Below are 72,089 nucleotides of genomic sequence, written 5' to 3'. Positions count from 1 at the left end.
ATGATTCCCTGTACTCTGCCAACGGTTTGGTCATGAGTCTTTGCTTTGAAAACACTGCTAGTTAGAGTCTTTCAGATGCGCTCAGTAGACTCCTGTCATACGTTCAATGCACATCCCATCTGTCTTTCTAAACAAGGATTGATCATCTTACCCCATGTCGCTCAATTGATTATCTTTTTTAGGTGTATAGATTTTATTACGTTTATCATATCTTATAGGTCTATATAAGTGAGTATATCCCATGTTTGTCTTTCTCCTTCTGGGATATTTCACTCAGAATGATCTTTTCTAGATCCCACCATTTGCCTGAAAATTTCATGATTTCCTCCTTTTTGATTGCTGAGTAGTATGGAAGCAAAACAGAAATGCAACAGGAAAGCAACAAAACAAAACTTCCTTAAAGAGTGTTAGTATGGATAAAACTAAAATTCTCCATCTTCACATCAAATTATGTAGATCCATTCTTCCTTATTTATGGTGACTGTAATTAATTTATTCTGTAGTAAGAGGAGATAATATAAGCTTTCTGTATTGCTAAAGACACTTAGTTGATTTTTTACCTGTAAGTTGAAATTAGTTGATCTGCCTAATCTTTAGAAGATACGGCTCCCTAAAGGTAAGCATTCATGGATGTCAGGGGAAGACAGTGCTGCCCCTCTGACTCCCAAAATATTCGTGCCGTCTGAACATGTGGAATTTTTTTTTTCAATTCAAGATAGCTTGATAGTCCACAAATACTTTAAAATGCTTTTCAGGTTTTGTAAATAACTCCTGTTTATTTGATCCTCCTCTGCTAATTTCATCTTGTTACTAAAAATACTTTACATTTTTCAGAAAGGACATAAAATGCTAACAATTTATTGTGAACAAATATCAGGATACTATAACATTTGAATTTAATAGAAAATAGAATCCTTTCAAGGAAAGTTTTCTTGACATCTTGTTAAAAAGAAATTATAATTAGCTAATTATAATTATAACAAATTCTCCAAAAGAAAGTGTTACAGTCATTGCAAAGTATTCAAATTTTTAATACAGGAAAAGTTGAATGAATTTTAGATATTTCAAAATATCAAATTATGTAGATCCATTCTTTCTTCTTTATGGTGACCTTAATCAATTTATTCTGTAGTAAGAGGAGGTAATAGAAGCTTTTTGTATTGCTAAAAGCTATGATTTCGGTTCTTCAGAACATTTTGATTGCCATAAGATAGGTGTGTGTATAGAAGACATATTCTTTATTAGGGAGACAAGCTAGAATATGTAAGTCAGTTTTTCATTGTAAAGTCGATTTAACCATATTCTGAAGTCATCTCATGGTTATTTAATTTACATAAAACAAATTCACCAGTTTTCAATGCATACTTTAATGTTTTTGGCAAATATATTTGATTTGTACCTACTGGTAGAAGAAGAAGAAAAAAAAACATCGCTAGAAGAGTTTACATAGTTGTGGGGTTTTTTTTTTTTTTTTTTTTTCTTTTCTCAGCTCATTTTAAAAACACTTTTCAAATCCATATCAATGGAATCTTACCATGGAAAGTCTTTTGTGCCCAACTTTTGTCCTTTTTTATAATATTCTAAGATTTGTTCATGTTATTTCAAATGACAATACCTAGGTTCTTTTTATTGCTGGTTTTATAGCATGGCTTGTTGGCATAGATGAATACCATAAATAAACTTATACCACTTACATGAACATCTCCCTCTTAACATAATTGACATTATTGTTAGTTGAGAGGAACGGTGTTCTAAAGAGCCCAAATACATCACAAAAGAAAACGTGCATATGCAACTTTTCAAGAAATTACATAAATGCTTTCAAAAGTGATTACTATATGTATTTTTTATCACCAGTGCATGAACTTCCATTTTTTTTTGCTTTTTAAAAATACTTATGTAATTTTTTGTAATTCATTTTTTTAAATTTTTTTCTTCACAGTTTATTCAGTATGTATCCCGATTGAAGCCCCCTCCTTAAACTCCCCCAGTCCCACCCTCACTCTCTCTTCCCCTCATCCCCCTCCCCTAATTTTATGTGTATGAGTGCAATGCCTGCCAGTATGTCCATGAATCATGTGCAAGCCTAGTGTACAAGAACATCAGAGGAGAGCACAGAATCCCCTAGAAGTGTGAGCATTGATGGCTGTGAGCAAATACGTGGGTGCTGAGAACAGAAGTCAGGTCCGCAAAAAGTATTAAGTGCTCTTAACTGCTGGGTCATCTCCACAGCTTCTCTAATTTTTATTGATGTTATTTTTCTAATATATATGTATATATATGTGTGTGTGTGTGTGTGAGAGAGAGTTAGTGTACTGTACAGTGTACAACACAGCCACACATTGCCTACTTGGTGTAAGGCAGTATACACTTACAAACAGTGGATTTCCGCATCAATATTATCAGTTTATTACCTGGGAGAATGAAAAAATCCATTTACTTGATGACTTCCTGGTTCTCTCCATTTATTAAGTTTTTTTTTGTTTGTTTGTTTTATTTTGATTTATTTTAATGCTTTTTTTTCTTTTTCTTTCTCTCTTTCTTTTCTTTTTTTTTCTTTTTCTTTTACCCAGCAGGAAATCAATGCAGATGCAGAGACTCACAGGCAAACTTTGGACATAGCATAGGGAGTCTAATGGAAGAAGAGGAAGATAGACCCAAAGGGGACAGGAGCCCCACAAGGAGACCAACAGAGCCAAAAATATCTGGGCACGGGGTGGTGGTCTGCAGAGACTGATGCAGCAACCAACGACCATAAGTAAAAAGGACCTAGACCCCCTGCTCAGATGTAGCCCATGGACAGTTCAGTGTCCATGTAGGTTTCTTAGTAAGAGGAGAAGAGATAGTCTCTGACATGAACTCAGTTGCCTGCTCCGTGATCACTTCTTTCTGGTGGGGCTACTTAGCCAGCCCACAGAGGAAGAGGATCGAGGCAGTCCTGATGAGACCTGATAGGGTAGGATCAGACAGTAGGGGAGGAGGACTTGCCTTATCAGTGGACTAGGGAAGAAGAATAGAGGAGGAACAGGGAGGGAGGGTAGGAACAGGAGGAGATGAGGGAGGAGGCTACTACTAGGATACAAATGTAGCTAATGGCAGCTCAGTATCCAAGGGGGTAGCCTAGTAAGGGGAACAGGGACTGTCTCTGACATGAACTCCGTGGCTGGCTCCTTGATCACCTCACCCTGGAGGTAGTGCAGCTGTACCAGGCCACAGAGGAAGGCAATGCAGCCAGTCCTGATGAGACCTGATAGGCTAGGGTCAGGTGGAAGGGAGGAGGACCTCCCCTATCAGAGGACTGAGGGAAGGGCACAGGAGGAAAAGAGGGAGGGAGGGTGGGCTTGGGAGGGGATGAAGGAAGGAGCTACAGCTGGGATACAAAATGAATAAATGGTAATAATCAAAATATAAATTAAAAAACAAAACAGTGAGTTATTATTTTTTAATAATAGGTCCTCTTGGCAGTCTTTTGAATTTTAGTTTTCCTAATTTTAGTTTTCCTATTAAAAGTTCAGTTGAAAGAACCAGTTTTTAAAAATACTTATCATTATTCTTTTGATTTAAATATCCAATATGTACTGCTGTTAAATTTGTTTTATTTAACTAGATTTACAAAAGATCTGAGAGTATTGGACGTATGATGAAACTGTAAATTTCATTGACGTATTTCCAAGTGTATTATTAGAAGTAAAAAGTTTTCAAAACAAAAGAACTTAAAATAGCCTGAAATGTAGAGCCAGGTGACCTATTCAACTGCATCAGATAAATCTGGGAAGCAGAAAGGAACATGCTAATATCTGCACAGCCCATGGACAGATTAAAAAATCTGCTCGAGGAAGAGGTGGCAGCCCGATGCTCATATTCTTAGTAAATCCTCACTTCAGAAAATGTATTTTGAAAGGCTAAGAAGTGAGACGCTGAAGAGGGAAAGGAATTACTTGCTGCTCCGAAGAGATAGAAATGAAACATGAGCCTGACAGATTTGTGTCTCCCTCAGGAAAAACTGAACGCTCCTCCTCAGCATCGTGTTGGGCCAGGGGGAAAGGGAAGCAGGGGAACACATTTCCTCTCTCTGTGGGCCTCCTGGGCATCTCAGAGCTTCTGTTTTACAGGCCTGTCCAGGTAAAGGCTGTGCTCCGTCACAAGGTAACGGGAATGATGCAGGAGTAGGTGGAACAGGGTAAAAGCTGGGTGCAGCATAGAGAGGATAAGGTTTAACAGAGGGAAACTGAAGATTCACCGAACGTTTTCTTTGTATTTGTTTGCCACGTGCCAGCTGCTTTACATAAATTAGCATAAGCACCAAACATTTTACATATATTAACTTAATTTTGTTCTTGAAACAGCCAGTGAGTTAAAGATCTTACTAAGAGCCCTGTCTCACCCAGGAAAGCCACAAATCTTCCATTGGGTTGTTTGTTTCAGGCTACCTAGATAGTAAGTGGCAGGGCCAGGATTTGAGGAGTGGAACTCCCCTCAGTCTCTGTCTTACCAGCCATTACAGAGGTTGCTGGAAGTGCTTTGGAACTAACCGTAGCTTCACGTTTTTCATTTCTCTAAAGTCAGTCAGATATCTCCTTCTGAATTGCATTGTAAATAAGTTTGTCTGCTTAACATATATTTGTATATATAGGTGTGTGTGTTGTGGATATAAACATGTTTTAGTTTTTTTTAATCCCAGGTGTGGGATGTGGAACTGATTCAGATGGTCCACAGCAGCAAACTATTTGTCTCATGCAGGCTCAGAGAGGAATTCTTCGTCAGCTGCAGATAGTTTAAATCTGAGGACTCTGGAGAGAGAATAAATGCCAGAGCCCAGAGTGTTGGGAGCTCCAGGAAAGAACAAGGCTGCCTTTACTTCCCTTTGCTGCTCGTAGTTGCTGTTGATTCAGTAAGACAAAGTTGGAGATCTCGTGAAAACAGGATTGGACTGGCTCCAAGGAACCTGAAGACTCTAACCATCAGGAAGCAGCTAAGACAACTGTGTCCCTTTCCCACTAACCCCTTCTCTCTCCTACCTGGTATTGGGGTGTTGGAAGGGAATGGAGAAGAGTAGGGAGAAAGAGATATAAGAAATGTATAAAAAGCGCTTTTAAAATGTGCACCAATATATGTGTACGCATGTATATATGTATATGTATGAATATATGTTTGTATGAATGTATATTAAATGAGAAAGAAGAGTTGAACTCAAGTTTATTGAATATCCAGGTCCTCAACTAGAAGTGAATTAATCTAGTCTGGTGGCCTTTAGATTTCGCTGACTGCAAGAATCACCTTCAGCAGTTGTGTTAAAAGTCACATAGCCTAGGATTCACACATTCTGACAGAGTGTGTAGATTTTGAAATCATAGAATTGTTATTTTATAAGATCCATTTTTTTTTTACTTAATTTCTGTCCTCAAACCTTTTGCTTTTGAACAAAAAGAAAAAAATATATTTCTTCTGAAAAGGCACTGACCACATCACTTTAAGTTACATTTACTTGATAATGCACCAAAGAAGAGTCTCAGACCAGCACTGACCGTCAGAGACATGGATGACTGTGAGCTTCCCTTTATCCCTCTGCTCTGGAAGTCTTTTAAAGTAATTTCTTGTATGTATTACCTTAGGTTTTATGTGCTTGGAATCTTCAAAGAAGCATACTTACATATGGATTTTACAATAAAATTGTGTTGATGAATGACTGAATAAATGAAATAAAGAAGGCTTTATAGTATGTAATATAGTGTTGTAACTAGCCAATTGAAAGGACGATATTCCTAAATGATATTTTTCCCCCGCAATTTGACTATTACACCATTAAAACAATGAACACCAGAGAAATCTAATGGTGGGAGAGGAGAAAGCATAAACCAGACAGCGTGGCTTAGAGATTTTCAAGTTGTCAGACCACCGTATAGTATGTGTAAATGAACTTTTAGGTCCTTAATTTAATTGTCATCTCAAAGGTTTACTGCTTCCATGTGCTAATCTAGGCCTAGTCCTGGAAACGTCCAGTCCAGCCTCTATACAATTTAATCAGGGCCTAGAATGCTCCAGCCTCTGTGAACTGATGCTACATAAGCTTACCCTTTCTAGCTCTTTTCTCAACTCTTGTTGGCTGGTTCAACTTGGCTGGTCTGGCTCAAACCCCTCCCCAAGCTAACTGGCTCAAACTGGCTTCTCTCATTTCTGACTGAATTGCTTTCCTTGGCCTCAGACTAACACTAGCAATTTGTTCTAATCTTCTGGATTCTCATTCTTTGGTTTGTCTTCACTTGTTTCTTGCCTGTTCTCTCTACAATCTGTATCTATAAAACTGTCCCAGTAAAATTGCCTTCATCCCTTTTCTCTGTGACACTCTCTTAAATGACCTCTCTTTCCTCTCTGTTCTTGTGACAGTTGGGTGTAGTCTTTCTCTGACTCAATCTGTCAAATCTTTCTCTGATTTCTCTCTTCGTCTGCCCCTCAACTAGACATCACTTTCAAACATGGGTGCTTCCTTCTACAAGTTGACTTTGCATTCATTGTTTGGGATTAAATGTGTATACTAAGAGGGTGTCTGCATTCCAGCTGGATTACACAGACCTAGAAGATCTTTGGATTTGATCAGAGCAGCCATGTTTCTGGATTAAAATTTCTTCATAAGGATTAGTAAGGGGGTCCTTGCATGTACAGTGGGCAAGAAAGTAAACTGTGAAGAGATAAGAATAGTTTCCTCCGATTTCAGGCTAGATCAGGGTTCTAGGGAGTCTGATGCCATAAAGTTTAACACCAGCATATTTAAACAGTACAATTTGGGAAAAAGTTTTCTAGTGTAATACTATCCTGAGTACACAAGCAGGCATAATCACTCACCTCCGTGTACATAACTCACCTCCGTGTACATGTCACTTCTTCCAAAGAGGTGGGTTCTAGAGATAGGCTAAATATATTACCCTAAGGGTCTAGGGAAGAATCTAGCATGGACATACAGATAGCAGAGAGGTCTTGTCTGCTACAAACTACGGCCAGTCTTGGGTGAGGGAGCTTGTGGGGAGTCTCTTGGAGCTATCTCCAGTCCTGCTCCAACAGATGACACATATATAATCAGGATAATAATCACCTTAATTCCCAGATTTTTTGGATGCAAAAAAAGGTCATATATCTTTATCTTTGAAAGGAGAATCTTGTGTGTTATCATTCTTGGTTTCTCTGGTGATCTGTGGCCACAAGGACTTTTGTGCTTTCAAGAGATAAGACTTAAGTCCAGACAAGAAGAGGCCAATTATTGTCAGGGCTACACCTTGTCCAAACTACTCATTTATGTATGCTTCTCACCTTCTATTTAAGGCTTATCCTCATTTCAGGACCAAAGATGAACTGGGGCAGAGATATTGGTTCTATCTAAAGTCACAATATTGAATAATCTCTTTATTCTGGGTTTCTTGCTTAATTTGGTTCTTTGAATTGGCTTGTTGTGGATAGGTGGCCTAACCTGGGTTGGGAAATTTGCTGTTACCCCTAAGTCTTGAAGCATTTTCTAATGGTTCACTTCAGTGTACAAAAATTCAGTGTACAAAAAGTGTTAAATATATTCATAATACATTCAAATGATATTAAATTGAAGGTAATAGAGCAATAAGTTAATATAAACTAATACAGGCTTAGAAAAAACAAAGGGGAGTGATGGTCAATGATGTCTACAAGAACGTGGTCGTAATAAATAACCCATTATCATCAATGCATCTATAAGAGAGGCTCCAGGCAAAATGCAGAGGGGCTGTTACCTCAAGGATATTTTTGTTTCCTGAGTTGTTCTTGAACCAGATTTCATGCCTCTGGAAACAAACATTTACATTCAGTTTATAAGACATACTCATTCTTTTTGCATATCAGAGTTTGCTTACAAAACCCAGCATATAATCCTGGTAAAAGGATGCTGAAAGTTGTTCTCAGTGTACTCTGAATTTGAATATCACCTTCTGCTTTGCTTTTGTGCTTTCCCAGATATAACCTATACTATATGTCAGCCAATTGTACTTCTATTGGTCTATCCTGAAAAAGTTCAGGGAAAGGGCTGTTCTACTAAGGTTCAGTATGTGCTTATTGGCATTGTTTATCTTTTTCTCAGAACAAACAACCTTCCTTGGATCAGTGATTTCTTTGTTACATTCATGTATAAAAGCACACTGAAACTGAAGAAAGTTTGTCTATAACATCAGACTACAGTCTTCCCCATTATTGCAGGTCCTCAGATGGCTGGAAATTTGACAGATGTCTGTGTCTTGAACTTACCTGAAGTTCTGTGACGATGAGATTAGTATTATATTCTGTATTGGATAGTTTTATGTCAATTTGATACAAGGTAAAGTCATTTGAGAAGAGGGAACCAAAATTAAGATCAGGCTGTAGAAAAACTTGCAAGGCATTGTTTGTTTGTTTGTTTGTTAGTGATCAGTGTGGGAGGGTCCATCCCATTGTAGGTGGTGCCATCTCTGGGCTGGTGGTCCTGAGATCTATCAGAAAGCAGGATGAGCAAGCTATGAGGAGCAAACAAGTAAGCAACACCCCTCCAGGGCCTCTGCATCAGCTGCTGCCTCCTAGATTGACTTCCTGCCCTGCTTAAGATTCTGTCCTGACTTCTTTTGATGGTGGAATTATTATTCAAAACTGTGAGTTAAATAAACCCTTTTTTTCTCTAATTTGCTTTTACTCATGGTATCATAGCAATACAAAAGCCTAGTTTATACCATCCACTGCCTTTTGCTGATTAATTATAAAATCAGACATAGTCATTACACAAAAGCTTTTCTTATTTTTCTCTTGCAAACAAGGACATGAGGGAACTAGGTGGTTAGAAATGGTTTGTATTTTGACCCACTAGTATGAGGCCTGCATCTCTCTATCATTTCAGAATTAATTTGTTTTCCAAGGAGAGGGAGAGTGCCAAAAGCATAAGCCAAATAACTTGGCCATTGTTTTTGTTTGGTTTATTGTAACAGTTCCAGTAACTTTTCATAGTAGACTATACACTTTAAAATATGAATTTGAAGCTCCTTCTTTCAAGAAACGGAGTATTTCTTGCCCCTGCAATCTAGATTGGCCTTTTGAATTGTATTGGAAATCAGAATGAGTAACAGTGACATTTCGCTAGTGCCAGGTCTAAGGATTAAGAGGCCTGTGACACTCCCACTAGCTTGCTAGAAAACCTGCTACCACAGTGTGCAAAGTCATGGGCATGCCTGCAGGGTGATAAGCAGGTCCTGCCAAGAATAACCATGCATAGCCCAGATCAGCAGAATCACTCAGTTAATCCATAGACTTGAGACAATACAAAATGCTAATTGCTATAAGATATTAAGTTTTGGCTTAGCATGTAGAAGTTTAAAGAATGGAGACTGATCCTATGCTTGCAGCATCAGATATTACAGTCAAAATGTCACTCATGACTCAATTTAATTGATCAACAGAAATAAAAAAGCCAATCCAGATATAAACTCTAATGTGCTCAAACCCAACTCGAAGCAAGAGAAGTTGCCAAGTCACATTGTAGCATATTTTGGTAGATGGAGACATTGCAAACAGGAGATGGTATCAGTCTAAAGGACTATAGAATGTTCCCCCTCCTACTTTATTCATTTCTTTCCTCCCTTCCTTTCTTCTATCTTTCTTCCTTCCTCCCTCCCCTTCTTCCTTCCTCTCCACAACCATTTAACTTCCCCTCCTCTCTACTTTCTGCCTCCTACCCCATCCTTCCTCTTTTTGTCTCTTTTTACCTGTCTTAATCTCATACACACCTGCTTCCTCCCTTGCAAAAACACAGGACTTCTTTATGCATTTTATACATTTTTATAATTTTATAAAATTTTTGTTTATGCCACATTTTAATAAAATGGTTTATTTTTATGAGTTCATTACATTTATCAAAAGATAGCTGTTTGTTGAATGTATTTTTCTTTATTAGAAACACTAGTATGGACTTCTTTGATCCATATAGCTTTATTTTGGGGGACATCACATGAAAGAAATAAAACAAAATACAGTTGATTACTGATCTGAAAATCCTCCTGTGCTATGTGTTGCACAACTGAAGTTATATATTGCTTGACTTTTGTCTTTGCTTGCCACCATTCTTACCATTAGATAAATATACTGGGATTTAAGTTAAGAGCAAGATTTCATTTGATATTCCAAATGGTACCCTAATAATTAAAGATTGACTACTTTCTTTCCAGGCACTATTATTATAACTGACTTGATATTCTAGAAGACTTTCACTAGGTAATAAAATGTGTGATCAGTCTTTGTGGGCATGTTTATAATATTGAGTATTTTAATTCTTCTAAAGGGGATTTTTTTCATAAAGTAGTTGTCAATATTTTAATTTCTACAAGCACTCCTTGTCTTTAATTATTGTTTTCATATGTTTACAAATAATATCTTTAGCAAGGAGCAGAAAAGAGGACAAAATTGAGGTAGCACCTGATACAGCCTCTGTAAATCACAGGGTCTGGAGAATCTCTGCTTTCAGTGGGCAGGATATCATCTTCATCTCCTTGGATATTTATGCAGGATCTCTGCTGTACTAGGGAATATGCTACTCAGTAAATATATCCTTCAAGTACATTAGGAAACAGTATTTATGAGCCCACTACGTGTCTTGGTGTTTGATTCACATTATTTCATCTTTGAAGTAACCCTTATAATGGTGATGGATGGAAAACCCAAAGGCTAGCTAGGAAGCCCAAGTTACATGTTTTAGATTAAAGTGTTAGGAAGCAGTACATCCAGAATTCAAATTCAGAGCAATGACTTGTAAAGCAGGGCCCATTTATGCTCCCCAAATTGTTTGTAAATGATGTTAGAATCAGGTTAATAAGGGAGCAAATGATTAAACAGTAATAAAGCGGCATTAATAGGATACATTAGGATTCTATTTTGGAATAACAAAGTACTTACTTAAAGCTTGGCTCAGCAACTGTGTGCACTCTGTACAGCCATCAAAAATGAACACGATGCTCACTAAACCAACATGGGACGCACAACCTGAGTGTGAGCTACTCCTGAGCCATGGAGCACTATCTTATGGCAAACTGATTCTCTAGCTCTTACACTCTTTCCTCCAAAACTTGCACACTGATTCCTGTGCTTATGGGCAAGAGATGTACAATGGGTATAGTCTTTCAGTCAGACTACACAGCTCTGTATTGTGACTGGATCCAGTTTTCTGTAATGGGATGGCAAAGGTCTCATATTCTCTCTCTTCTGAAGATTCCGTTTCCAAATCTTCAAATGTGAGTACAGCTCCTGAAGTAATTACAGAAACCAAACAAGTGTTGTTCTCACCCTCATCTTTTAACACATGCAGATCTTTACAGATGGTATCTCCTAGGGTTGTCAGAAGCTATGCCTATAAAGTCTGTTCTTTTTTTATGAAGGAATCATTTCTCTTAACTTTCAAGTACTGTAAGGTAGCTATCAAGCCTAAACAAGGGCTTTAATGGGGATATTTCTTCTAAAGGCAGTTACACTATTATAAACCTGGAGGCAGAAATCAAAGCTTCAGAAACATGAAGTCCCTGGATTTGTGTAGATCATGAGATGAATGTGTACTTTACAGTGTTGACTATATAATAGCTTGAATCATGTCTATATAAATCTGAGTTTAGGCTATTTTCATTCAAATGAGTTTTTTTCTTTTTCTTATGAATTAGAACCTTTTATGAATGAGTTCACACCTTCAAAGTACCTTCTCTTTGGTCCCAGTTCAGAGGCAAGAGGCCTCTTGGGACTGTTGGGAGAGGAAGGACTGGACTACAGCTGGGATACAAAGAGAACAAATTGTAATAAAGCAACAACAACAACAAAAATAACAGCTTCTATTACAGCTCATGCTTTAGCTGTAACTTTAAATTTTTTAAAAATTTTTTCACAAAAAGTGAGATTTATCCTTCACCATCTTTGTGCTTTTTGTTTCCTCTCTTTTACTCTAGACCTAGATGACATCAATAAGCAGTATTTATCTCTCAGCCTGAATTCTGCCTTTCTTTTCTATTTTTGCCAACAATTATTGTATTTATCTTCATTCAAATCCTCAGGACAAGGACAGACTGCAGCTGCATTTTACCCTCAGAACATTGTACGGACACCCCTGCCAAATCCCCAGGAGATCTCTGGTCCTTCTCCAAAACCCCGTGAGCTGTGTCTTCACAGTCTGCCTTTCTCTCGACATTAGTGTCTTCTAAGTTTCCATAAGAAATCTCTGTAAGCTCTGTTTACACTACTTGAGAGCTTTGCCACCTTACAATTCCAAAGTCTTTCACATCCACAGGAAACAAGCTTCAAAGCCCCCAAACTACAACCTATAGTTTATCAAAGTAAAAACCCCATTTTTTTAAATCATTTTTCACATCAGATACTTTTTTTCTGCAACAGAAGAGCTGACAACACCAACTTAAGAAAGAGTTTATTCTAGATCACAGTTCCAGGATATCATCCATAGTGGTAAAAACTCACAGTGGCAGAACTGGAGATTGTGGGCCACATAGTATTCAGACTCAGGACCAGAGAGGCAGGAATGGTAGTACTCACCTCACTATCTGTGTTTGCTTGGTCTAGCCATTGAGTCTCCTAACTTAGTTAACCTAAGCAGTTAAATCCCACATAGGCATGGCTGGAGATCAGTCTCCTACTTGGTTGTGTATACTGTCAAATTATTAGTGCCCACAAGGCCATTTTAGGTGGTGACTGTATCTGTTATATGCTATATCAAATACTGTACAACTGAAGGTTCAGAAAGCAAGACATTCAGGACAACTTTGATTTTTCTTTTGTGATTCTTTTATTCACTTTATATCCCTAACAAAGCCCCTCCCTCCTCTACTCTGGTCTCATCCTCCCATCCTCTTTTTCCTTCCCCCTCCCTCACTTCTCATCAGAAAACCTGCCCCTGCACATCAAATCCCATCAAGACTAAACAGGTCCTCTTCCACTGAGGCCCAACAAGGCAGCCCAGTGAGGGGAATGTTATCCAAAGCGGGCAACAGAGTCAATGTAGAGACAGCCCCCACTTTATTTGCTAGTGGACCCTCATGAAGACCAAGCTGCCCATCAGCTCCATATGTATAGGAGACCTTGGTCCAAACAACACACACTCTTTGGTTGGTGGTTCAGTCTCTGTGAGCAACAATGGTCCTCAGTTAGTTGACTTTGTTGGTCTTCTTGGGGAGTTCTTGTCCCATCCAGGTCCCCCTAACCCTCCTCCAACTCTTTCACGAGACAACTTGAGCTCCACCTAATGTTTGGCTGTGGGTCTCTGCATCTGTTTCTATCAGCTGCTGGGTGGAGCCTTTAGTTATGCTAGTCTCCTGTCTGCAAGCATAGCAGAATAACAATGTCAGGGGTTGATTCTATCCCATGGGATGGCTCTCAAATTAAGCCACTCATTGTTTATTTTCTTCCCTCCATATCTGCTCCATCTTTATCCCTGCTTGCCTGTTGGCAATATAAATTTTGGGTCGAAGGTTTTGTGGGTGAGTTGTTGTCCTACTCTCCCTATTGGAAGTCCTTCCTGAGGATAGCAGATGGTCACTTCAGTCTCTATATCTGATCCCCACCCTCGTTCTCTTCCTACCCTTCTCCCACCCAGTTCTCTATCTTCATCCACTTCTGATGTCTTTCGTATTTTCACTTCAGAAGGATATTCAAGCCTCCTCCCTTGAGCCCTCCTTGTTACTTAGCTTCTTTGGATCTGTGGGTTGTAGAATTGTTGCTCTGTACTATAAGTCTAATATCCTCTTATAAGTGAGTAGATACCATGTGTGTCTTAATCTGTTTACCTCACTCAAGGTATTTCTAGTTCTATCTATTTGCTTGCAAATTTTAAGATTTCCTTGTTTTTAATAGCTTAGTAGTATTCCATCATTTAAATGTACCACATTTTCTTTATTCATTCTTCAGTTGAGGGACATCTAGGTTGTCTTTACTTCCTGGATATTATGAATAAAGCTGCTCTGAAAATAGTTGAGCAGTATCCTGTGGTATGGTGGTGTGTCTTTTGGGATTATTCCCAGGAGTAGTATAGCTGTGTCTTGAGGTAGAACTATTCCTTTGTATATTATCAGACCACCATGGACTTAAAACTGGACCGCAACAAAAACAGAAATAACAGAAAATCTCCAAACTCATGAAAACTGAACAACTCTCTACTCAGTGACCACTGGATCAGGGAAGAAATAAAGGAAGAAATTAAATATGTTCTAGAATTCAATGAAAATGAAGGCAAAACATAACCAAACTTATGGAACAAAATGAAAGCAGTGCTAAGAGGAAAGTTCAAAGCCCTAGGTGCCTTCATAAAGAAACTGAAGAGGTCTTATATTACTAACTTCACACCACACTTGAAACCTCTATAACAAAAAGAAACAAACACACCAAAGAGGAGTAGATGGCAGGAAATAAACTCAAGGAGAAAATCAAGAACTTAGAAACAAAGAGAACAATAAAAAAAAAAATCAACCAAATTAAAAGCTGATTCCTTGAGAAAATCAACAAGATAGATAAACCCTTGTTAAACAAACTTAAAGACAGAGAGATAATATTCAAACTAACAAAATCAGAAAGGAAAAGGGGACAAATTTGATTTTGCTTATTGTTTTCTAATATACAAATGTACATTTTCCAGATCTCTCTCTATGCTCCAGGAATCTCCCAGGATGTTAAGGCACCAAACTGTTGGTGTGACATTATATGTCAATGCATACTATCTGAGCATATCAGCCATTCAGTGATTCCCTTAAAAGAATTGCCAATTCACATACAATCTGAGTTAAGTCCTGGTTTTAGTCAAGAGACGTGGATTATAACTCAATTCTTTGGACATTTTCATTAATGTAATTTTTTTAAAGAATAAGCCTTGATATGAGAGTGATTCATTCCACTCAATTTAACAAATAATTTTATATGAATAAATAATTTTAATGCTAGTTAATATCAATTTACTTGATGGAATGATTTACTACATTACCATTCATTCTTCAAACAGAGCTTCAATGTGAATGGACAAGTCATGCCATTCTTACCTTCTTCAGACTGAGGTGTTAGTGACTCAATCATTGGTAATATCTTTTTCATGGAACTTAAGAGGTAATGCCTCAGATGTACTAATACAGTTAATTCTACAGATGTTAATTGAGTGGTTTTCCAGTATGCAATATTGAATTAAAAGCTAAGGAATAAAAATAAGAAATATAGTCTTCCTTTGGAGTAACATAAAACCTATCATTAAAATTTGTGTAATATATGTATTTGTATATGTACACACACACCACATATGTATTCATCATGTATATACACACATATATATGTGAGGATGTACACCTTTACTCTCAGCAATTAAAAGGAAGAGGTGGATGAATCTTCATAAATTCAAGCACAGCCTTGTCTAAATAGAAAGCTCAAGAACAGAAAAAGCTACATAGGGGCCTTGAGACAATGTGTGTGTGTATGTGTGTGTGTATAGCACTGTTACTTTTAGAATGTCTGAGAACATGGAAATGAGCCAGACCTAAGTAGAAAGGCAAAAGAGCAACATCAGAAGTCTGAGCTTCTTCAAGGAGCATATGTGTGTGTGAGTGTATGTGTGTGTGGTTACTTATTTACTCATTTATATAAACATATATGCATAGAAGTTAATGGTTTATCATTCAGTGTAGTATAGTCAAGGAGAGTGGGCTGTTCTGTTTCGCACTGACTGTCAAACACACTATCCAGAATCTCCTCTCAGAAGAACACTGCTTCTCAGTTGCAATCACACCTGTAGTAGCAAATCGTCTTGTCAATGAGTCCTGACTTTTAGAAGCATAACTCCAGATGGTCAATAGCTACAGAACATTCACTGAAATCAGGACTTTCCTCTGTATGAGGATATTTCTCCAAACCTCTCCTTTGCAAAACTTTATTCAATACATATTTCTCATTCATGTTACATATGAGAAAACAACAGATTTCAAGACAAGTTCCTCAACTAGTTGCTATATTTAAGTCTTTTTTTTTAGATAGTCTCAGATATAACAAAATATCATAGACTTGGTAAGTTCTAAAAACATTTTATTGTATAAATTTATGAATGTCTGGTAAGGCTGCTCCCCCCTCAGAGGGAGGTGATCAAAGAGCAGGGCAATCAGTTCATGTCAGAGACAGTTCTGTTCCAATTACTATGGAACCCATTTGGACACTGAACAATGCAGTGACTCCTGATGAGACCTGATAGACTAGGATGAGAAGGAAGGAGCGGAAGACCTCCCCTATAGTGGACTTGGGGAGGGACATGCTTGGAGAAGGGGGAGGGAGGGAGCTACAGGGGCTTTACAGAGTGAATAAAGTGTAATTAATAAAAATAAAAAAAAATATGAATGCTAGAAAGTTCAATAGCAAGAGAGAAACAGTTTGGTGTCTGCGGAAGGCTCACATCTTCAAAGATGGCACATTTTATGTGCCTGGACATGACACAATGTGCAACCAGGCTGTCCAGGCTGTCTTGTAAAGGCGCTAATTGTAGTCAGTGATGCGGGCCCATGGGATTCAGTTATCTGTACAAGCCACATTCCTTAACATGTTCACATTGGATGTTAGCTTTCAAAATAAGAACTGCACGGAATTATCAACATTCAGACCACAGAGGTCAGAGATAGGGCACACATAAAGAGGAAGGGCAAGCTTTAGTAATGACGAGTGATAGACAATAAAGGATTGTATATGTCCAACACAATACCTTTATTATAGGAAATTAGATGTAATAAAGACATCCTCTGAACTAAGGGAGATGAATAAGAGACATTAAATGCCGTGTGAGTGGAGTTGCCAAGAAGACTTGGTTAGGTGAATTTCAATGTTTAGGCACAGTAAATCAGAAGACACATACGTTACAATATTAACAGTATTGGTGATTAAACATTATTTACTTAATTACTACTGATTACCTATATTGGAGGAGGAAAATTAAAATGAAGACTAGTTTTCAGAGAAAAACCAAATTATTTAACTTACCATGAACCAGAATTTAGAAAACAATATTAAGTTAAAGACAGAGGGCAATGAAATTCATGTATATGTAAAAACTCATGTATATGTATATATATGTATAACCCTTTTATATTATTATGTCTAATAATATAACTTTTATTTTAGAGAAGTTAAGCAAATTACCTAGTAGTAGTGACAAACTGTTTCACCCTTTTAATGAATTCAGCCACTAATGAACAAAGTTTCTTTTGATGCCACATCTATATATTTTATTATTAGCAATTTTCAGTAAAAATCCACAGAAATAAAATGCTAAGGAGAGGTAGTTAAACACACATATTTTGTTAAATGTTGTAAGTATTCAATGTAATAAAAAGCTTGGCTAAAATTTGGAAAGTTTATTCCTATTCTAGTTCACTTATTAGAAATATTTACTTTATTGGAAATAAATGAGAGAGTTACCATAAAATTTACAGAAGTGGTTACAGAAGAAAGCTAAAAGTGTTCAGTTATTTCAATGATAATTGACCTGGCCTCAGATGATGTCATCTGAACTTGTGCGCACTATTGAAGAAGTCCAGTGTTTCGTAGAGTCTTGACTTGATGAGTAAAATGAGGAGTGGAAGAACAGATGAACACAGAAATTGATTGCTGACATTTCTCTCTAGAAATCTTAACACCTGTCTCCCTGAGCTGGTCTTGTGAATTTCCGGTGAGAGAGGGTTTACTGTTATGCAGAGGCAGCATCTATTATTTTGCCTGTCTTCTGAAACAACTTTGTTTGTTTACGGTAACACCTCAAATTCATCTCAATAGGGCAATGAGCCTTCAGCTCCTTTCTAGATTTCCAAAGCAGTTCCACAATTAACTACCTATTGACAATGTAACATAATCTCTGCACATTTTATTTTGAAGAAAAAAAACAAAAACAAAAACAATAAACCATACACCTTTTTGTCCATGGGCCAGTTTACAAATCACTCTCTCATTTCTATTGTGATGGCTCTTACCTCTACTTTGTTTCCAAAGCGATCTGAACTGTTCTGTGCATGGTTTTTGATAGACATCTTTGTGGCACGTTGTAGCGAGGAAATAATAAGAACCCGTCAATAGTACTGCACTCAAATCCTTGCTGCAGTACTGTCATGACAATATTAACCTCCTAGGATTGCCAAAATATGGTTTATGTAAACTTACAGGCATTATGCTTAATATAGGTGAACCATGTAAATATGAATAATAAGGGAAACTATGTCAAATCCTTTGCCAACTCTTCTGCTGTTCTGGTGCTGGTTATACTACAGCCTCAGAGGAGGCAGAGGCCAGCAATCCTTCCAGGATTTTCTATGAAAAGAATTGTTCTTAAACTACAGCTCCTATATCTAAATGCTACGGATTTCTATACATTTACAAGTATATGTATGTGATTGCCTATTTGTATACATACACATACATATACATACATACATACATATATATATATTATCCACTTACCTAAAACATTCTACTTTACAAATTTCCTGATGTTTTTAGGTATTGATAATCTCTCTGTTAGCTGGATTCTTCACATTTTTGTTTCGAGACAAGGCCTCATGCACATCAGGCTAGACTTTAACTGCTCTGTAGCCAATGCTGACCATTTCACCTCTCTGCCTCACTTGCTTTATGTAACATTCTAAGATTTGACTTGCTTTTTTTCTGCTGAAAATCATTGGTATATTGCTAAACCTACCTTGTATACTTCCCCATGAGAAAGCTAAAGTTACTTTGAAAAACACTCCTGTCTCTAGCACTGTATCTCTCATCAAATTGGCACTGAACTTTGAACATCAGATAAGGTATGTTGAAGTCTGCACTAGGGAGATAGAAATGCCTGAGGAAAGCATTCTTTTTGCTCCTCTTGTATGCTAGTTTTTTTTTTTTCAGTTCCTTCCAAATATTATCTTTATCTCTGCCTTTTCAGAGTTCCTACCAAATTCTCCTAGTCCCTGCTCTCAGAGCCCAGCATCCTTTCAAAAATATTATATTGATGCTCTCTTTATTTTGTAACTTAGAAAAAGTAATGACATTTCACAATTAAGTCACAAAATGAGAACAGAGGGTGAGGTATCTTGAATTTACCTCTCTTGCAAACTGAGTTACTTGAGTCTTAGAGAGTCTCATGTTACAGTTACAGCATCTCCCGAGGTAGCACAGCATTAAGACATGATGGGAGAACATACATGCTGCCAGTCCATAGTTATAAATATTTCTGGAAGGAGGAATGTTAGGCAGCTTTCTTAGTATGAATGGGCATCATTATTCCTGTTTCTGATGTGGTAACAGTATCTCTGTGTGCTTCCCTTGAAAGATGGGGGTGCATGCCTGTGGAAAGCCTTCCATTTGAATTAACAAATGTTTTAAGTATTTTTCTGAAATATTTCTATTATTTAAAAAAATATTTTAAGCCATATTATCTGATCAGGAATGCTGGAAAAGCTCCTTCTCTCCCCTCCCCCAGAAGAAACCATGTCTCTTAGGACAGGAAAGCACACTGCTTTGGTCCTGGTGAAATAGTTTCTTATTGGTATGATCACCCATAGTACATTTGTGACACGAAACTGCACATGATGTTTGAGTTGAGCATTGTTCTTGCATATCTAATATTGTCTGATCATTTCTTAGTACCTACTAGCATTTGTTGACATTCTGTTCACATAGTTTTTACAACTCAAGTGATGCTGCTTGAGGGCAAAGACAAGCACACAGAGGATTACAAGCTCATCTCTTCCCCTGTAGTATATCGCCCTGAGACTCTCTGGGAGATTTTCCTGGGCTTTGGCATAGTGCGAACATTGAGTAAAGGCAGAACTGACTTACGGATTAAACTATGTGGCTTTCATCTTTTAAAAGGCAGATTAAAACTCCTTGGAAGTTTCAGAAGACTCATTAGACAGCCAAAGGTTCTGTGTGCACTACTTTTGCAAAAGACTTTAAAAATCATTTTTCCTCAGTCTTCCACATTTTCATATGAGTTAACCTTTTTTCTGAGGCATATATTTTGGTATGCTAATTTGGTCAAACTCAATTTCACCAGTTTACATTCTAACTTTCTTTAGTGTTTTTCATTTTATGACTAAATAAAGGAAACTGTGTTGATTTTTTTCTTAGCCCCACTTTATTTCTTGAACAAAAGAAAGTACTAGACTTCTATTGTTTACCTTAGTATTGCTATAAGCACGCGACATGCCAACTCCTGTCTCCATAACTTAGAAAATCCCGCTTTCAGCTCTGAGTGCGTCACTACAACAAGAGGTGCGCTCCTAAGGTGTACGTGAAGTGACACTGAGATTTTAAGAAAGGACCCTGAAAGCCGAGAGCAAACATTTAGAGGAGGTTTATACGTTGAGTTTCTTAACTAGCTAGCATGTTTTGGTGGATTTGAGAAAACTGACATAAAATTGTATGACCATATGTCGCTTGATGTCCTATCTTAGACTTTCTATTGTGATAAAACACCATAGCAAACGAAACAAAACAAAACCGAAAACAACAGCAGCAGCAGCAGCAGCAGCAGCGGCAGCAGCGGCAACAGCAATGGCAAAGCACCACACCTCGGGGAAGAAAGGCTGTTTCAGCTTTCAAATCTCAGGTCACAGTGTAGCACCGAGGGAACTCAGGGCAGAAACTCAAGGCAGGAGCTAAACCAGAGGTCATGGAGGAGCCCTGATTACTGGCTTTTTCCTTCTGCGTTGCTCTGCCTATGTTCTTAGTTAATTCAGGAGCTTCTTCTCTGGAGTGACCCCCCTCCCCGCCATAAATTACACACCAATCAGTAAAATCACCTATATACCTGCTTTCTCAAGTGATGTTCCTCTTCCCAGATAAAATCTACCAATATAGAGTTGTAAATTTGACTAGAAACTAGCTAACATATGTTCCAAATAAGATTATCATTGAAAATTTTGTAGTTAAAGCCCATATAATATCCTGGGGCTTTGGGGAGCTAGAACTAATAGCTTTTATAGAATTCTGGTTCCCATTGTTTCAATGCTGACTAGATTTCTGGTTCATCACAATCATTTATTCTGCTATATGCAACAGTAGTTTTGCAATATTAGGTTGAAAAGTCGCAGGAAAGCCTATTTTATTCAGTAATTTCAAACCTAGTCAATAAAGCACATTGTATGTACATGCAATTGCTCGACATATGAAAATGTCTACTCAATCATACCCAGTTGGATCTAAAGTTCTGGTTGTACCTCTGGATTTACTAATTTCATTCATGGAGTTACTGTCCTGCAGGATATTTCTGAAAATTGAAGAACAAGAAATGATGTGGGAAAATGCTCATGACCTCTATTGGATTCACTAGAAAAACAATGTGTGAAAATCACAGCCCCTTTGCCTCTAGATATCAGCCCTCACTAACTCTTTGAAAAGTTAAGGGGTGTTTAAAGGTACCCAAAGGAATTCAATTGTTTATATCCTAACTGTACCAAAGACATGATAATCATTCCACCTAACGTTTACAATATACCTTCAAAGAGTCATATGCAGACAAACTTTATATATTCTTTTGAATTGGCAGCCAATAGATTTTTAAATTTATTTTTATTTTATTTTTATTAATTACAGTTTATTCACTTTGTATCCCAGCTGTAGCCCCTTCCCCATCCCCTCCCAATCCTACCCTCTCTCCCTCTTCTTCTCCCATGCCTCTCCCCCAGTCCAATGATAGGGGAGGTCCTCCTCCCCTTCTGTCTGACCCTAGTCTATCAGGTCTCATCAGGACTAGCTGGATTTTTTTAAAGGATGGGGTTCTGTAGACCATCCTCCCTACCTGTAAGAATTTCAGGTAGTTCGATCATGGACAGGTCTTAAGTAAGTAGCCACAGCTACTGTGAGTTCTGGAGTGCACTAGTCCAGAAGGCAGTGTTTCACACCTCTGATCCCTAGTCCTCTAGTTCTCATAACCTTTTCATCTCCTCCTCTATCATGTTCCCTAATCATTGGGAAGAGAGGGTTGATATAAATGTCTGGCTTAGCAATTAAAGAAGAGGAGATGAATTTGCGAAGTTCAGAGGTCGGAGTACTGCAGGGAGAATTGGAGGAAAGAAATGAGGGGGTTGATACAATATAATACATTGTATGAATGGAAACATTAACAAAGAATAAATAAATTGTTTTTAAATGACCTGTTGCATTGATATTGCAAAGAATGGAAACAAATAACTTCCTAAAGAAGAGTGAACTGGATAAATGCAAAGAGCTTCTGTTTATTGAACAATACAGAAAACATGGTATTGAAAAGAAATAAGATATTATTTTCTTGTTTGTTTGCTTGTTATTATTTCTCTTTAAGAAGGCAGGGATTCTCTGCATAGCCTTGGTTGTCCTAGAGCTTACTATGTATACCATCCTGGTCTCCAACACAGAGATCCACCTGCTTCTGCATCCTGTGTCCTGGAATTAAAGGCATGCATCACCACTTCCCAGTAGTAATGACGTATGCTTTATAGCAACCATTATCAGAGTTTTGCAAGGGAAGACGTTACTTAACTGACTTCAACTGACACTGAATACCACTCAAAGCCCATGAAAGATGCTATCCACCTATAAACACGTGTTGCTTTCAACACTTACAAAATATCCATTTTTTAGGGTTACTTTCAACCTGTTGACTGTTTTTAATAAATCATTACACCACCACCCCCATATAACACACACTGTTCCAGGTTCAGGATCTTAGAAAAATATAACATTTAATATTAAACATATGCATTTATCTTAGGTTATAAATGTTGATTACGTGAGCAACTCCAAAGCATATTATGATAAGTGACATTGTTCTCTTAAGGTTGCTTAAACTTAAACAAACAGAATACACAGTAGGATATCATGTTAAGTACATGATCTTAAATTATCAAAAGGCAATTATTAATTTGACTGCAAGGTGACTCCTTGGGGTCAATTTATATCTACAGAAAAATGTGTCACCATAATCTGTCAACTTCTACCTCACTGTAGTATTTGTATATGAAGCAATGGTAAAATGGCTTTCAGTGAGACAGTTTAAGGCTTGCTTTATTGTAGGCACTGTACTATTTAAAACCTCTTTACAATCGTTTTGACTTGAAAATCTGTTGCAGTAGGCTGTCTCCAAGAAAAATGTTTCTATTTTGCAGAAAGTACAATCAAGTGTCTGTTCACCATCCATCCTTATAGTAAGAAGACATCTCTAGGCTTTGAATGAACGATAAGTTGATTCTTTTTTTTATAAAATCTCTTTTATGGAAGACACTAGTATATTCTGTGAGTAAAGAAGTTGGAGATTAGCAAACTTAAATTTAACAGAGGTCAGTTTTTTCACACTGCAGGTCATCTGGCTGGTTTTAGAGGAAGATAAATATCTGAGTTTTTGAGTAGGAGGAGAAGATGAAATATTCAGTTCATTAATTCGGGTCATTATAATGGGGGGACAGGAGACTTAAGCCTGAGAGAAGGCTGTAAGAGGTGAGCAAGTGAGCAGCACTTAAAGATTCTGGAGGAAGGTGACAAGATGTAAACTGTGGATATCCTGGCAAATGGAATAAATGATTTCAGGCAGCTGAGAAAAAAATAAGATTCTTCCAACACTTTGTTAAATGGTAGATTGAGTATTTTTTTTTAATGACTTTGAAAGAACATCAAAGTAGCATCCATCTCACTAGGCTTCAGACATTGTAAGCAAGAACTCCATGAGTTTTAAGTAGAGGTATGGATCATTTGGTTGAAAAGGAACTAATGCAAAGAAATCCAGTTAGCAAAAAGCAAAATTTTAATGAAGAAACTTTTAGAAGACTTTTGGTTGTCTGTCTGTTCTGCAACCTCCTCTGGTTTCATTAGAAGGCTGATTTCCACCAAATTATGATTGTATCAGATAGGTTTTGATCACACTAGTCATAAATCAGCAAAAGAAATGTTCCTTTTCAAAGTTGTTCTGATAAAGCTTTATGAAAAACAAATCTCGTGGACTTCTGTTTTCTACCTTGAGTGGCAGGTTTGTTCCTCAGCCAATCAGCTGAGATGGTCTGCTTTCTCCTTACTGAGTCACCTGTTAATGAATGGATGGTGAGAGTAGGGCAAACTATTTCTTTATGTTTTAATCTCAACATGATTTCAGAGTGAAAATGTGTGGCTAACAAGAGAATACCAGAAAGACAATATTAAAAATAATGCTGGTAAAATGGGTATTGGTGAAAAATGAACAATGGATAAGTCTATGCTATAGTCCTTTAGATTTACTTGTCAACCAAAAACATGGCCCCAGGGAAATATTTTGACACTGATTTTTTTTTTTTTTTTTGTCCAGCTCTTTGCCAAAACATCACATGCAAAGCCCTCTATTCTTAGTCTCAGGCCTCGTTTACACTTATCTCTGACCAATACATAACTATATGAACACTGCATTGACTTCATAAGTTATAATTTTTTCGCTGGATCTCTGATGTGCCTGAATTGTTACTGAGAAATTCCTTGAGTCTTGTCTGGAGGTTTCATTTTGTTTTTCCCTAGTATCCTGCCCCCATCTCTAGGACTAGACTGACTCTGGAGACAACAATGGCTTTGATATTTGTAAATTTGTTTAATAATATGCATCTGCATTCTAGCAATGAGAGAGATCTATGGAAGCCATTGGGTTCTTGCCTTTGTGTTATGTCAAATACCAGGGAGTCCATATAACAAGCTGAATGATAAATTACGGTAATCTGATTGTTCAGTTTATCATGGAACTTATAGACTGATTGTGCAGTGTGCAGTAACAGATTTACTGAACAATACTTTCATATCTGCGAGAGGCTGTCTTTTAAAAAATAAGTGTAATTTTTCAAAGTTTAAAAAATTATTTATTATTTTTTACAATTTATTCATTTTGTATTCTGGCTGTAGCCCTCCTCCCTTGTCTCCTTTCAGTTCCACCCACTCTTTCGCTTCTTCTCCTATGCTCCTCCCCTAGTCCCTGATAGGGGCAGTCCTCCTCCCACAGAGGAAGACAATGCAGCCAGTCCTGATGAGACCTGATAGAAGAGGCCAGATAGACGAAGAAGAAGAAGAAGAAGAAGAAGAAGAAGAAGAAGAAGAAGAAGAAGAAGAAGAAGAAGAAGAAGAAGAAGAAGAAGAAAGAGAGAGAGAGAGAGAACAGAAGAGAAAAAATGATGAGCAGAACCTGCAGGGTAAGAGGCAGAATCTGTAGGGTAAGCTGTACACTGGACAAAGATGCCACTGGACATTTCCTTTCATATCTTTTCTCTCTTTGGTTGCCTTTTTCATTCTAGCTCTGAATATAGCTGTACTCATGATACAGAAGACTTAGATGATGCTGGAAGATTTGTCATGCCTTTTCATATGTTATTTTCTTGCCCACCTTCGATCTATTCCTCTTCTAAAATTCAATTCCCTCTCTGAGCATTGATTCAGAAACATGGCATCAGATGTCATTTCCCTGTGAGTGATGTCTGATAGGCTCCTGCCATGTGCTCTAATCCAATTATTGGGATCTGACAAAGAGTCTAAAATCTAGCTTGTGCTTAAAAAAAATATTGACAAAACCTTGGACAGGGAAGAGAAGGATTGTCAGTGCCACCGACATGTGTGACTTTTTCATTTTAAGAAGTATCGTATATACTAGACCCTTTTATAATGAGAAAATGGGCTTAAAATTGTTCTTGATTATAAAACACTCTTAATTCCTGTGCTATTGGATGATAGCACTAACAGAGATGATGATGTAGAATAGCCATGCAGGGACAATTACTTGTCAATAAATTGTTCTCCCACACCAATGAGTTTGTCTTAGTACTAATTCATTTGAATTCTGGATAGGCATTTTGCACACACTGTTCCGTTCAATCACCACAATGATACTATTGAGTATATATGGATGATCCTAAGCACTGACTTGTAAGGTCAAAATCAGGTAGTTAAAACTGAATCTAAATACACCAACAAACAATTGTAGTTCCAATTATGTTCCATGACTAAATTTAGAACATTGCCTTTGGGAGAACAGAAAAACAAGTGAGCAGGATGTTAGGATGTCCACGTTCATCTACGACGGTGTAACAGTTCACTGCGACTGTCCTGCTCTGTGGCTTTAGAGGAGACGTGGCAGCACTGAGCCGCTGTGTGTGCTTGGCTGTGTTATCACAACTTCAGTTCACAACTTCAGTGGAAGTGGATATTTCATACACCTACTATTATCCGTTTAATTCAGTACATACATGGTTTTTATTTTTGCTATTTTTGATGGTTTATTTTAAAGACTAAAACATGCAAAAGAAATGGCAATGTTTTATGAGAAAGAGGAAGATATTACAGCAATGTCTCCACCTCCTCAAATGAACTTTCTCTAGAGAATGTAACTTGGGTCTGGTGATTTATTTTCATTATAAAATAAGATCACCATCTATGTGCTTGCCATGTAGGGTCAAACTACTCTATGTTCATTCTAAGTCCAGTTGTTGAGAAATTCATATACAGATGCTCAGTAATTCACGTCAAGTTATCAAAAAAGTCAAGTTAATGTCTTACTATTATATTTTTTTTAACTAATAGAACACTGACTTCCTGTTTCATCTTACTTACACACATTCCACATTCTCTTTGGAAAAGCAGGATGATGGTACTCAACTTCCATGAGTTTTTGACTGTTTTACTTGAAAGACATTGAAAATCCTGGGAAGAAATTTGTATTGGCAGAAATGTGGCCACTTTGCAATGTTTCTAGATATATCAAGTATCTATGATTGTTAAAAAATGTTAAAGAAACATTTTAAAGATGATTGTTGTCCTAAATTTGCCGTGTTCTGAATGTACCAGATTAAAAATCAAAATAGGATCAGCCAGAGTTCCATGTCACCAAGGCACTTAGTTTGACTTTTCTATCTTCTCAGAAAACAGCAGTCAGCTTGGAGGGCAAAGAGAGGCTTCTCTTCTGTCTCCCTCATATCCCTTTTATTCCCTGCTCTTCCCCTTTGCAAGACCCCTTTCAGCATTCATGTCTTTGCATTTATCTTGTGACTCACTAGATCCATCTAGTGCCATCTGTGTGACCCTGGTCCCTGGATTTTGGTGAGCTTATTTGTGTCTACTCATGTCCAAACAGTGACCGACCCTTTTCCTGTGGTCGGGAGTTCGATAAGGCGGTTTACCATGTTTCTATTCTGTCTCCTTGCCCACAACTTGTAGGGAAAATAAAATTCAGTGCTTTTGCTTATGCTTTATCCAACCGTTCTTTTCATGAAACCTTTATCTTTTGATTAGCTCAGTCACTCTAAAAGTGTTTTGTATCATGTGGGAAAAGTGTTACAAATTATAGAATTGAAACAAAATAGTAATATTGCTAAACTAAAAATCTGTAATTTTATCTTTTCATGTAACCAATAGGTGATAGAAAAGAACATAAAAGGACATAAAGATAAATGGTAAGATCATGAAATATCTATATATAACTGCAACAAAATGAAATAGAATGTGTGCAGAAGGCACCTTGATGTAATGAGTGAAACAGAGATTTGTGCACTCATGCCCAAGGCTCACACTTTTCTTTAGCCAGGTGACTTTGATTTTACACACACACACACACACACACACACACACACACACGCACGCACACACACACACACACACACGCACACACACACACACACACACACAATCTTTATAGGACCATTAAATCATCTGTAAAATTTTAGCCATGATAACCAGTGCTATAGTCATCATCAAACAAGTTAATTCTTGCTGTATATTTGTTCACAAAAGACACTTATTTCTTAGCACTTCCTAGTCCTTCACTTGAAAAAAAAAAAGTATTGTTCTCTTTTTTATCTTCAACCATCTTTACTTTACTCCAGGAAAGATACTTTACCTATAAAAAGCATTCAATCAAACATGGGTATCTACACAGAACAGGACTTTAGGACATGGTATAAAGCTGTTCAAATGTTATTTTGCAAGATCACTGACAGTCAATTTGTTTGAGTCTCTTTTTACGGGTGGATGTCTGTCTATGTGCTGAGGCACAGGTGTGCTTACATGCATTTGGAGCTAAGATATCTTGAGTTTTACTGTTCAGGAGTCTTTTTCCAGGTCCTCATGGTCGCATGTCAATCACTTCTAATAGCTTTCACCCTCTGCCTGGATCTCTTTCCCTCAGTAACAGGAAACAGCTGATTTTTTAAATTGAATTTTTATTTTTATATTAATTACAGTTTATTCACTTTGTATCCCAGCTGTAGCCTTCTTCCTTATTTCCTCCCAATCCTACCCTCCCTCCCTCATCTTCTCCCATGCCCCTCTCCAAGTCCATTGATAGGGGAGGTTCTCCTCCCCTTCCATCTGACCCTAGCCTATCAGGCTGCATCAGGACTGGCAGAACTGTCCTTCTCTGTGGCCTAGAAAGGCTGTTCTCCCTCGGGGGGGGGGTATCAAAGGAACCACTGAGCTTATGTCAGAGACAGTCCCTCTTCCCCTTACTAGGGAACCCATTTGGAGACTGAGCTGCCATGGTCTGCATCTGAACAGGGGTTTTAGGTTATGTCCTTGAATGGTCCTTGGCTGGAGTATCAGTCTCAGAAAAGGCCCCTGTGCCCAGATTTTTTGGTTCTGTTGCTCTCTTTGTAGAGCTCCTGTCCTCTACAGGTTTTACTATCTCCCCCTTCTTTCATAGGATTCTTCCCAAAGTTTGGTTATGAGTCTCAGCATCTGCTTTGATACACTGCTGGGAAGAGTCTTTCAGAGGCCCTCTGTGGTAGGCTCCTGTCCTGTTTCCTGAAACAGCTGATTTTTAAGAAGTTTCTTTCTCTCCCACATTCTAACTTCCCTGCCCCAATGACTCCCATGAGTTGGATCTTATTTCCCAGATGTAGAATTAGACATGTACCAGCCAGACCAATAAGAACAAATCAAGACTATTTTATTAAAAAGAATGTACTTCTCTTAAAAAATGTCAGGTTTGTAGAGTGGCTCAGTGGATAAGAGCACTGGCTGCTCTTGCACGGGTCCAGGATTCTGTTCCCTGCACTCACATGGTGGCTCACAATCACTGCAGGTTCGGATGTTCCGTGGGATCTGATGTTCTCTTCTGGTGCGCAGATGTTCATGCAGACATAATGCTCGCATATATAAAATATAGAAACAACCTCCCCTAGCAGTGGACTTGGGGAGGGGCATGCATGCAGAAGGGGGGAGGGTGGGACCAGAAGGAGAGGAGGGAGGGGCTTATGGTGGATAAAAAATGAATAAAGTGTAATTAATAAAAGTTAAATAAAAAATTAATATATATATATATATATAAACAAATTTTTAAAAGAGATGGTGAGAAAGATGCTACTATACGGAAGCATTTCATACATGAAAATAGAGGTGTGGCTTTCACATTTACGCTCACCCCGACAGTGTTGGTCATGTACTGACAAGGCCTGTCTAACCTTGATTTGCTTTAGAGGTTCACAGAAGCATTGAAAGAGAGAAGACCTGAGTGGGTCACAGAGAAATAAACTGCAAAGGAAGGGACATATGCAAAGGTGTGCTATTAAATAGACTCTAGATTTTCTAGACATAAAGAATAAGAAAATAGTTGTAAATAAGAAGTGTGAACATTGGCCAAAGAATCTGTTAAATTGAAGGATTTCCCTAGATTTAATCTTAAGGGTCTCTTTAAGAGTAAAAACAAGTCATAAAGTTAAAGCCAAAATAAACAAACAAAAACAAACAAACAAACAAAAAACTGGGCCCTGGGGCCCTGCAGAGACTGATATTCCAACCAAAGACAGTGCATGGAAATAACCAGGGACCCCTGCACAGATGTAGCCCGTAGACTCAGTCTCCAAGTGGGTCCCTAGTAAAGGGAACAGGGACTGTGTCTGAAGTGAACTCAGTGGCAGGCTCTCTGATCATCTCCCCTGGGGGGCCCAGCCTTACCAGGCCACACAGGAAGACAATGAAGCCAGTCCTGATGAAATCTGATAGATAGGGTCAGAGAGAAGGGGAAAAGATCTTCCCATATCATTGAAATAGGGAAGGGATTGGGAGGAGACAAGGAAGGGGGCCACAGCCAGGATACAAAGTGAATAAACTGTAATAAATAATAATAATTAAAGTAAAAAATTTTTTAAAAAGTTAAAAGTCAAGTGACAATGCAGATATAGATGATGAGAGAACAGCCTTCCTAAGAGAGAGCTGGGATCTTTGAATAGTTTGCTGATTGAAAGAAACAAGAGGGGCTGTTGCTAAAAAGAGACAATAATAAGTGAACCAGTCAGGTGGAACCAATATCCTTAGAAGTAACAATAGGCCTTTGTGCTTACAGGACTGTAGGTAAAAGTCCCCATTATCCTCACTGTCATAATTATCTTCTCTAACTTCTGCAAGGCAGCGTTGTAAGCAGAGATATGAGTATATTCTCCCTCCTGGGCACTATAGTTCATATAATAACAGGATTCTACAGTCCTCTGTTTGCTTTGTACATGTAGCATGCATCTATTGGGAATGTTCCTCAGTTGAGAAGAATCCTCATCACTTGAAAATGATGCTGGAAGGAAATATTTGAAATAGCCTCGCTCGGATACCTTAGCATGCTTTATTTTAGATGATCTCTGCTCTGGTAACAAAATATCACACTGTAATGTTTTCTTAATGAACAGCAGTTGATTTCCATTTTTTACTAAGTTTGAAATAAAGCACACGTATACAACATTTCAAAAAAAGATATCTCTACAAGTTTTACTTACTTAATTAAAATATAACTACACCATTTTCTCAATCTTTTTCCTCCTGCCAGCCCCTCTCACGTTCCTTCTCTGTAAGTCCTTCCATGTCTTCCATCCCCACCCTCACGTTGGTAGCCTTTTCTGTGAGCCACTTCCTAAAGGCTATTAATTTTTACTTTCTTATATTTCCTCTATCACAACCTACATGCTTCTTCTTTTTACTTTACAGTTCTTATAAACCAATACTACAGTTAAAAGTGAGTCCAGGTTTTTAGAAACAAGCCATCTTAGCCTTAGATGAAACCACCAACCCCTGTCACATTTCCCTTTCTTCATGAAGGGTTAATGTAACTTCTTAGGTTTCCTTATTTAAAAACATAAAATGATAACCCCACCACAGGTAGCAGTTAAACAAAATGAGGCTCACACGAAGAAGCTGCCTCATCTCTTGGACAGAAATAAGCCATAGATTATCAGTTTCACCTCACATCTATCTACTTGAGGATCCCTCAAGGGTAGTGGCTTTTTATAGCTTGATCTAAATACCTCCCAAAGCACCCAGCTCAGTAAATAATGAGGAGTCAATAAAAAGAGAAAGAGTGGATTTTAAGCAACACAGTTGCGAAGAAGTAACATGTTCATTAACATTGTGAAATGCATAAAAATGCTGAGGATAGATGGAAAATCCAAAAAACATCAAAATACGTTTATGTGTATGTATGTCTACATGTGCATGTTCATGTGTGTTCATGTGTGTGTACATGTTCATACGTGTATATGTCTTTGGGCATATACATGTGTATGTATGTATTGTTGGTGTGCTTTTTAAAAACTCTTTGTATCTACATTTTTTGTGTCTCTTTTTCCCTACTTCACCCCAATCCCTTCCAACATCCCAACACCAGGTAGGAAAGAGAAAGGGTTATTGGGAGAGGGGGCCCAGTCCTCTTAGCTGTTTCCTGCTGGTGAGGTATAAACATCATATTCACCATACCTGCACTTCCTCCCTCTAACATATTTGAGGAAACAAAGTGGAGGAAATGAAGATTTTCTGAATTTACATCATCCATGAGGGATAAGATAGAATTTTTTTTTCTTTAAACAACTTAATGTCAATGGGCTTTACTCTCTACATAAACTGATCATCATATCTTTGAGTGTGTGAGTCTAAAATATTGAGTGTTGTTGGAAACCACATAAAATATAAACCCCAGGGATAAGAATACAACCTTGGCAAGCATGACAATTGATCTCTCTATGAAAATAAAGAGACCAGGTTGTCAGCCTGTCCCCTTAATTTCAGTTATCTCCCATGAGTTTCTGACCAATATTAATTCAAAGGAAAAAGGAAAGGAGTATGAGTAAGGAGGCAAAAACAAAACCAAGCCTCAGAAAGTGTATTTCTGCAATGGCAGATTTACCCAACCAATTTCCCGGCCGTGTGTCCTTGTATAATGCAACACCCTATGTAATGCAGTTCCTTCAGAAGGAGCTGGCAGAAACAGGAACAACATGTAGAGCAACTAAACACTATAAACACAATCAGAGTGGCCCTTCCCAGAGGAGGCGCCAACGCCTGAGGTGCTGCATTTTGCAATTTCCCTTGCCACCACATCAAAACAAGTCAAAGCCGCCTCATGTGATTAAAGGGCAGTTCTGCTCACCTCGCTACTCCTTCCTCCAGGTCAGGAAAATGGAAATTAAAAAAAAAAAGTCACTTTTCTGTTTTTCTTTCTTCATTCCAAGCAGATTGGACTTGCTGAATTAAAATGGATTCTACACATGTAAAGGTCAGTTTAGTTTCTGTTTTTTCTTCATTAAAAGCAAAATGAAATCTTGCTGTCTCTGCTTTCATCAAATCATGATGCCTGAGGATGCCATCAGCAAGGCCCACACAACGCACACAAAGAGAATCAGTTGCAGAGGAAAGAGCCAAGCAGGATGTAGTTCACATTATTTCTTCTTTTATCCATATCGCACTGTAACTGTAACTGGGTTTTTACCATATTGCTACTTTAAACTTCAATGAGTTTCTTCAGGAAACAATAAAATCATCCTGTTACAGATTTCTGCCTACTCAGATGTTTTGCTTCCTTTAATACATAGTGTTAGAAGTCAGGCAGCATTTGTGACCGGCTTTGGTTCTTCATCTGTTGGAAGGTCTTTGTCTATGTTGATATTTTTCCTCTGATAAGAATGTATAGCCTCCTCAGAGAGGTCAGGTAAATATCTATTAATAAACATAGGATAATTCAAAATGATTGCAAATTTTAGCAGATTGAATAGTGGCTGATGCAAACAGAGCTGGAGAGTGTGATGGTGAAACAGCTCGGATGCATCACATGGACCTTTGTTGTGTAGTTTTGGAGCTAATGACATGCTCTATACTTAGCTGAATTTGACATTTAATTGGTTATAAATATCAGGTTAATAATAATAAATAATAGTATAATATTATACACAACAAAATATTATAGATAATTTATATTTATGTTACATATAATATAAATGTTTATATTATATATAAGAATAATAAATAAAAATAAGACCTTTCTCTTAAAACTTACAGAAATCTAATATTTAGAAAAGAAGAACAATAAAACAGTTGATGAACATGTAAGTTCATTTTTAGTAAAATAATAAAAGCAGAATTAAATATTAATTCCAAAGCACTTATCTGTAAATTTGTTAACTTGTCTTTTTCCAATGTGTTACTTTTTCTTTTATATTATTATGGTTTATTATTAACCCTTAGAAGCCTGTTGTTTTCTAATGAGAGACAGAGAGTGGATGCAGTTGGAAGAGAGGTGGAAAGGTTCTAGGAGGATGAGAGGAATGGGAAACTGTAATCAGGGTGGGATTGAGAGGGGATACAAAATGAGTAAATTGTAATACATAAATTAAATAAATTTAAAAAGTAGTTTAAAAACAAAGAAAAACCAACCAAAAATTAGGAGACTGGAAGCTTCAGAGACACATTGTATCTGGTTTGAAGACAGATGCAATTGTCTAAACAAATAGCCCAAGACAGATTGTTCTTAGATGCTAGCTGCCTGTTAGAGAAGGAAAGGCCTCCTTGACTACAATGATATATCCCACGGACCTCTCAGCATTCTGAAATTAATTAATTCAACAAGCATTTGTTAAATATCCATGTATTTTATAGAACATATGACAGCCTGGACTTACGAAAATGACTGGGAAATGGTCCCCACAGAGGAGGTCCTCATCATTCCACTCAGAATGATAAGCCAGAAGTTTGATGTTGACATTTTAAGGCAAACAGTCACAGCATTACATGCAGGAATAAAGTTGTGACTCAAAAAATACCCTTTTAAGTCTATAGTTGTCATTCATGAAATTTTCAACAGACTACATGATTATTATTTTACATATTAATTTTCTTTCAGTAGAGCTTTTGTTTTGTTTTATCTGTCTGTTTTTGAAATAAAATCTACCTAATATAACTATGTAGTTCAGGCTGGCCCAGAATTCTTTCTATGCCATAGGTTATCTTCATACTTACAATCCTTCTTTCTCAGATTCCTGGGTGCTGGAATTCCAGGCATATATATATATATATATATATATATTAATTAAAACAAGTTCTTTCTCCTTTTGGGATACCTCACTCTGGATGATCTTTTCTAAACACACATGGTATATACTCACTTATAAGTGTGTACTAGAACTATAAGATAGGATAAATATATTGAAATCTGCACACCTAAAGAAGATAAACAAGAAAGAGGATCCAGGATAAGATGATCAATCCTCATTTAGAAAGACAAATGGGATGGACAATGGAAGTAGGAGAAAACAGATAACAGGACAGGAGCCTACCACAGAGAGCCTCTGAAAGACTCTACCTAGCAGTGTATCAAAGCAGTTGCTGAGACTCATAAACAAACCTTCAGCAGAGTGCAGGGAATCATATGAAAGAAGGGCGAGTTATGTCCTGGAGAGGACAGGAGCTCCACAAGGACCAAATATATCTGGGCACAGGGGTCTCTTATGAAACTGTATCTCCAACCAAGGACTATGTATGGAAATAACCTAGAACCCCTGCTCGGATGTAGCCTATGGTAGCTCGGTATCCAAGTAAGTACACTAGTAAGGGGAACAGGGACAATTTCTGACATGAACTCAATGGCTGTCTCTCTGACCTCCACCCTTCCGTCCTGCCCCCACCCCCAAGGGAGGAGCATCCTAGCTAGGCCACAGAGAAGGACACTGCAGCCAGTCCTGAATATACTTGATAAGCTACCGTCCAATAGAAGGGGAGGAAGTCCTCCCCTATCAGTGGACTTGGAAAGGGGCAAGGAGGAGATGAGGGACAGGTGGTGGGATTTGGAGGGAATGAGGGAGGAGGCTACAGCGGGATACAAAATTAATAAACTGTAACTAATATTAAAAAAATAAAAGTTTAATTAAAAAAACAAGTTCTAAATTTAAATGTATTTTTATCATATTCTTTTCCTCCCCTATATTCTTATAGATCCTCTCCCAGTCCCTAAACAAAATTCAAGTCCAAGTGGATCAAAGGCCTCAACATAAAATCAGGTACATGTATTCTATGTTCTATTGTGCCATCTCTATTTTTTATCTTTTATTTTTTGTGGGTCTTTGTATTTTTCCTATCTACTGCTAGAGAAAACTTCTGTGATCATGGCTGAGCAAAAGACTAATTTATCAGCACAGCAGAGCATGGTTAATAAACATTTTATTGCTATGTTCCTCTGGCAAAACTGTAGCATTCTGTTTTCCCCCAGGTTCATAGCCTATCTAATCTCCGGTTTCGACCACCTGAGTAGCGTCTTTATGGAGGACACTTCGAATCCAATCAGGTAGTAACTGCTTACTCCTACATCGTTTGTGCCACTACTGCAGCATCACTATCTTTCATGCATGTCAGCATTGTAAGGTGTTTAGCTGGCTTGATGTTTGCCTTTCTCCTCTAGTATCAGTCAGAGCAGCTTCCAAGAAAATAAACTCTAGTCATATGTGAAGACTCTAGGTAGGCAACAGCTAACTTCTCTATGTACTGTGGTTTATGTAGGTGTTGTCTTAAGTAAAAGAGCCTTACCATTAGTTTGTGGAAGTCATTCAATAGCCTTGGAAATAGCCTGATTTGTTTGGGAATTTTCTTTTTTTCTTTTTTTATTTTTTTATTTTTTTTATTTTTTCAATGCAGTTTATTCAGGAACATTGAACAATCCTCGGACCCCGGGGAAAGCCAGCCCACAGCTTAAATAGCCTCTGGGTAGCCAACCCAGGCGTGCCAAGGGGGCAATGCAGATAGGTCCACATACATGGAAGCAAGCCAGATCCTCAGCCTTAGCCAAATGTGGAATTGTTCATGACAGAGAGCACTCACCATCGGGAAGGTGGAAGGTGGAAACCAGCTCCATCTTTAAGGCGTAGCATTCCGCAGCTCTCTACAGTTCCCCCTTTTTGTTTTAGACGCATCAGGCAAGAACAGAGGTCTGATCTCTGATATTAGAAATAAATTGGGACTTTATACAGATGTTCATTTAGGTGTCATCCACCCAAAGAGCATCAGACCCGTCCGATACCTTTTTCTCAGAGGCGGGACCTGGGGCATCAACCCGCATGCAATCAGACATGCTCTTCTCTGGGTCCAAAGCGGCTGACCCTGAGTGCAGTGCTTAGCCTCGCATCCTGAGCGTATCATTTTAGCTTTTTATGGTATCCAACCATGCTTGGGGAGACTGTCCTGCTTCAATGGCTGTAAAGGCCTGAATGATCATGGCTGCATCACACTGTTGTGAGACTCTAATCTTGCATATATACCACAGGCAAACCAAGGAGACCAACACCAGAAGGCCTGCTAACACTCCCATGCCCGCCCATTCCTTCAGATGATTCATGGCTGCAGCAATCCATGTTGATAATCCTGTGGCTAGTCCTGCGTCCACTCCAGTAGAATTTACTGTGACAATGGCCACTCTCAGCTGCTCCATCGTAGTATCGAATTCTCCAGTCCAATTACCTATAATATAGCTCGACAATTGTTTAGATAGATTTGCAGCACTGGAAAAATTCTCATGTTGTATGCTAGTGACACAAAGTCCAGCATACTTTCATTGACAGCCAGGTTGAGCGATTTGCCATAGGGTATCAGTTTGCTCCTGCACGAGGTCAATCCTCTGATTGAACACCATCAAGCTTCCTTTTAGTTGAGCATTAATTCCTTTATGTACAACTAAGGCATGAGCTACATTGGCTAAATGATTATTCAGGGTCTGAGCAGTCTGCCCAGTATGACTCATGGCTAATGCCCTGGTGGTAGCTCCAACAGCCGTCAATGAGATGGTAGTAACAATGGTGGCTGTAGTTCCAAGATCCCTTTTCTGTCTGAAGAGAGTCATAGCGTGAGGGGCATCAATGGGCACAGGCACCCAGTGAGGCATGCGAGTAACCAGGGCATACTTAAATTTACTAGCATTCCAGCATTGGGCAAAAAAGCAAGTATCATTATCACAATTACTTGGCTCTATCTGGCTAATAATGAATAAAAATGGGGGATATAGACAAACAGGTGTGAGCTTATAGGAAATATTATGAGAAGCCTTAACCCCTCATTGGAACATCCTGCATCAGTTCTAGAACTAGCAGTGGTGGTGTCGGAGGTCTGAGTAGGTTCAGGACACCATTGCCCCCAGGGGCGAGACGTGCTCCATGCCAATTGACTAACTCCATGTTTTCCTCCAATTTTGAAAGTCATTTAAGGTTCTTAAATTATTTTTTTCCCTTTTTTCTTAAAATTTTCATCAATTACACTTTATTCATTCTGCATCCCCCCATAAGCCCCTCCCTCCCCTCCCAATCCCGCCCTCCCTCCTCCCTCTGCTTGCATGCCACTCCCCAAGTCCACTAATAGGGGAGGTTCTCCTCTCCTTTCTGATCTTAGTTTGTCAGTTCACATCAAAAGTGGCTGTATTGTCCTCTACTGTGGCCTGGTAAGGCTGCTCCCCCCCCAGAGGGAGGTGATCAAAGAGCAGGCCAATCAGATGATTCAGTGCAACTCACTGATAACACTGGATGTTTCATTCCATTTCATTTCACAATTAAATGGAACTAGGAAAAGAAAATCATCCTGAGGGGTGTAATCCAGACCCCAAAAGACAAGTATGGAATGTGTACACTTATATGTAAATGTTAACTGTGTAAGTCTTCAATAAGCAGGCTATACCTCATAGAAGAATTAGGCAGTGATCTTTATGTTTCTATTTTGTATAATTATGTGTGATGTCTTGATGTTAATTCTTATTTGAAAATCCTGTAGAATTTTTAATCAAATTCATCTGGCCATGGAATTGTTTTGAGTCACTGATTCTATTTCCCTGGGGTGGGGGTTATAGGTCTGTTTTTGTTGCCTTTCCAATCTTGATCTAACTTCAATGGTATATATCAAGAGATTTATCCATTTCTGTGTCTTTTCCCAGTTTGGTTGGGTATAGATTTTTAAAGTATGGCCCCTGGTTCTCTGGATTTCATTGGTGTCTTCTGTTATGTCCTTTTCTTGTCTCTAATTTTATTAATTTGGATATTGTTTCTCCATATTTTAGTTAATTTGGTTATGGGTTTATCAATCTGACCAATATTCTCAAAGAATCTGCTCTTATCAATCTGACCAATACTCTCAAAGAATCTCATTGATTCTTTCTATTGCTTTCTTATTTGTATTTTATTTTTTTAAGCCCTGAGTTTAATTATTTCTTCCCATCTGCTCCATTTGGCTGTTATTTCATCTTTTTGTTCTAGAGTTTTCAGGTGTGCTGTAGTTAATATGAGATCTCTCCATTTTTTTTTTTTTTAATGTAGGCACTTACTGTTTTGAACTTGCCTTTTAGTATTGATTATTTTGTCATTGGGTATTTTTATTTTATTCTAAAAAGCTTTAAATTTCATTATCAAAATTTTCTTTAACCAGTCTTCATTCTGTAGTGAGTTGTTCAGTTTCCATGCATATGTAAGCTTTTATGTTTGTTTCTGTTGTTGCTGATATCTAGCTTTTAATCTGTTGTGATTGGGTAGGCTGCAAGATGTTACTTAAATTTTTGTATCTATTGAAATGTGCTTTGTGTCCTGAGTATGTAGCCAATTTTTGAGAAATTTCAACGATTCAACGAGGTGCTGAGAAGGACTATTCTTTTGTGTTTGGATAAAATGTTCTGTACACAATTGTTAGATCCATTTGGTTTATAACATCCTTTAGTTCAGTATTCCTCCATTTAGGTTTTGTCTGGATGACCTGTCTATTGGTAAGAGTATGGTATTGAAGTCTCCCAGTATCAGCATGTGAGGGTTAATATGTGATTTATGCTACAGAAGTGTTTCTTTTACTAAGTTGGTTGCCCATGTCTTTGGTGCATAGATGTTAAGAATTGCAGTACCGCCTTGGTGGATTTTCCTTTGATAAGCATGTTGTATTCTTTCCTCTCTCCTCTGATTAGTTTTGGTTTGAAGCCTACTTTGTCAGATATTAAAATGACTATATAATGTTTGTTCTTAGGTCCCTTGGCTTGGAATATCTCTTTCCATCATTTTACCCTAGAGTGATATCTATCCTTGATGTTAAGGAGAATTTGAGATTCATACCTAAATAGTATATCTCTATCAAGTCCCTCGCTCAGAGCTCAGGGAACCTTGGAGAAGAGGAGACAGGAAGAGTGGAGGAGCCTGTGTAGGGGAAAGAAACCAAGAAAACATGGACCTATAAATCAGTGATTCTCAACTTGTGAGTAGTGATCCCTTTGAGGGTTAAATCATCCTTTCACAAAGGTAATCTAAGACCACTGGAGAAGATAGGTATTTACAGTATAATTCAGTTCAAAATCACAGTTATGAAGAAGTCAAGAAAATAATTTTTATTGTTGGGGTCACTACAACATGAGGAACTGCACACTCCAGGATCACATCTTCAGGAAGGTGAAAAATCACTGCTCTAAATCAACACAAGCAAAGCTCAAATGACTCAAGCAGCACACACAAGGCCTGCATTGATCGTCACCAAGTCTTCTGTGTATATATTATGGCCTCCAATTTAGTGTGTTTTAGTGTCCTTATGGGATAGTGCACAAATGTGTGGGGTCTCTAATTCTTGTTCCTTCTCTCAGGGTCGTTCCTTTTGTTGGTTTGTCTTGTACAGCTTCAATGTAACAGATCTTTTATATTATTATATTTTATTTTCTTATACTTTTTTTCTTTTCTTTTTTTTTCTTATACTTAAAAAAATGAATAAGTGGATGAAAACCTAAAAACTATGGTAAAGGTTAACCACTGAAATGTCATTTTTACCTGCTGCAGGAGGGAAAACCAGTTTTCTTCAATGTAGTGACCCTGAGAATATCAATAACTCCAGGGCAGGTCTCATGTTCAGGAGTAGTTGACCAAATTATCATGGATTCCATAGCATTTTTGTTTTCTTTTATACGGTTACAGTTTGGTGGGTTTTTGGAGAGGAGGGTATCGTTTTGTTTTATTGGTTTTGGAGGCTTTTGTTGTATTGGGTTTTTGTTTTTGTGAGAAAAAAATCTTATAGTTGAGTGGTTACGGATGGGAAAAAGATCTGGATGGATTTGGGGGAGGGATAGAATGATATATTTAAATAAGAAGTGTTTTAAGTAATAAAGATATAATAAAAAAGGTAAATTGAAAAAAATAACTAGTAATTAGAAAGGTTCATTGCATAGTGAAAAGAATGCAAATAACTTTTAAGTCAGGTAAGCATGACTGTTGTCCAAAGAAAACTTATACCCTCTTACTCAGCTAAGAAAGAGGAATACCATTGACATTTTAAATATGTTGAAAATTAAATTATTAAAAGTAAAATGCCTAACATAGTATCCAGTGATCAGCAAATGATTATAATTTTATGCCTTTTTTATAGACTGTAACTGATGTTTCTATAACTCAAAAATCACTCAAAGGCTCCCAAAAGCTCTTCCAGATTTTAAAAACCTATGTCAATTTCTTCTATTTACAGGGAAGATTCATGACATAGCTGAAAATACATTTTAAAGAGTTTAAGTCTTGATGTTCCCTGTATTATTGTGTGATTTTTTAAATTATTTATTAATTACACTTTGTTCACTTTGTATCCCCCCTTTGGTTCCCTCCCTCCTGTCGTCCCAATCCCTCCCTTCCTCCACCCTCTGCATGCATGCTCCTCCCCAAGTCCACTAATAGGGGAGGTCTTCTTTTCCTTCCTTCTGATCCTAGTCAATTAGGTCTCATCAGGAGTGGCTGCAGTGTCTTCTTCTGTGGCCTGGTAATGCTGCTTCCCCCTCATGGGGAGGTAATTAAAGAACAGGCCAATCAGTTCATGTCAGAGACAGTCCCTATTCCTATTACAATGGAACCCACTTGGATACTGAACTGCCATGGGTCTTAGGTTATCTCCATGCATAAGACCCCTGTGCTCAGATTTTTTGGTTCTGTTGCTCTCCTTGTGGAGTTCCTGTCTTCTCCAGATCTTACTGTTTCCCACTTCTTTCATAAGATTCCCTGCACCTAACCAGCTAGCTCTCAGTTTCTCCAGAAAGAAAAAATTGTACTAGAACCTTCTCCATCGTAGGGATGTCTAGAAAGTAACCAAAAAATAAGTGTCCACAAATGTAAACATTTCAGAGCATAAATACTTAACATTAGTATGAAAAGTAGTGACAAAAAATAATTCACAGATATTGCTTGTTAAATTCCTGAGTTAAGATTGTATGCTTTTTTCTGTTCTAGTTTTGTTACTGTTTGTTTGCTTATAGTGCTACCTAAGATCCAGGGTTTTGTATACATGAGTTCTTACACTGAGCTACATACACCCAAAGCCGTTTTGTTAAATTGTAACACATGCTCTCTTTAAATTACCCAGACTCATCTTGAGCTTGTATTTTAGTACAAATTGCCCTTGGACTAGAGCTCCTCCTGCCTCAGCCACCAAACTAGCTGTAATTTCAGGCATGTGTGACAAGATCCAGAGCAACCTGTATTCTTAAAACTTTGTTTGTGTGTTTGTTTATCAGTTTGTGTGCTTTATATTCAACCATCTGTTTATTCATTTATCCTCTATCATCCATTTTTTTCTTAAATTAGTTCAGAATTGTTTTGGTTTATTTACCAATCATGTGTTTTCTAAGTTTAACTAAAATAAGATTACAAAATTTTCCTACTTTCCTTTCCTCTCACCAAGCCTTCTCATATATCCTTCCTCCAACATCTTCCCTGACCACTTTGCCTTTCTCAAATCTATGTCCTTTTATTGGTTATTATTGGTTCATAACTTTCTACAAATCTATACATACAATCTTCAGAAAAACAAAATACACACTTGTCACTGTCAATGAACTGGATTGGGCAGGATCATGTAAGCAGGAGCACAGGGAAGCATGGGAGGAGTAATCAGCAGTGATTCCACAGGAAGAAGGAAGGAATGCAATGAAGCCCTGTACTCTATGTTTATGGACAAGATACAGTAAAAAGATATACATGCTTCAGAAAAATTTTAATCTCCTAAAACATAATTAAGGAAAATGTGCTAACATCCAGAGTTTTAAAATTTTATTTGCTCTGTTGGTCTCCTTTTGGAGCTCCTGTCAACTCCAAGTCTTTCAGTCACCCCCTTCTTTCATAAGATTCCCTGCACACTGCCCAAAGTTTCTCTATGAGTCTCAGCCTCTGCTTTGATACCTCTATCAGTAGCATCTTTCAGAGGCCTCTGTGGTAGGTTCCAGTCCTGTTCCCTGTCTTCTCCTGCTTCAGATGTCTATTGTGTTTGTCTGAATGAGGATTGAACATCTTCCCTAGGGTCTTCCTTGTTGTTTAGCTTCTTTAGGACTATAGATTTTAGTATGTTTATCCCATATTATATGTCTAATAATCACTTATAAGTGAGTATATTATGTTATTTTCTTTTTTGAAATATTATAGACACAATAAAAAGGGATACAGATAATTTATTAGTATTTACAAAATCTGGTTTGTAATAGAACTGATGAAAAAATTATAAATGACAAAACTATAGACTCAGTGGCCAGTGCACTCATAAAATTTTAAAACTGGATTTAATAATGACAAAATTCATTCTCTGAATCATCTGTTTGTTAATAATCTTTCAGCTCTTCTGGAATTGTTGTGATCTAGAATGATGTAAATAATACAATAAAAACAATCCTATACATTTAAAATTTATTTGCCTGTTAGTATTTTTTAATTAATTTATTTTTATTAATTACAGTTTATTCACTTCACATCCCAGCTGTAGTACCCTCCTTTGTCCCCCCCATCCTGCCCTCCCTCCTACATCACTATGCCCCCTCCCCCTCTCCACTGATAGGGAGGTCCTCCTCCCCTTCCATCTGAGCCTAGTTTATCAGGTTTCATCAGGATTGGCTGCATTGTCTTTCTCTGTGGCTTTTTATTTAAACATAACACAGAAACTTGCACTGAGATTTTCCTCATATAAAATCAATTTTCACTTTTTAGCAAACTGCTTCAAAGATAATAATCTTAAGACACTGTTTTATAGTAAGCCATTGGTTAAAAGGTCAGTGGATTTAAAGTAAAGCTTTTAGGCAACAGAAACTTGAGACTATCTTTTGACTGTTTTATCTAAGATGTTTCTTAGTTAAATAAATAGACTAGTGCCCAGATATAAGAGCCTTGCAGAATGTGCATACGTGACAGGCAGAGTAGAACCATACGGAAACAAGCTGTGGTTTTTGTTGGGTTCTATAGAGCGTTGACACAATTAAGCTATTACTGTTGGTAAGCAACCACAAAACAGGAAAAATTATCTGTTTGTATATATAGGATGAACTATGTCATTGCGATAGCTCAGCCTATAGAGCATGAGTTTGCAGAAATTAAGATATGTGGAAGCCAAAAGAAGGCACTGGGTCCCTCAAAGTAAGGACTACTTCTAAGTTAACTGAATCAGAAGGTGGTTTGTGGCTAGTTGTCCACAAGTTTTGCAGCTCCAGAATGGTGAGTAGTATATGAGGGGGTGTGTGCGCCTTTAGAATATACTTGGCAGCCTAGAAGAGCTGGCCCTCAAGTCCAGAGATTTTGCCTCTCCAGCAGCCAAGGTCTAGCACTACAATAGTAGTTCATCTTTCTGAAAACTGCGTTAAGGTCTCTCAGTTATTTCCCAGCCCGCAATATGTAATTTCCATCTATAATTTTGAATTTATATAATTTTTTAAATAATTTTGTCTTGGCTTTGGTTTTCTTAAATAAATAATTGATTTCTGATTTCACTAACTGTTGAGGCCATTTAAAAAATTATACTATATCAAAGTATAATGAACATGCTTTAAAATGCTCCCATTTAGAATGCATAGTTAACTTTTTCATAAAATTTTCAGATATATCTAATTTCACCACAATCCCGCTATATAAAGTATCCACATAACCCTTGGTTTCCACTTATATTCAATCTGTACTGCTCTGTCATACCTTAGACAACAAGGATTCATGTTTTATATCTGCAATATTGGTTTTCTGAATATTTCTCATGAATGTAATCATACAATAAATGGCATTGTATCTGGCATATTTCGTGTCAAGCACTGGTCATTTGAAATGTCTGTAACTTTAATTATGACTTCATACATAGAACTTTATATTAAGATAATTTTGGTTTCTTTAGAGTGGGTAGGAGGGGAAATGTAGGTAATATGATCCATGCATTAAAATTTGAGGGTCACTGAAATCGTTGCATATTTATGCTGTTACCCATTAGTATCTATCTTTTTATGTCTCTTCTAGTATGTGTTTGTTTTAATTTTAAACATTCTTATTTGTTAGAAGTAGTATAACATTTTGATTTTACTTTGTAAAGATGATGCTGAGCATTTTTTAAAAACAATCACTCCTTGGCTATTTATGTTTTTTTTTTCATTATATATCTACTTCTGTCTCTCTGCTAATTTCCTTCTCAAATAATCTTTTCATTAAGTGAGAAGATTAGAGATAGAGAGACACAGCCTAAAGGCTGTGTTATCTCCTCTCTTGCATCATTATTTGTTTGACCCAAAGGAAAATTTCTTCGTTTTTCATATGACTGCTTGTTTCTTTTTTTCATAATATTATAGGGTAATCTTTCTTTAATGTTAAATAACAACTAGCTCAGGATAAATATATATGACAATTCAGGATAATTTTTCACATAAACAAACACAAAATATTTTTCCTTCTTTCCCTCTCCACCCCTTGCAAGCCCTTTAATCATTAGAAGGAAGGAGAGGGGGACCTCCCCTATCAGTGGACTTGCAGAGGGTTATGCCTGAAGAAGGGGGAGGGAAGATGGGATTAGGAGGGGAGGAGGGAGGGGTTTATGGGGGGATACAAAGTGAATAAAGTGTAATTAATTTAAGAAATAAAAATTAAAAAAATATATCTGTTAAAAGAAAACAAAGGTGAACATAGCTGAGCAGATGTCCTTGTTGTATGGTGGAGCAACTTTTGGGTATATGCCCAGGAGTGGTATAGCTGGGTATTGAGGCAAAACTATTCCCGATTTTTCTGAGAAAGTGCCAGATTGATTCCAGAGAGATTGCACAAGTTTGCACTCTCCCCAGCAGTGGAGGAGGGTTCCTCTTCCTCCACATCCTGGCTTGCATGTGTTGTCATGTGAGTTTTTTATCTTAACCATTCTGACTGGTGTGAGATAGACACTTAGAGTAGCTTTGATTTGCATTTCATTGATGACTAAAGATATTGAGCATTTCTTTAAGTGCTTCTCAGCCATCAGAGATTTTTTCTGTTGTAAATTCGCAGTTTAGCTCTGCATTCCGTTTTCAGTTGGATTATTTGATTTGTTGATGTTTAATTTCGTAAGTTCTTTGATTATTTTGTATGTTAGCTCTCTGTCTGATGTAGGGTGCCTTTCCTGCACTCAGTGATTGAGGACATGCTCAGTCCTGATATGACTTGGTGTGCTGGGGAGGGTTGATATGTGGAGCAGGGGCCTCCCCTTTTCATGAAGGAAAGGGAGAGTAGAGGAGGAAGAAGGGGAAGGAGATACTGGGATGAGAGGAGGGAGGGAGTACCCTTGGGATGTAAGGTAAATAAACTAAACTAAAATAAAAATTAAAAATAGAACAAACGTGTTTTTGTTTTTGTTTGTTTGTTCATTTTTTGTTTTTTAATTTTATTTATTTTTTTAGCATGTTAAAAAGAAAATTTTTTTGAGATGCAAATTGGTGATTTGTCCCTTTGCTTCATTTTTCTCTGTACTGTTAATTACTGTTTTAAAATACAGTAAAATACAGGTTGAACCCTTACACATAAACCAGGAGTCCAAATACAAATCCATAAACCAAGCATAAACATCTTCAGTAAAACTCAGAGATGTTCCACGTGCCATAGCGTCATCATTATGAATCTGAATTGGATGCCACTGAATGCTGTTATTCATAATTAGAGCTTCGGTTTGTATAGTGTTCTGCATGGTACTGAGATTTACGTTGCGTCAAAAATCTAAACCCGTTGCACAGAAAGAGGCCGCTCCTCATTCTCAGTTGGTACATGTCGTGCTGTTGCTTGGTTAGCTGCTAACAGAACAGGTAGTTCCTCATGGCAACGAGGGCGTGGCAGCCGGCAACTGCCCTGCACGTGCCATTCCTCTAAGCCGCTCATGTCTCTGAATGTACGAATTAATCTAACGTTACCATCTTCTTATCCTAGTTGCCTTTTACTTTTTAAATATTTTTTTAAATTTCGTCAAGTAGTAAAATTAGAACAGTTTATGTCAGCTATTTCTTTGCGTGTTACTTCTAAGAGGTGCTGCATATATGCAGAATTAAATGATTGTGAAATGTAGACAAGAAAAATAAACAAAGACAACTCCTGTTTAACCCTCATCCAAGATAAAATGGAATTTTAGTTGGATCTTGATTTGAATTTAGAAAGTTTGGAATACTGGAAAAGGAAACAGCACAACGCTTGCTTTCAAGAACAAACATGGCGGAGTAGAAAAATCAGCGTGGTGGCATGTGGAGGACGGGAGTGAATTCACAATGCTGCAGGCCCGCAGGAGGACGGCTTCCAGAGAGTGCTTGGAAAATTAGTGTTCTGTTACTGCTTATCTTGTTTCTTCATTTTTAACTAGATGTTTCTCTACCTCAAGCGGCCAGGGAAGCTAAATCATCATGTTAGCCTTTTAGTGGCCTCCACATTTCCTTAAATGCATCTGCTTGTCTGAGAATATAAAAGAAACCCTGTCGATCTAAACCCCATATTTTGTGCTCAAAATTCCTGGTCATGAGGTGCCCAGCCCTGTTGAACACATGCCCAGCACAGGTCTTGACTCAAGGCTCAGGAAACATTGCCAAAAGACTTTAAGAGCCAGGAGACCAGGAGGTCTGCTGTGAGATGGTGTCTCCCACAGATGGCAGGAAAGACACAGCTGTGACACTTCAACAACATGGCTACCAAAACAAGACCTGGATAACTACAAAACAAATAGGCTTGCTGACATGGAAAGGGGAAATTTCATGGATCTCCACACCTATACAGAAAACCACAGCCAACCACAGCCAATTAATGGCTGCTGAGAAAAAGAATTAAGCTTCCCCAATGATGAGGCCCTTGACTGATTATCTAATTCCAAATGGTCAGCCCTGAAAATGTGTACATAGAAGACATACAAGCTACAACTAAGCATATTCAATAGGGTCTTGTGTGTTTGTGTGTGTGTGTGTGAGAGAGAGAGACAGAGAGACAGAGAGACAGAGAGACAGAGAGACAGAGAGAGAGAGAAAAGAAAAACAGAGACAGACAGACAAAGACACAGAGAGAATTAAAGGAGAAGAGGAAGAAAAAGAAGGAGGAGGAGGGGGAGGAGGAGAAGCTATAAAGCTTGGAGGAAGTAGGAGTTACATGGAGGCTGAAGAAAATTATGGAAAAAAAAACCAATATATTGTACATACACAAAGAAAAGAAACATATACGGACAAATTTTAAATCATAGTAGACAAGGCTTGTGGAAGCTGGGGATTGGAAGATGTTGGTCTATAGATGCCAAATTTCAGTTAGACAGAAGTGATGCCTTCCAGAGATTTGTTATATATCACAATCCAAACAGTTAATAATATATAATTATATATGTGAAAATTACTAAAAAGGAGAGTCTAAGTATTCTCTCACATGATTATAAATTTGTGAAGAAAACTATATTTCAGTATCCTGATCTATTATTCCATGGCATTCACATGTGCGACAGCCTGATATTTACACTTCAAGTGTAAACAGTCACTTGTTAATGACTATAAAACAACACGGCGGCTCACCTATTAACTTCTTTATTAATACAAATTTACAGAATGTTAATTTATAACCTAGCAAAGCCAATAAAATTCTTAATTACATTTTGAACCATCTTTTTAATTGAGTTTTTGTATTTGACAGTGTATCTGTGCATACATCTGACTGTCACAAGGAAGCCTTGTCCATCGTGTCACAGTGGTGCATTGTGACCTCACCTGCAGTAAATAGCAGTTATGCAAGCGTGCATTGTGATGGCACACTGGAGCTGTAAATCACAACACACAATTGTTATTGTACAAAAAGAGCGATTTCCTTAAAAATAAATATCTGCTCTCATGATGTAGTATTTTTTCAATAATTTATAGCTTTTATATTAATCACAGATTATTTGCTTTGTATCCCAGCTGTATCCCGCTCTCTCATTCCCTCCCAATCCCACCCTCCCTCCCTTCTCTCCTCCCTGCCCCTTTCCAAGTCCACTGATAGGGGAGGACGCCCTCCCCTTCCATCTGACCCTAGCTTATCAAGTATCTTCAGGACTGGCTGGAATGTCCTCTTCTGTGGCCTAGCAAGGCTGCTCCTCCCTCGGGAAGGGGTGTGCTGGTTGAAGAGCCTGCCATTGAGTTCAAGTCAGAAATAGTCCCTGTTCCCCTTACTAGAGAACCCACTTGGATACTGAGCTACATTGGGCTATATCTGAGCAGGGGTTCTAGGTTATATCTATTCATGGTCCTTGGTTGGAGAATCAGTCTCATGAAAGACCCCTGTGCCCTGATATATTTGGTCCTTGTGGAGCTCCTGTCCTCTCCAGGTCTTACTAACTCCCCCTTTTTTTCATATGATTCCCTGCAGTCTGCCAAAGGTTGGCCTACAGACTGGAAAAGGATCTTCACCAACCCTGCATCTGACAGAGGGCCAATATCCAGTATATATAAAGAACCCAAGAAGTTAAAAAGCAACAAATCAAGCGATCCAATTAAACAATGGGGTATGGAGCTAAACAGAGAACTCTCTGTAGAGGATTGTAGAATGGCAGAAAAACACTTAAAGAAATGTTCAACATCCTTAGCCATCAGGGAGATGCAAATCAAAACGACCCTCAGATTTCACTTTACACCCATCAGAATGGCTAAGATCAAAACTCAAGTGACAACACATGCTGGAGAGGTTGTGGAGAAAGGGGAACCTCCTCCACTGCTGGTGACAACACATGCTGGAGAGGCTGTGGAGAAAGGGGAACCCTCCTCCATTGCTGGTGGAAATGCAGGATGCAGTACTTTGTACACCCAGATTTCCTGGATGATTTTAATTCAGTGATCACACAGATGGCCCTGCTCAAAGCAAATGCAGCACAAACCAAAGCCCCAAATCAGAACTCTGGTAAAGGGGCTTTTGAGGATGAGAATGGTGGTTGGTGGGAATGGGAGTGAGATTGTAAAAAGGGTCTGTAGGAGATAGTATAATCAGAAAACATTTTAATAGTATATGAAATACAGTTTTAAAAAATAGTACAGTACATTTGAGATGTGTTATGCCTTACATACAACTGGCTTCGTAGATTTTATCAATGCTAGGTTCCAGAAAACTGTGCTCTCTAAGTCCAGCTCTAAGTCTACCTATTCAGAACTTCTGCCTTCACAGTTTGAAGGATTCACAAATATGAACAGCATTTAAGACCCTAAACTTACAGAGTTTACAGTTTAGCATATTAGCAATAACAATGTTACATCTGTAACAATGTTTACCTGTAACTTTTATTTTAAAGGACGAATGGTATTAAGGAGTTTTTCATGGATTACAGTGGGTGAAAACTCAATCAGTTGTATATACAGGTTCAGCATCTAATGTGGCATCTTGGTGATGGTGAGTGATAAAATGGTGTCATCTCTGTCTGCTGCTCATGGTACAAGCCATGAAAGGAATAATGGTGAGGACAAACTGGAGCCCATTTCCAACTAATTCACGGGTACCACTTTATCTTTTTCTTCTTGAATACAGCTGTTTTGTAGATGCGTGTTGTTTTTTATGAGTATTTATTGACCATTTTCCTGAACAAGCAGTATTTATTTCTTTGCTAAGTCTCTAATGACTGAAGTGTACCATAGTGTGTGGGCAGAATTCCAAGGATAATTCAGAAGTTATATGTAGTGAGTGTATGTTCATAAAGGAATAGGCATTGTTACAACTTTGGGTTTTATTATTATCATTACTACTACTATTATTATTTTGCAAACTAAATGGTTGAAAATGTTACCTACCTCAGCAGAATTCTTATGTTCATAGCAGCACAATTAAGAAAACAATAGCTAAGTAAACTTAATTATCCTGTTGTAAAGTTGGCTTTACAAATAAGCCTGGATGCCAGTAATTTACTATTAATCTGTCTCTCTCTATTTCTCTGTTTTTCTGTCTCTCTCTGTTTTTCTTTTTGTCTATGTTTCTCTGTCTCTGTAACTGTGTCTCTGTCTGTCTCTCTCTGTCATTCTCTCTCTCTCTCTCTCTCTCTCTCTCTCTCTCTCTCTCTCTCTCTTTCTCTCTCTTTCAGGTTTCTGCATGTGGCCCTTGCTTACCTTTAACCAACTTTTGTCTCAGACTTCCAAGTTCTGGGCTTAGACTTATGAACCAGTGGTCAGCTTTCATTACTATTCATCCTCTCTTATCTGTTCTCCTTATCACAGTGGCATAATGTAAAAGACAATGAATTTGGTTCTTAGTTTTGCAGATTAATGTCTAAAGTCTCTCATTCTCGCACTTGGTGCGGGCATCTTTTTCTCTCAACACTACAAAGAATGCCATTGAATTAATGGGATTTTAACAACAACAACAATCTTACTTTCCTCTTTGGCCATGATGAACAGTGTATGTTAATCACCACCACTTTTTTTTTTCCTTTGGAAAGAATCTGCATCTATACTTTTCCTATATGAAACACTTAGCACAATAATTGTAAATAAAGATACTAAAAATAATTGCTTTTCAGGAAAGAAATATAATGGTCACAAAAAAAGAGACAGAGACCAACAATTTCAAACAAAGTACCTCATAGATATTAATGAATAAAATTGACCTGAGAGAGAATTATTGATTCTTCATTGCCAGTACAAAAATACGTACATGTACAAGTAATTCAGCTAAACTTTTGCAAAATGTGGTTATTCACAGAACCAATGGGTCCTTTGAGTTCTGCAGGGACTCACAGCATCAGTGTGCATCATAGTTCATTTTAAGTAGAATTCAATATTTAAAACCAGAATCACCACTGACTTTGCAGGAATGTAACTATTACTCCTGCATAAAGCAAAACCAAAATGACATGAAAATCTGTAGCCCAGTAGGGTGGCTTCTAAAGGAGAGGAAGTCCCATCAATCCTAACCATTATTTTTCAACATAAGCCATTCTAGTGTGAAGTGAATGTCAGGTCCCAAAATATTCCTGCAAATAGTCTCCCTAGGTGTCAGCCATTTAGATCTGTGGTTCTTCTTAATGGGCCCAGACACAGGGAGAATTCATAAAGAGTTTAACTACATTTAATAAACATAATTGGGCACTGGAAAAATGTTTTATACTTGGCAATCTTCCTACGCCGATAGGAATGAGCTATTTAAAGATACTTGAAGTGCATTCCTTTGTAGTAAGCTGTATTTTTCACAAAATGGCATAAGCCATTGCTCTTGGGAAATTGTGTCATTATACCATGCTCTTCATATCCCAGGTAAGGTATCTTAATGCTGATAGATTTGGGATCAAAAAGAAATAAGTCAATAAAATGCAACACCGTTAGCTATTGGTGTCTGACTTGTTTCAGCTTTAGAGTTAAGCTACAACACATTAATTTTACCCTTCATATTTATGTGTCTATTTTAATTGGCATGTCATATTTGTATATATTTATGGAGTACAGTTGCAATTTGGCACATGTAATACCGTTTGTGATGATCAAATCAGAGTAATACTTGTTGAAATCCACTTAAATATTGTAATTTCTAGGTTTAGATGTAGCTTAGTATTGAAGAACACGCCTGGTATTAGTATGTATGCGTCCATGAGTATAATTCCCTACATAGTAAATCAACAATGTATACACACACACACACACACGCACACACCTATGCACATGCACACACTCAAACACACAGAGAAAATCTATCTAGCTATATATCATTTATCCCCTATCTATCATCTATATATCTGTATATATAATTTAAATATACTTTCATTTTCAAGTTGGTACTTGTGTTCCAATTTTCTCCCAATAAACTCATATACAATATCCAATGGAAAATTTTTAATTGAATGGTCATTTTCAAATTTGGCCCTTTCACAGTTATATTTGCCTAAGGAGTTTTCTATGGAATCATGATGGATACTAATCATTAATATATGAAAAGTTAGCCTTTTAGAAATTCTTGCTTTATTACCAAGTGCTAATTATGTTCATAGATGGGCATTTTTAATTAAAATATAATTGGAAGCCAAGATACAACCTGCATGTAGATGATAAGCTGTGTCCATCTAAAAGTGGACGCCATTGAGGGAAAGACAGCACGAGGGGAGAATAGAATGGGACTCTTGCCTCATTCTCGTTGGTGCTTGACTAAGGAAACTGTTCTGTTATTTCCCTTTTAGCAATAGTCTGGTTGTATGGCATTGCTATGATTTCCTGAACAATTGTCTCTACACAGACCAGTGTCCTGGGCTTGGAGACAGTCAGGTTTTTCAAGGCATGAGACAGATTGTAACTCTTTGTTCTAATGTGTGAGGGTGGACATGTTGCTGTGATTTATTTGTTAGATCAAATCACATAAAGGACCAACTAAATGCACAGACATCATCAAATGTCATTACAATGTTGAAGACCCCCTCATTTTCTTACCTCAAACTCTTTGATTTCTACTTGTCCGAAACTTTCTTTATGTTGCCCAGCTTTGCCGAGAAAATAATTGAGACTGAAGATTCTGTTTATTTAACATCTACCGTGTGATGGTTTGGGATATCTGTGATCTATAAAGTGATAATGCATTAAAATCAATATACCCATTACAACATAATTACTACAGTATGTGTGTGGATGTATGAGGTTACAACCAATCAAATCAAATGCCAGCATTATAAAAGTTCCACACAGGAAGAAGTTTTGCTTGATGATTTTATGCCATCTCTAAAATTTGAAGGCTACATTCTAACCTTCCTTCCACTGGTAGTCCTTAGTATGAGTGGCTGTGATGACAGCTACAGCCATAGAAAAGGTTATAAATGTAACTACTTAGAAGAGAGACCAGTGACCAAATCCTGCAGTGTGAGGCCTCTGATCTTTGTAAGTATGTGATCTCATTACTTTTCCTTAAGAACAAGTTTGTTTTTAATTCTTGGACACTTGAAAGAATATGCAAAAGATATCTTGATTCAGTCTCTCTTCTCTTTTGATAACCTAACAAAGTGTCCCTCACTGAATATGTAGGCACTCATTAACTAGGATTCTATCGGAATAATGTATAAATTAATTAATAAATACCATGTCATTTAATTATCCATATGGCTATAATCCCACCTTCCTAACATCATTTGAGGTCCTTTCACTCTCTGATGAACTGGCAGATCTGCAACTGTCCCTGAGCTGCAAGAGAGTCTGACTTAATGCCACATTTTCAAGATTGAATCAGCCTGGCTTCAAATCAGCCCTCTGAATTTTTTACAGTTTTCTGAATGACTCTAATATAAAGCCTACTAGTTTGACATCTCAGACATACCGTTTTAGACACATGGCTACAATGCAAAGTTATGAAGGAGGCCACATTAAATCCTGATGGCTATAAGCAGGGTGTATGTGGGTAGCCTGAGATTATGACAATGTGCTTGCTGTGTCTTTTATTCATTCTCATGCTCGTTTGGATGGTGGTACTTTTTGTGATTGCTCAGTGAGAGGCTTTCCTGTATTCTCAGCTGTGTTGTCCTACACTCCTGGTCCATTTTCCTTTGCAGAAGATCCATGAATATCACTGTGAAAAGTTTCTCACCTTCTCAATCTCATGTTACCAACCCCTCTCACAGATTTCCAATGTTCTCTCTTATTAGCTCCACAAAATTCACTTGTAAAGTATATAGAAACAAGAACATTTCAGAGCTCAGACAGTGTAGGTCAGACTTCACCAGGGGATGTTTTAATGCCTGAGTGATTATTATTGAGGAACTGAACGATGCTTTAAAATGTCTTCTCTCATGTAGTACATTCCAAACACAGTTTCACCTCCCTCAACTTCTCCCCACTCCCAACACCTCCCCTCTTCCCCAGATCCACTCCTCCTCCTTTTCCTTCAGAATAGCGCAGATCTCACGGGATATCTACTGAACATGGCATACAATATTGCAATAAGAATAGGCACAAGCTCTCATATCAAGGCTAAATGAGACAGCCTAGTAGGAGGAAGAGTCCCAGAAGCAGGCAAGAGTCGGAGATACACATACTCCCACCGTTCATAGTCCTATAAGAATAATAAATTGCACAACCATAACTTACATGCAGAGTACCTAGCACGATCCCATTCAGGCTTGTTGCTTCAATCTCTGTGAGCCTCTGTGAGCCCTGCTTAGATGCTACTGTGGGCTGTGTTCTTTTGGTGTTCCAGACCTGTCTGGCTCCCATAGTCTTTCCTCCCCCTTTTCCTGGGGTTCCCCGAGTTTCCCCTAAACCTTAAGAGGAGCTGAATGGCTTTACCCAAAGCAGAGAGGGACATGTTCCCAGAACCAATGAAAGTAGGAAACTAGAAGCATGGTGATTCCTTTCACTAAAACAAGTCTGTAATGGCAAACAAAACTGAAAGCCGTTATGTTAAGTTTAGAAATTGAATAAGGATAAAATAGGGGAAGTAGAAAAGTTGAAATATAACCATCAGGAAAAAGGAGGATTAAGATTATAACAGCCTTCAATAGGAACTGTGTCTGAGAGTTGAAACCTGAATTATTAATAAAAATTCATTGTCTCCCATCTATTTTTAAGTTTCCACTGTGCCTCAAGATTCTTTCTGTTATAAATGAGATGTTGTGTAATACATCTGGACTTCAAAATTTCATCCCAGAAACTACAAAAAAATATGAAGTTGGAACATTGTATTTCTCTGACTGTTATTAAACTCTAATATTCCCAGGAAGTACCAACACCTTCAGCTAATGTGTTGTCAGTAACTCCCTCTCTCTCCTCCCTCTCTCTCTCACTCCAGATTTAGAAAGCAGGATATAAACAAGAACTCACAATCACTGTATCCAGAATCTCCACTTTAGAACAATAAATAAAAAGTCTTAACTACCTTGGAATGGAAGTACTACTATTATAGGACTTCCACGTGCATTTTAATGGAGCAGAATAGATTTGCAATTGGCTTTCTTAAAAACTCAACTGCAAATGGATCAAAGACCTGAATAACATTTCATAGTATTCATGAATGAAGTTTCAAAATAACAAAAGTTGGTGAAGATGTGACAAGAGGAGAAGTGTTTTCCACCGTTGTGTTGCTGGCAGTACAAACTGGTTTGGCCATTATGAAAACCAGTGTAGAACTTCCAAAAATGCTGAAAGTATATTTATCACATGATAGTCAGCTATGCCATTCTTGGAGACAAGCACAGAGAACTCATATATCCTCTACAGAGATACTCTTTCAGTCATTTTCTTTAGGGTTCTATTCAGAATAGCTAGAACAGACTCGACGTCCATAGACTGATAAATAGATAATGCAAACATGGTACAAAATGACATTTTATGTATCTATAAAGATCATGAAATTAGCGTAGAACTGAACAGAGCTAGGAGAAAACATGCCAACCCAGGGAATGCAGACCTTAGTGCATCCCTCCTTCCTCATCAGCGTGGCTTCTTACTGCAATTGTACAGGCTAACGCATTAATTTAAAACTGATAACAGAACACAGATAACTCTCTGTGGAGTGCTAAACAATAAATGGGACATCTAATATAATGCCTTTTCTCCCAAGGCTCAGAACACTATAGAAGAAGACACAAAAAGACTATGAACCAGACACTGCTGAGTACTAGTGGGAATCAGAGTCTTCTAGACATGACAAGACTGCTGCACTCATGAATTCACCATAAGACATGCTCATGAGCAAGCCAGGCAACATTCCTGAGTGGACAGGAGCTCCTATGAGATCCTACTCCTAACTGAGGAGTGATTGGCGTTGATGGCTCCTGGGGATAGAAGAGTGTGTTTCCTGCAGGGTTGTGACCCATGCTAGATTGACCATGCTTCAGCAGATGGTCTAACAACAAGGCAAACATGGACAGTACTAAAGAGACATGAAAGCAGAAGTACACTAGGGCATCCCAAATGAGTTTTGGAGAAGTAAAGGGTGAATGTAATCAAAAGCCAACATACACATGTATGAACTGTGGATACATTTTTAATACATAAAAGTATTCATTTTCAAATATAATAGGCATAGAGTTAAAAGAATGTCATCCTGCAGGCTCTAGTTTCCTATGTGGGGAATACCTTCTAGTGAAAGCAGAACTAGAACTTAGAGACAGCTTTTAGTCACATGTGAACCCTTGAATCCCATCTGCCTGAACAAGCTACTCATGAGATTTTAACCATGCAAAAAATATAAAACCCACCTTTAAATTAGCAAGAACATTCGGTTTCTGTGCCTGGTTTAATAATAGAGAATATTGCAAACTTCATTATAAAACTCCATGCTTCTGCGGTTAGAGGGGAATTAGAGGATCAACGTTAGCCAGTCTTGTATGCAGAAGAATCCTAAGGGAAGTCTAGAACCATATGCATCATGTGGATTATTTATCAAGAATGCATATTTGGTGTCCCACATAAATCTTGGTATTTTATTTTCTCTCACAAAATGGTTATACTAGATAGTTTTATGTAACTTGACACAAGGTTGGCTCATCAGATAATAGGGAGTTTCAACTGAGAAAATTTCAGCTATTGGGCTATAGGCAAGGCTGGCAGGGTATTTTGTTAACTAGTGATTGATTCAATTCGGGAAGGGTTAGCTTATTGCTGTTGGTGCCATCCCTCTGCTGGTGATCCTAGGTGCTGTAAGAAAGCAGGCTGAGTAGGCCATGATGAGCAAACCAGTAAGCAGCACTCCTCCACGACCTTTGCATTAGCTCCTGTCTCCAGGTTCCTGCCCTATTGAACCCCGTCCTGACTTCCGTAGATGATGAACCCAAGTTGCTTTGGTCATGGTGTTTCACTGCAACATTACAAACCCTAACTAAAACAATTGCCTGGTTATTTTCTGCCACAAAACATGTCTTCTCTTTCTGTGCAAGTAGTCACATGACACCAGCTTGTTTCCAGCTTCTGCAAGTTTTAGGTAGCACAGTTTTTTAGAGCTCTCTTCAGAGCTTAAGGAACAGACACACAAATTACACTGAACTGAATGAAGTAGTACTTCAACCCCAAGATACCATTGTTCTATTTCCCAGTGCCATGAGTCGATTTCTTCTGGAGTAAACATTTTAAAACATGTGTTTTAAAATGACGAAAAAGGGAGGTTAGTCTGAACCATATGTGTGACCCAATTTAACCTCAAGGTCTTGATAAAACTATGGTCAGAGAGTAGAAAATAGATCTATCCAGAGGTCAGAGGACAGACTACACCATACTCCTCGCTTGCAGCATAGAGGGATGTGATTTCAGAAAGGTGGGCAGTTCTAAATTAGGAAAGAGTAAGGTAACAAATTTGTCTTTAGAGTCCCAAAGGCAACCAGCAGTGGCACTTTGAATTTAGTTCTGTGAAACCAGGATTCTTCTGCATACAAGACTGGCTAACGTTGATCCTCTAATTCTCCTCTAACTGCAGAAGCATGGAGTTTTATAATGAAGTTACATCGTCACCCAATGTAAAAAATTTGTCACCCAAGACAAATTTTAAAAGAGAGAATGGTTTTAGCAGTTAGTCTAGACTTTTCTGTTTGGGAAACCAGGTTATGAATTTATTTAAAATAAAATCTCTGACATGTTTTCTAAACAAATTTATTCAAGCTACCAATAATAAGACCTTACATTTATTTCACTATTGTGGAAATTAAAATACTTAAAACATATGAAAATTAACTTAAAATTAAAAATCAGTAAATGTTTCAGAAGGGTGAAGATCATCAATTAACTTACAATATTGTATTTATACAATAAATATAATATTGTATTTATAAAATCTACAATAGTAAGAAACAATCACTGTATTGAAATTCCGGGGAAAATGTAGTTTTTAAATGTATAAATTAATGTTTTCTTCAATATATCTGGTAGATATCTATTAGCCTTTTGATATATACCAGTCATAGTGCTAGGTATCTAACTTATGGCTGTGACAGAGTTATCTATGAGTGTTGACTGAAGAGTGGAAAACAAAACAAAACTGAGAAACCATCCTGAAGGGGGCACAAATTCATTTGACATATTGCCAAATATCAAAAATTTGGTAAAAAAAAGAAAGGCGCAGTGAAGGGAAAGCTGAGGTTGAGTCCAGACCTACCAGGTCATGAAGGTGAGGTCTGAGGCTTTCGTGTGTGCCCTAGTATGAATCAGTCAAAGATCTACAGTTCAGCATGGTACATGAGATGTACCCTTCAGAACAGCAATTCTGAAGACTGCCTGATCCTGTGACAGCCCTGAAGGAACTTAGAGTCCTGATAAGGACAAGGGTAGCTACAAAGCTTTCTGAGCAGTCGCTCTGAGTTTATTATAGATAGTTTATTTTATTTAAGCTTATAGCTAGTCTGTAACATCTTGCGCTTGCCCACTTGCTGGCTCATTTGTTTTAAACAGTATAATGGAGCTACGATGTGTTAAGTGGTTATAGCATAAGGCCATGTTACTAGCTCAGTTGCTGGGATTTATACATGTGCTGGTGCCAGAAAGTGGTTACTGCACGCCAGTGTCCTAAGTAAATAAAAACGGAAGGAAGACAATGGATTTCTGAATATGATGAAGACTCACGAGCTGCAAGAAGATCCTCATTTTTCAGATCAGATTTTTTAGAAACCAGAATGGGAAAAGTATTAGAGTTCTGTGACCTGCATGTCTTTGAGATTGACTTAATTAGGACAATAGGTGATGAAGAAACTACGAACGCAGGTGCAGAAAAGCTGGGGTCGGGTTGTCTGCACACGGCTGCAACTCCAGCAGCAGAAGCTTGGAAACTCAGTGAGGAGGAAATCGGCCAGTTTATCTCCGATGGGGTTTCTACAAGGGCCTTCAGTTTCAGGCTGACGTCATCCAGGAGGAGGAAGTTTTGGTCCGTACCTTCTGCACATGCTGTCAACATCCACACTTGAGGTTGGAAAGGCCCCTCCTTCCCAGCTCTCTGAGGCACAGGTCCTTGAAATGGCTCTGTTCATGACAACTACACACATTCACTCAGGACTTCATCTGCTCCCCACATTAGAGATGATTTTATTGCCTGCGATTTAGGCTGCAATAACGCTGAAACAATTTCTAAGCATGGCCCTGAGCGAACTGAAAATAAGATACTGCCTGGGGGTTGGGGATTCAAAAGTAGAGAGGAGATTCTATGAGTACAAGGCCAATCTGGTGGACAAAGACAGTGCCAGCCCAGCCAGGCTCAGTCACTGAGACTTTATTTCAAAACCAAAGCAAAATAAACAACACGAAAAAAAATATGTTCATCTCAGGTGCTGTTTTCTTTATAGCACATTGCTGGGTTTTCACGTACACAGCTAGCATGAGGGGCCAGAATAGATAGGCAAATAATTGCTGCCAGATACATGAAAACAACAATTCCCTTATATTTATTCCAACTAAACCTAAACCTGAGCACAGCACTTGTAAGGGCAAGGAGACTGTTTGTATGAGAAACTCACTGACTCCTGGACAGCTAACTGGGTAAGAGGGATTTGGACAATAAACGTGTCTAGACAAACACATTCCACAGTGGGAAGGTTTTCACTCCCTTCAGTTCTTCAAATGTTATCACCTGGGCCATTCCTGGCACACCCGTGTGCTCCCTGTAGTTAAAGCTTGTTATCTGCATATGCTGAACTGCAGCAGAAGTGGCTGCATTTTCCACAGCGATCTGCTAAGCTACCTGTCCGTGAGCCACTCAAAAACAACAAACAAACAAACCAGAACAGACCCCTGCAGAGTGACATAAAGGGAAAGATGCTGACTTCAGGGTCCTGGTGGTGTCAGTCTGTCCTGGGCTGATCTGCTGCTGTGACAAAAACACCTGAGGAAGTCTTAAAGGAACCAAATTTGGGGCAGGTAGTGAGAGATCTCAGCATGTAAAAGCGTTTGCTGCCAAGTCTTACCACTGGCATTTGATATCTGGAAATCACAGGCTCGGAGGAGGGGACTGATTCCTGCAAGTTGTCCTCTGACCTCCACATGTACACTATGGAGTGCATGTACTACTATGTGTGAGTGCACACAGAAATGCATGCATGAATTTTGTTGTTGTCATTTTTGTTGTTGTTTTTGTTTTGTTTTTTTTTTTGTTTTGTTTTTTTTTTTGTTTTCAAGACAGGCTTAATGTGTAGCCACAGCTGTCCTGGAACTCACAATGGAAACCAAATTGACCTGGCACCCAGAGATCTGCCTGCCTCTGTTTTCCAAGTGCTAGGATTAAAGGCAAGTGCCACTACCAATTGGAGCATGCATGGAATTTTAAAAAGAAGGAAAACTTTATGTGGCTCATGATTTCAGAGACTTCATTCAGTCCATGTTTTTCAGGATCTACTGCTTTAAAGCCTGTGGCTAAGTAGGGATATTACAGCAATAGGGTGTGAAAGAGGAAAGTTACCTACCTTAGCATATCTAGGAGGGGCAAGAGAGACAATGTGAGTGTGTGTGTGTGTGTGTATGTGTGTGACAGAGTGAGAGACAGACAGACAGACAGACAGACACAGAGACAAAGAGAATTATAGCAACTCTGTTGGAATCTTGCCAGAGTTAACGACTATGTTAACTCCTTCTATTACTTCTCTTAATTTTCTAACAGCCTATGGAGGTACATGGGGATACATGTGAAGAAACTGAGACCAAGTCTACTCATGTAATTCTCTAGACATAAAACAAGGCCTGATGAAGCTGACCCTAGCATCTAAGAAAGATCTCTTAGCTCCTTCTTTCATAAAAGCACAACCATCTTCATCATTTTCTCAAGTTTGAAGTGTAGAGATTATTTTTTTTTAATTTTTATTATTAGTTACATTTTATTAACTCTGTATCCCAGCTGTATCCCGCTCCCTCATTCCCTCCCAATCCCATCCTGGAGGAGATGAGGGAAGTGTAGAGATTTTGCAAACATTCACTTCATTCTATTCATGGACAGGAGCTCAAGGCCACAGCTCTGAGAAAGTCCTGATTCCAGCTGTGTGTCAAAAGAAAGGGCAAAACAGATTCCAAGAGATTTGTATCTTGGCCCCTTGTAACAAAGACCCTCACTGGAGATACCAAGATGTTAGGGATGCCAGACTCATGGGATACCTGTCAAAGAAAGTTGCTAACAGAGAGTAGACTCAGCCCAAGAGATATGAACAGAGCTGAAAGGAGTTGGAGATCTGAAGAGTGCTGTCAGAACAAGGTCAAAAAATGCCTCATGACAAACAATGCCTCAGGGAATTGTGAGAGAGGCTCAGGCAAAAAGGCATAGAGAAGGCCTTTTACCTCAGGTGCATTTTGTTTCCTGGATTGTTTTTGGACATGATTTCATGCCTCCTGTGTTAAACATTTCCATTCAATTCATAAGACATATTTACTCTTGTTGGATGACAGAGCAAAGCTGTACAGCACAATCTGGTGAAGGAATATGCTGAGTGTTGTCCTCAGTCTACCCCAAATCTGGATATGGCCTTCTCTCTTGCTTTTGTGCTTTCCCAGATATAATCTATAGTACAAGCAGGTGATTGTACTTAAATTGGTCAGTCCTAAGAAAGTTCTGGGACAGGACTGCTCTGTCATTATTTAGTATGTGCTCACTGGCATTTATTTATGTTTTTCTGATCATATTTTTCTGAACTCAAGCAACCATCCTTGGATCATTGCTTTCTTTATTACATTTGTGGAAAGAAGTACGCTGAAAGTGAAGTGAGGTTGTCTACAGCATTAGACTGTATAGTCTGGCCCATTCTTTAAGGTCCCCAAATACTAGTCTCACAGACAGATTTGCATAGTTTAACAAAAGTTGACAGTGTTTTGACATCAGACATGAAGATGCAGTGTTTGGAGTTTTCCCAGCTAGGTTTTGGTCTAGTATTTATTCACAATGGTCCTTTTTCTTCCTTTTGCAATGATAATGTATACCCTATGCCATTGTATGTTGGAAAGATGTTATATGAGTTTTATTTTTATTTTACAGAAGATTACAATTATGAGATTGCATGAGTCCCATAAGAGATTTGGGGGTTTAGCATTTTAAACGATGTTGATGCTGTGAAGATTATGGAGACTTCTGAAGCTGGAGTAAATGCATTATGATATGAGGGCCAGGAAGTAGAATGTGGTGGTTTGAATAAAAATGGCTTCCATTGGCTCATAAGGAGTGATGTTGTTAGGAGTTATGGTCTTGTTGAAGCAGGTATGGTTTTCTTGGAAAAAAAAATGTTCCTGGGTGAAAGCTTTGAGGTTTCAGGTGCTGAAGCAAAGCCCAATGTGGTACTCTTTCTTCCTGTTATCTGCCCGTCTGGATGTAGAACTCTGAGCTACCTCTCCAGCACCATATCTGCCTGTTCATCACCATACTTCCTTCAATGATGACTATAGACTAAACCTTTGAACTATAAGCCAGGCCCAGTCAACTGTTTTCCATTTTAAAGGTTGCTGTGGTCATGGCGTCTCTTCACAACAGCAGAGACCCTAAGACAGCTAGTGACAACACTGCGTTTGGGTCATTTCTGCTCACTGTGACTGACTCCCCAACCATACTTCTGTTAGTGACCCGAATAAAAACACACAGATTCCCTGGTGCCTGCCATGCAGCACATGCAGGATATGGCGAATGAGTACTTCACTGACGGTACTCCACACAAGGCCCATGGAAAGCCTTTCCCACTTGGCAAGGACCTGTGCATGAATTTTGGTGGTCTCCATGCTTATCACCTAGATTACATGTGCCACAAGCTCTCCTTGCTTTTGAGATATATATCTACATAGATATATAGATGTAGATAGACATAAACTCATAATGATATTTAGTTTATACTCATAGTGATATTCAGTTTGACTTTGTTGGTCATGGGCAAGGCTGGGATTACATAGGCTGAAAGCCCCGTTCATGGTTTCCTTAAAGCTCTTTCATCCTCCTCTCTTCCCTCTACCTCTTTTGATCTTCCAGATGTAACCATTTATCCTGGATATTTTTGAACATGTAATCATGTCTCTAGAGAAACAGCAACAGCCACGGCGCTGTGAGGAGCAGCGGGTCCTGCTTGCTTAACTATTCTGGGGAAGCTGTGTCTGATCAATAGAGACTTAAATATTTGGTTCTCGGAAAGAAGGTATCAGAAATTGGTAGGTGCACATCAGGAAAGGTTGCTTGGCACACTGAGCATGTCTCTGTTTGCAATTAGAAAAGGATTATGACAAAGGGGTGCTATTTGGTGATGGGACTTATACCCACAAATGGTTAAACAGTCTCTCACCTTGCGTAACTATGTAACTGCATTTGCTACTAGCTGGGTATGTGCTTGTGTTCATAGGATATGCCTGGCTAGACATTTATTTTTGGCTTACTAAAATTGGGCCATGGAGTGCAAAATATGTTTAGTGGGGGCGACTGACCCAGCAGTAAGGGGAAGGAGGAAGTAAAACTATTGGGGGGAACAAATGAGCTTTTGCAATGACGGAGTTTTTGTAATGTTGGTGTTATGATTTCTTCAAATTAAAAAAATAAAGCAATGATAGCACTTCTCAGGTAAGCAGGCTTGTAGTTGTGTAAGGATGGCTCAAGCTATTCCGGACTGCTTGGTTGAAGGTCAGCTGGTGGTCAATGTCTTCATTTTCACTGATGCCATTCATCCCTCCTCAGTGTCAGAATCCTACTATAGTTCTGGTTGCTAGCAACTCACCAAGTTGGACATTGATTAATTTGTTGCTTTGATCTGTCAAGATTTCATTTCTGGGGTAAGTGGATGTGTGTGTGTGTGTGTGTGTGTGTGTGTGTGTGTGTGTGATGAGTCTCCCTAAAAAAAAAATCTATCACATAAGACCTTATGACTGCTGGTTGTGCAACATTAAAGGGTAAAACGACTTTGTATCTCAGTCTGGAGGTTTTTCAAAAACTTAGAAATAAATTCAGTGACCCAGCTATCACTCTCGGGCATCTATCCAAAGAACTGCACATCACACTGAGAAATACCTGTACACCATGTTTGGTTTTGCTTCATTCACACTAGTAAGGGGACAGGAAGCTGCCTAGATGCCCGCCAAATCATGAATGAATAATGAAATGTGATCTATACATATATAATGTAATTTTCTTTGCTGTAAAAATCAAATTATAAAATTTGAAAATGAATGAATGTAATTGGGGGAAAGATAATAAGTGTCATAAGCTTGGACCAGAACGACATGATTCGTGCTGGCTTTCATATGTGGTGTCTTGTTTCTAGCCCTTAGTTTCATGTGTTTAACCTGAACACCCATAGGTTCAGAAACTAGAACGTGATCTTGGGGGAGTGCCTCACATCTTATAGCATCCATACAATAAAATAGAGGCTACAGTCAAGGCTGAAAGGCTTACAGAGGGAGAAAGATGTAGGCTGTGGAGATGAGGAGGGTGGGCAACAGTTAACCAAAATGATGGGCAGACGACAGAATCATATGGAAACCCAATTTCTAAAATGTAAAATGTGTTTGAAAACAGATGTGTTCATGGCTATAACATGCATGGCTATAAGTAGTAGGCTTGAGAACAATTTTTAGTATCAGGTGTAAACTCCCTCCATAGGAACTGTAGGTCAGGGAGGCTGTGAGGCCCCGTACAATGTAGGTTATTGTCCTTCCTCATGATTCCCCATCAAACCTAGAGGAAGAGACCCTGCTGCTGAAGATAACACAAACCTCAGCTACAAGCTATAGAGAAAGCAAGCTGAAAGTGAGCTGGTAATGTATTCCCTGCTGGCTCGCTATCAAAGTGCCAGAAGGTGTGATGCAGGAAACTGGGCAAGAAAAGGCATGAGTGGGCTTTCCTAGCTCTGACCCCTAAAATGAATATCACAAATATCACAAAGGCCCACCTGTGCGTTATTGTTATGGAGTGAGACAACTGGCTTCTGATTTGATGTGTGGTCCGTTCCATAGAAAACCATTCTTGTCTGTTATTATAAGACTGGAAACAAATAAACAATAAAAATACAGAACAATCTGATAGCTGAGGAGCATATTGGTCCAGAGCTTTAACTGAAGATTGTTATTCAGCTGAATGGACATAGCATCTAACTACCTTCTGAATATCTCTATTTATACCAAAAGTAAAAGGCTACCTTTACCCTTGATCAAAGAAGCTTGTGGGTTTTTTGTTTTGTTTTTGTTTTTTTTAGTGAATGGATCTTTTTGCAGAGAATCAGGGATACCTACAGTGCTAAGAATAAGTGATAGTCCTGGTTATATATATACTCACAGTGCCTACCAAAGACAGAGCGAATTTGGGGGAAAAATTTGTAGCTCATACAAGTTTGATGGTATTGAAGCTAGAAAGAAAATAACAAAAGGAATAAATATTATATTTAAGTTCTGCCTTGCTCTCAAATCTGTTTCTTTCATGTTACTAATTTTATCTTATTTTCTTATTTTTTCATTGAAATAACAACCCTAGACAACCACAAGTTGGTACTCACACACACTCATTCAAAAGTAAATACAGCTCTGCAGAGATGACTTAGTCCATAAAAAAATGGTCATTTTGTGAGCATAAGGACCCAAATTCAATCTTTAGAGAGCATCTATATAAGTAACTATTTAATTTCATCTATATAAGTCTGTACAAAATGCTGATCTGCAGAACTTGGGACTCACTGACCAGCCAGCCTAGATTACTTGTTGAACGTCAGACCACCTAGAGACAAGCTATTATATATATATATATATATAGTGTACTTAGCTAGGTGATACCTTGGGAGTGATGTCAAATGATGATTTCTGGCCTACACATACACACACACACACACACACACACACACACACACATACACACACACAAAGTTACGTGGTGGGAGAACAAGAAATATACAGAGACAGAAAGAGTATTGAATTCTAGCAACCACCCTGTGAAAAAGATTTTGTGAAGGTGGAAGAAAGACTTACCAAAGGCTATACATTGAGAATCTGACAGATCTGTGGCCAAACATCTTTTTTTATTAAATTTTTATTTTTTATATCAATTACAGTTTATTCACTTTTTATCCCAACTGCAGCCCCCTCCCTCATCATCCCCTCCTAGTTCCATCCTCCCTCTCTCAACTTCTCCCATGCCCCTCTCCAAATCCACTGATAGGAGAGGTCCTCCTCTTCTTCCATCTGATCTTAGCTTTTCAGGTCTCATCAGGACTGGCTGTATTGTCTTCCTCTGTGGCTTGGCAAAACTGATCCTCCCTCAGGGGAAGGTGATCAAAGAGCCAGCCACTGAATTCATATCAGAGGCAGTCCCTGTTCCCCTTAAAAGGGAACCCCCTTGGAAATTGAGCTGCCATGGGCTACATCTGAGCAGGGGTACTAGATTATATCCATGAATGGTCCTTGTTTGGAGTATCGGTCTCAGAAAAGACCCCTGTGCCCAGATTTTTGGTTCTGTTGCTCTCCTTGTGGAACTCCTGTCTTTTCCAGGTCTTATCTTTATGTCCATTCGAGCAGCGCATTCTTGTCTCCCAAAAGCCAAGAATCAGAATGCCAAAAAGACAGCAAAAGTTATCCACCAGTCTCCACTCTCACCCAAGGCAGGGATTTGCTGTGGTAATATAACTATCAGGTGCTTTTGAGACTCTTGGATGAACTTGCATTCTTTGGGAAATCTATCTTTACATATTTCTCAAACTTGCCTTCAAGTCTCAATTTTACCATTGATCAGGCATACTAACTGCAAATATTTCTTTAATTATCAAAGCAAGTGGAATATGGCCACGCTGGAAGAAGATCCATCTGACATTCCCTTGACATAGCTGCCACTAGAGAGGCTGCGCTCTTGCTTGATGAACTTTTCTTCACATTTCAAAAGCATTTATTTTTGTAAATTTTTTATTTAACTTTTATTAATTACACTTTATTCCTTTTGTATCCCCCCATAAGCCCCTCCCTCCTCCCCTCCCGGTCCCACCCTCCCCCGCTTTCTGCATGCATGCCTCTCCCCAAGTCCACTGATAGGGGAGATCCTCCTCTCCTTCTTTCTGATTTTTTTTTTTTTTTTTTTTGTTCTTCTCAATGCAGTTTATTCAGGAACCTTGAACAATCTTCTGACCCTGGGGAAAGCCAGCCCACAGCTTAAATAGCCTCTGGGTAGCCAACCCAGCGTGCCTCGTGGGCAATGCAGATAGGTCCACATACATGGAAGCAAGCCAGATCCTCAGCCTTAGCCAAATATGGAGTTGTTGTGACAGAGAGCACTCACCATCGGGAAGGTGGAAGGCGGAAACCAGCTCCATCTTTAAGGTGCGGCATTACGCAGCTCTCTACAGGTCCTCCTTTTTGTTTTAGACGCATCAGGCAAGAGTAGAGGTCTGATCTCTGTTATTAGAAATAAATTGGAAGTGTGCTGGACTTTGTGTCACTAGCATACAATATGAGAATTTTTCCCGTGCTGCAAATCTGTCTAAACAATTGTCTAGCTATATTTTAGGTAATTGGGCTGAAGAATTCGATACTATGATGGAGCAGCTGAGAGTGGCCATTGTTACGGCAAATTCTACCAGAGTGGACGCAGGACTAGCCACAGGATTATCATCATGGATTGCTGCAACTATGAATCATCTGAAGGAATGGGCGGGCAAGGGAGCATTAGCAGGCCTTCTGGTGTTGGTCTCCTTGGTTTGCCTGTGGTGTATATGCAAGATGAGAGTCTCACAACAGCGTAATTCAGGCCTTTACAGCCATTGAAGCAGGACAGTCTCCCCAAGCATGGGAGCTAAAATGTTACGCTCAGGATGCGAGGCTAAGCACTGCACTCAGGGTCAGCCGCTTTGGACCCAGAGAAGAGCATGTCTGATTGCATGCGGGTTGATGCCCCTGGTCCCGCCTCTGAGAAAAAGGTATCAGATGGGTCTGATGCTCTTTGGGTGGATGACACCTAAATGAACATTGGTTCAAAAGCATATTTTTAACCTTTAGAATTTAATGTTTATAGAATTAAATACCATGATGTTCCTTCTCATCTCCTCCAACTTTTTTTTCTCTCTGATAACCCATTATGTCAAACTAGTGTTGTCCATATGTGCATGGGCATGATGGATGTGGAATGAAACATTGGAATACGGAATGCCTATTACTGACCAAATCCTCACCAAAGAATGATTCTCTATTTTCAACATATAGCACTTGCATATGCTCACAGAATGGGGGGTTGTCTTACACCATTTTCTTACATGTTTATTCATTCTTGGCTCATGTAACACTCATTATCCCCTCTTTTCTATTCTTTCCTTTGAAAAATATTCATTCTGTCTTCATATGTTTTAATCACTACACTACATACATATCTTACCTCTATAATCTATTTATCAATAATCTATTGATCTAACTCACTATCATCACTCTTACTCATCTCTCTCTCTATCATCTGTCATCTATTCTCATCTGTCTCTTTATCCATCTATCATCTATCTATTAATATATAATATCTATCAATCATATCTATTTACCTATCATCTTTCTAACTTCATCATCATCTATCTGCAGAATTCAAACACACTCAAACAGAGGTATATATGAGAAAATTCATGTAATTTTCATCTATACAAGTCTGTATTGTTCGACTTGAAATCATGATCTTTGTTTTCAATTAAATCTGTGAGTTTAATTTTTTTTCTAAATATTTATACTATTTGTTTCTTTCATTCATATTATCTTTTTGGTCAAGTCAAATCATAAGCTCTTTATTCAGTCTCTCCCTTATGCACAATATATATTTTATAATTTATGTCCTTTCACTATGTTTTATTAGCATACTCCTTTCTATAACACAGGACACTCAATTGCTACTTGGAAAATTTGTCCCTGACAGATGTGTGCTCTTATTAACATGTATATACCTTACTCAACCCATATTGAGACTCTCTTCATACACAAACCAGTGTTATCTTCATTTTCCTGTCACCTTTACCTTCTAACCTACTACCTAACACAAAGTAAAGGAAACTTCAATATTTTTAAAAGTTGTTGAATTACAGCATGATATTCTGTGGAATACTTCGAAATTTTTCTGAAATTAAGTTTCTACAGTCTTCAAATTCTTGGTGTCTTTTATGAATACTTACGTAGTATTATTTCTTTAACATACTAATTCATATTAAATCTTCATACAAGTATGAATTGGTACTTGATAGAATTTAACATCACAAATCTTTTCTTCACCATCATTTTATAGATGGTTAAATAGAGATCCAAAAAGAATAAGCTTCTCAGATATACAATGTATAAAATCTATGAATCCTTTTTCTATGGATTCATATCATTCTTCTGTCATTTGATTGACAACAATTGATCTAGCCCTGATAATTTGTCACAATTTTAAGAGACAGACTTTGATTCTAGGAAGTCTGATGACAGGATTTATATTCTTAATTCCCATACTACTGTTTTTCAGGATTCAGCTCAAAACTAGAAAAAAAAGGGGGGGGAGTAAAGTGCTTTATTATTGAAAATGATGTCAACAGCTACAGACACTTATTGATGAGATAGTAAGGAGGAAGTCTTCTCACCCTAAGTTCCTGTCTCTCAATCCAGGACTTCACTTCATATATAAAATTAAAGGGGAAAATTCATTAGTGGTTTAAGTTAATTAGAAGTTAAGTTCAATCACAAAAAAATTTTCCTCTATAACACATAGTAAAGAGATGTGTATATGTGTGTTTCTTTGTGCATGTGTACAAGAGTGAATGTGTGTGTGTGTGTGTGTGTGTGTGTGCATGTCAGTCCATGTATCTGTGTCTCTTGGTAGTTTTTACATTTAAAAACATATCTTTATCTTATCATTATCCCCAAGGTTAGAAAATTGTTTCTATCATTTAAAAAGGTGGGGAGGAGAACTTTCACTTTGCAGCATTTATATGCTTAAGAGACCTCAGCAGAATTTTATTATTCATGAATGGTCCTTTCTGTGCAACTTAACTAAGCCTACCTTAAGGAAGGATCATTGGTGACTAAAAATGTCTATGGTTGGCTTTCCTGAATCTCTGACTAACAGTTACTTTGGGGACCCTGTATCCTCCATGAAAGGATAAATATTGGACTCTCAAGCCTAATGTCCTCTCTAGCACTAACAGGCTGAGCTAATGAAACCATCTAGAATAGAAAGACAAATGGGATGTGCATTGGGCCTATGACAGGAGTCTAACGCAGAAGGCATCTGAAAGACTCTACCTAGCAGCGTTTCAGAGCAGATACTAAGACTCATAACCAAACCTTCGGCAGAAGGGGAGTTAGTATGATGTGGAAAGGATAGGAGCTCCACAAGGACGAAATATATCTGGGCACAGGGTTTTCCTGAAGATACCTGATAAAACAGGGTCAGATGAAAGGGGAGGAGGTCCTCCCCAATCCGTGGACTTTGAAAGGGGCAGGGAGGAGCTGAGGGAGGGAGGGTGAGATTGGGAGGGACTAAGGGAGCAGGATACAGCTGGGATACAGAGTTAATAAAATGTAACTAATTGAAAAAAAAAAAAAAAAAAGCTGTGAAAGACTCTGACCTTAGCCTGAATCAGACCTTCTGTTAAAACAGATAGTATGTATGCTACAAAGATAAACACAACTGAAATGAGAAGAGATGGAATAAAAGAGGTGAAACTGTTTCTTGTTTTACTGATAAGCTTTCAGCAAAGGTCCAGTTTGGTTTCCAGTGGTATTCCTTGAATAAAGTAATTTTACAAGTCTGTTTCAGGACCACAAACCTGAATTTTTAGACTTCTGGAAAGAGGATCTGGTTGTGTCTTTATTCACTGATTTAGAGCATCTATCAAAGTAGTGACTGCCCCAGTGTTCTATTTGTCAAACTGGTGAATTCCTATTTTGGTGTTGCTAACAGCAGTGGTTCCTGAGAAGGAGCTGAGGTAACACAGAAACAAGTAACTCTCTTTAAAGCCCAACTCGAATCAGGTGACTGGAGGACTGCTGTGCTCTACCCAGCTTGCAAGCATTGAATTCTTACTTCTTACTATCGTATATTATCTGTGTTTCTACAGTAGTACAGGTTTACAGGGTCAAGAAAACAAACAAACAAACAAACAAAAACACCCTGGCCCTGACCTCAAGACCAGGGCCAAGGGAAAAAACATCACAAATTCCTGTGCACAAAATCCCTCCAGATGCTGAGCTTCTAGATCAATCCTCAGAATCTTTCCAATTCCTTATCTTGACCCCAAATTAGTCCACATAATCCCATCAAAACCAGACCACCGTGGAAAGATCTACACCCCAATAAACCCTATATAAACCCTACCTTCTGCTCAGCTCTCTGCTGCTTCTCACCCAAGCAATGGCAGCCAACCTCTTGGGTTTTTCTCTTCCAATAAATCTGTTTGAGGTTTGTTGTGCTGTCTTCCTCCTACAAGGAAACCTTTCTCACCAGACCTGTAACACTTACATTGGGGAGCAGAGCTTTAACACTTTCATTAGGAAGTCTCTTCTCAGAGCTTTAACACTGACAGGTAACTAGTGATTCATCCAAGACATTGGTAAATCCAAGTCCCCAAACCAAAAGCAAGACTGTATATACACTTGCTATGTTTAATTACCAAAATTGTCCTTTTTGCTTTCCAAAGGCATTTATCAATTATCTAACACTGAATGCTTTGTTGAAAAGATGTTCCTAGAATTAAGTGAAAAAAGAAAATTGTTTAACTACAGAAAGCCAAGCTTTGCCACTGACCTTTACTGTATGTAATTT

The sequence above is a fragment of the Meriones unguiculatus genome, chromosome 1 (genome assembly GCF_030254825.1).
Source record: "Meriones unguiculatus strain TT.TT164.6M chromosome 1, Bangor_MerUng_6.1, whole genome shotgun sequence".
Lineage (NCBI taxonomy): Eukaryota > Metazoa > Chordata > Mammalia > Rodentia > Muridae > Meriones > Meriones unguiculatus.
This window is presented reverse-complemented; position numbering follows the sequence as displayed.